Below are 71,005 nucleotides of genomic sequence, written 5' to 3'. Positions count from 1 at the left end.
TTCTGCTCAAGATTGACTTCTAATCAGAAAAATTCGTTTGGTAAGGGTTGAAAATTTCTACTTTTGAAATATTATTAACAAAATTTTTGGCGATGATGGTCGATGGCGGTGGTGGTAGTCTGCGGCCCCGGCGATGGTCGGCGGCGGCAGCGATGGTTGGTGGCGGCGGTGGTGGTCGGCGGCGGCGGTGGTCGCGGGAGGCGGCGGCGACGGCCGCGCGCGGCCGGCCATCGGCGGGTGGGCGGTGGCTAACGGCCGGTGGTCGGCGGTCGCAGCAACGGTGATCGGCGGAGGCGAGTGTGGTCTAAGAAGTGATTCCGGAGTCGAGAAGTTAAAATTTTTTACTTCTCAAAATTGGTCAAAAATCCTATCAGAAGTGAAAAATCATACCAAAAGTCAATTTTTTTACCAAAGGGATTTCTACTTCGATAAGATTTTCATCAAATACATTTCTCTGCCGGATGGACTTACGGCGGAGAAATGGAATTTTTGAAGTGATTTCATGCGGGCCCATAACGACCGAAAGATTGCACTAGTAAGGTTGCGAATCAAAAATAGAGTTTCTATATCTATGTCTCTAAATAAATGTATATAAAGTCACAAGAAGTATGGTTATATAATGACGTAAAATCTTTCGTAACTTATTTACAAATGGCTCTTATTCAAGAATTTTCTAAAAGTAAGGTTTTTTTTTATATAAATAATATGGGGCATTGTCCTTATGTAGGTGTAACTTGGGATTAGTGGCATTGTCCTAGGAAGTTTTGATCTAGGATTTCGGAGTGGAATTCATTAGGGATGGCTTACCCCTTTCTAGTGGATTTGGTGTCTGGTTATATCCTCCTGACGAGTTGCAGCCCGTCGTTGAACTGTGTCCTCTTGACACGTTGCGGATAGTCATTCCTGGTTAATGTCAATCAACACTAGCTATGATTTGCTTCTGGGTGCGTTTATGTCATGAAAAATTTGAGATTTTTTAGAAAATATCTTTTAAAAAATGATTGTTTATTTCGCTTTCAAAAATAAATAAAGGAAAAATGACATAAATAATCTCTAAACTTTGGCTTAATCGGTAAAATGGTCCTTGAACTTTTAATTTGTTCAATGTAGTCTCTGAATTTTTATGATATGTTTAATTTAGTCCCTAAATTATAAGAAAATGGTCAATGTTGTCCTTGAGCTTGAATTAACGGAAGGATTGCTTTGAACTTCTTTTTATAATTTAGAGATTAAGTTGAACATATTTAAAAAATTCAGGGATAGTATTGGTTAAATTAAAAATTCAAAGATCTCATTGCACATTTGTGCTAAAGTTTAGAAATCATATTGATCAAATGAAAAGTTCACGGATCACATTTGGATCGAATTTTAGGGATCATTTGTGTTATTATCCTATAAATAAATGAGAAATATTTTTATCACCTATGAAAATAGTTATGCATTTTCTAAGCGATAAAACTAATCATTTTTGAAAAAAAAAATTTCAAATTTTAAGTTTTTGGTAAAATAGACCCACCCTTAATTTCCAACAACTCCAAGAGCTTGACACTTCTCACCTGTGCTGTAACCTGGAATCGCCCAACTCCAAGCGGCTCGACACTTGTCCAGAACTCACCACTGCCTACTAGAATTGCTCGCTCAGTCTCTCACATCCTTTCTACTCCCTCTCACTTCTATAGTTATTTCTGCTCAGCGCTAGCTCTTCCACTAGACAAAGAGATCTCGATAGCAATTCTACTCTACCGAAAAAAATAATGTCTGGTTAATGACGGAGAATTATAAAAAAAGTCAAAATCTATTGTAATCGTACCATTTCAGTCTTGAACTTTTTTTTTATGCTAATTGGGCCCTAAAATTTTTGTATTTATGCTAATTCAATACATCCAACTAATTTTAGCCGGCCGGTAATAGCATAGATGCTGACGTTGACATGAAATTTTAATATTTTTTTTGCCGAATTATTTTTTGTTTCTTTTTCCTTTTTTTTTCCCTCCCTTCTTTTTCCTCCAGTCGATAATGTTAAAGAATTATTGAAAATTATTCATGCTAGCGTCGGCGTCCACGTCAACACCGGCCGGCCACAATTGACCAAATAAACTAAATTGGCACAAATACAAAACATTTATGATTCAATTGGCCAAAAAAATAATGTTTAAGATAGAATTGACACAATTACAATAGGTTAATGACTTTTTTGGTAATTGCTCCAATAACAGTCTTTCAACTTTGCACTGCAGTGAAGGCTTTTCAAGGGCACTTTATCAAGTCCTGCAAATGAAGAAAGGCATATTGAGTCTTTGCCATGGAAGTTTTTGAGTGGCACAAACCCCAATTCCAATTTGAGGAAGCCTTTCATGACAAGATACCAAGAAAGGTGTTCTCAACTCCTCTGCAAGCATTTTATTAAAGAGGAAGAAAGGTCATAATATTCAGCCCTTCCCTATTTGAAGGCTTGAAGAAAGGAGCTTCCGCTAAGGGTTTGGTGTGAAGTAGAAAGATATGGGTCGCCAACACACATTGTTACCTTACATCACAATTCTCTTCTTCCTTTTTCTGTTATCATAATCTTGCTGTGAGGTAGAAAGAAATGGGTCGCCTACACACACTACTGCCTTACCATCAAACTTCTCCTTTTGCTTTAATTATCATAAACTTACATAACAATCCACCCATAGAATGTTGAATTTGAGAGAAAATGCCACAGAAAGTTATTGAACTATGCTCACTTCATACTAATACCCTTTTTTTGTGTCACCATAATTCTCAAATTTGTATCGGGGTGGGAAAAAGTATCCTTCGTTTACCACCCAAAACGCTAAACTTTGCCTGCTGTGACACCATTATCAGATTTTTTGTACATGTCATCAATATCCCAAAATTGTATCAATGTGATAAAAATAATCTCTGTCTACCACCAAGAATCCCTATAATTTGCCTAGTGTGACATCGACACCCCGAACTTTTATTTATTTATTTATTTATTTTTCGTGTGACCGACATTCCAGCCTTATACCAATGAGCGAAAATGAAAAACACCTTCCATCACAGTTTCGCTCAATTAGGCCGTAAAGAATTCGACGTGGTGGCTTGCATGGATAGGAACAAAAAAACGAAGATGTTGTGGATTTGACTTTAGACAAACGGCTTGAGGGTATTTTTGTCACACTGCTATAAATATGGCGGATTTGGTAATACAAAAAAGAAGTTCAGGGAATTGGTGTCGGAAGCTACAATTTAGGGTTTTTCGTAATAAATTTTTTTTTTAGAATATTGACATTACAGTAGGAGTTGGTTAGTGGTTTTTTTAAAAAAAATGTTGTTTAGTGTGAATTATATTGTGTGAAAAGAAAAGAGCCGTAATGATAAAGCGAGGGTAGGAGAATGAGCAGGGGGCAGCAGCTCATCTAATCCCCTCTTCTTTTTTGACGAACGAGACCACCTTTTCCCCCTTGGACTTTCAAATTTGGAACATGTTGCTTTCTCTTCTTAATTTAATTCATTCCGATTTCATCTGTCTTTTTTTTTTTCCTTCCTTAAATTATTACAAGCAGTTGTTTTTCACATAATTTATCTTCTGGGGTCCCCAGATTTTTAAAGTGAATCGGCAATATGATTGAGTCAATGCGGACTCAAAAAAAAAAAAAAAACGAAAAAAGCGTTTCCATGACGAAATAATTACCCGTTAATGGAGCTCAAAGGCCCCCCCTCTCTCTATACATCTAAAATCGGCGGGACAAGGGATAATAAGCATGGACACTTTTCGGAAGCCTCCGTGTTATGTCATATCGTATCGACAAGTGTTCGACATAGGACCGACATGTGGTCAATGCTTCGGATACGCCAACGACAAGTGAGTTCAGCATCCCGACATGTCATTTGGACAAGCACGCGATCAATTTAAACATTTTCAATAAATTATGGGTCAAAATGTAAATCAATAAAAAAATATATATGCTTAAATTATATGCTGTTGAAGTTATTGTCCCACATTGCTTAAGAACGGGTGTTATATGCTCTTTATATTCATGTGGTCTACATCCACCTATCGGTTTAAGCTTTTAGATTGGACTTTCTAACATGGTATCGGAACTAGTGTTATCCCTTTTGCGAATGTGCATGCGTTCACTCTCATTAGTCAAATTTAGTCAAATTCCATGGGCCCCGCTTGTAATTCACCTTGCATGTGAGAGGGGGTGTTGGAGTTATTGTCCCACATTACTTAAGAACGGGTTTTATATGCTCTTTAGACTTTTTAACATATACCTAACAATTTCAAAATTAATATACTCAACTGACTTCAAAAAATCAAATTGAGAAGAAAAAGGAAAAATTCATCGTTGATATTTTATTAAAATATATATTTAATATATAATGTGTCTTAATTTATAAAAAATCTCTGTTGTTTGAAAAGTGACGTATCGTGTTCGCGTGTCGGTGTCGGGGCTATTTAGGATAGGGGTGTGCAACTGGACCGGGTTTACTCGATACGCGGATCGGCCCACTCGAAAATAGGGTTGAGAATGAATTCCTGTTCAAACCGGTCCGGAAAATCGGTTCCAATTTTTGGGAACCGGTTGAAACTAATCCAGTTTCCGGTTTTAGGTGAAGACCCATTCGGACCGGTTTTAGAACCGGTTTGTAGCTTCCATTTTGAAAAAAAAAAATATCTCGCTTGCCAACCTTACCTCACTTCCTCTGTTTTGTGTTTCCCAGGGCCATCTTGTTGAGCTCTCTTTCTCCATAATCGGCTCTCTCTCTCTCTCTCTCTCATTGTCTCCATAATCGGATCATTTCATTGATACTCATATTATTTCTATAGAAAAAATGAAATAAAAAAAGAAACAAAAGGAAAATAGGTTCTTGGGTAGACCTTAGACCATGACCGAAAAATAGGGTTGGTTCCAAAATAGGTTTCGGGATAAACACGATAGGTTCTCGGTTCCAAGAACTGGGAACTGGTTATAACAGGATCGGTTCTCGGATCTAGATTTGGACCCTACCCATCCGGCCATGCTCACCTCTAATTTAGGATGAGGGTGCCGTTGAGAATTGACACGTCGGTGGTTCTGGGTCACGAGCGGCAACACCAGGGATGGACGGCCCGGATCGCCCGGGAGGAATTCGACGCTGGGACCCAGGAATCTCGTGCCTGAGTGGGGCCCGCCAGAGAGGTGGATATTCAGCGCACGGCATCGGCGTCGCTGGCGTGCAACCTGGACTTTTTCTGCCGTTCGTTTGCCCAAGTTTAGTTTAAGCGGAAGCGACAGGAACGCTTTACCTAATTCCAGCATCACTACTAAGCACTTTATTATTGGACTTTTGATTTTTTTTAGAATTCATATCTGTGAGCTCAATGATTTGGTGCCAGAGAGGCCCACCCTCCACCTTTTTTTTTTTTTTTCCTCAATTCGAATCCCGACCCGAATCCTTACATAGAATATTTTCGATGTTTCGCAATATACAAATAGCCCCTTAATTTTGATCCGTACGACGTCATCTCGGAATATTAAATTTGCTAAATATGGTCAATGAATTTTTAGCCCAATGAGCAATATCGTCTATGGACTTTTAATTTGTTTGGTGTAGCCTATGGACTTTTGGTAAATGTTCAATCCAGTCTACGAATTGTATGGAAACATCCAATGCCATTGAACATTTTTCACAGTATGCAGGGATTGAATTGAACGTGTACAAAAAGTTTTAAGGACCACATCGGATAAATTAAAAGTTCGGTGACTACATTGCACGTTGAGCTAAAGTAACTTTTTTCTAATACACCCAACATTATTATTCAAAAAGGGAAAAAAAGAAAAAAAGAAAAGGAAAACAAGAATAACTACAGCACAGCATCAGTTTACAAGTATCAAAAGGTTTCTTTTTCTTGAGAATCTTATGTTTTGATAGGCAGTTATATAGCCAACTGTCTGACAGATTCTCTTCCACTGCCATTATGGTTTGTGGGTTGCTTTGATTGCCAAGAACATGCACATATATGTTCCTCCATGGAGAATGTTCTTTAGGGCATGGAGGTTGTCGTTTAATGTTTTGCATACAGAGGTCGAGCGAGCCGGTCATGAGGCCTTTGCTCCAGATACCTCGATTCAAGCCCATTGCTTTGTTTGACCGTAGGAATACAGAATCTAGAATTATCTATACTCTGTACTCATTTTGTCTAGATATTATTTCCTGTACAATTAATAAGATGCAACCCTACAATGTATCTTCCAACATGCCACTGAATTTGCTTTCCTAATCTTATGCACGAATATTCCGTTGACCGGAAAGTGTTTTTGGTCGGCCAGTTATTTTCGGCAAACCGGCGGGGTGAAAGTCTGGAAAAATAATTGCCGGAAAACACTTTTTCTCCTGCAAGCGCACCCTAAAATTGTTGTGAAAGATGTGATTAGACTGTTCGCTCGTTGTACCTCAGAGATTACCCTCGTGATCTCCATCCTGACCTCCTCAATTTCTATGCCAGCAAAGTACCATACACTGAAGAAGACATTGAAGCACCAAATGAGGTGAAGAGGACTTTCCTTTCAAAGTCTTAAACCATTCTCAATTTACTCTAACTGCATGTTCAGCACAGCTCTTTGAACAGCAGGAAATATAATGATCCATACATTGGTAAAAAAATTCAATGCCGGATACTTTGAACCCACACAAGACTCTGCTGCATTAATAATGTTCTCCTAGACAACTTCAATACAGCTCAAAAAAGGCTCTACCTTCTTTGGAAATTGAGGAACTTGATCCCATATGCAAAGACGAAGAAGGAGAGGAGGACCCAAAAGATGTGAGCAACCGCTACAGCTGGAAGGAAGTCGTGGTCGAAACCGAGTTTGTCTTTCAAGAGCACCTTCAAATTCATGTCCACGGCTCCCGGGATCATGAGTTTGGAATCCTTGTCTCCCAGTTGAGAGGTCACGAGGCCGTAGAGGGTCCAAGCCACCGGACAGGCCCAGTAATACCACCTCCACCAGACAGGGATTTGCTGTGATATTGTTGGAGAAAAAGAGTGGGTCATGACAATGAAGATCAAAGGAAGGAACAACTGGGAATCGAAAGCATTGATGCAATCTGGATCATCCCAAGACAAACTACGTTGTGCCCCAACACTAGTTCAAGCTCTAATGAATTTGACGATGCAGATAATGCTGCAAAAGTTCTCACTTAATTTTTTTCACGGGGCAAATTCTTGGTGGTCATAATCCAGACTGCAAGTATTTTCTTTTTGTTTCCCAATGCAGATGCTCAATCAAAATTGTCATGGAGTGAAGTATGAACTTTGAGATCACTCACCGGCCTAGGAATGAGAAAACCAGAGAACAAGTTCCAGAAACTCAGGAAGAAAGACAAGGCAATGGCTGCAATTTGATGCCCTGGAGTAAGCGCCACAGACATCATGCCAAACATAGTGAAGTAGACGAAGCACATTAGTATGTAGTAGTAGAACCACAAGAATTTTCCTGCCCGCCACTCAAACCCGATCATGGAGTAAAGGAGCAGAGTGTAAACAACAGCCTGAATTGCGACATATATTGTTTCGATCGCCACCTGAAATAATAGTCATGAGCTTATAAGCATCCAATAGTGCTTAAGGGCGTGCTATGTCCCAACAATAAATAGCAGCATCATCAGGAAACACAATTTGTTCACCAAGCATCTTGTCCACATTTTGTTACCTGGGCAAATGCATAAGGCAGTTCAGAGTACATTCCAGCTGCCCTTTCCCGGTAAAAAACTGTTCTCTCGATAGCAACAACTGGCTGAACATTAGTAGCGTTGGATGCTCCGAGAAAAATAATGGCAGCATACAGTGCCCCCAAAAGATTCATCACATCTTGCAGTTGAGTTCTGTTCATTCAACAAGTTGGTTTGCTTCTAATATTAGCAAGATCTAAATCAATCACTACAAGCACTGCAGAATTTACTAATGTGGGCTAGAAAGAAGGGGGAAAAAGCGGGACATGCTCATATAATACGGGCAAGAATTTTTACATTTGTTGCCCCTTGTTCCAGAATATGAGGCCAAACAAAACGCCGATTACTATGGTCATGAAGAACCGCAGGGCATTGTACTGAGGGTTTCTCCAGTAAGACCAGTGTTGCTTCCAGAAACAAGCTTTGCACTGCGTGAGAAAAGGTTGCGAGTATTTGGTGGGGAAGTAGAGATCTTTGGAGCCTGGGACCGGGGTGCTCAATTCTTTAATGAGTTCCTGATTCCTCCTGAAGTTGAAGATAAATGAAGCAAGTGATTCTGCCAGCTTTTGTTAGAAAATAAGTTATTGTGAGATGATCATGGTAAAATTAGCTTAGAAAATTACTGATAAAGCGAGGAGTTTGAGTAGATTCCTGCAAAATCCATTCCTAGTTGAGCCTCGACTTGTAGAGCAGTGATTTCGAGCATCCAAGTGGCAGGATTATAACCGTCCCTGATCTTAGGAACGCCCGGGACAGCCTGCTTTTCAGTTTCAGATGTTAGCTCTTCATGCAAACAAGATGTGCCTCAAAGTTAAACGAAATGCCGGTTTCAAATTCAGCCAGAAAGTATTTGAAGAACGTCATTAAATGCTCAACGTGATGCTTAGTGGAATTATGAAGCAGCATGCTAGGGCGCTATACTATACTGCTTAGAAAGGCGAAAGGGCTCACTTCAAAGTATTCTATGAGCTTGTGAGAATGGTGACCAAGAGGTCCGGCATAAATCACTTGCCCTCCTCTTTTCATTAAAAGTAACTGCGATCAGAAAAAGATGTCATCAGTACACGAGCTACATTAGTTGAAAAGAAGAAAGTGCATGAAAAGCATCTAGAGGACTTGAAATCGTGATCTGAACCTCATCAAAAGCTTCAAATATATCGATGCTCGGCTGGTGAATGGTGCACACCACAGTCCTCCCTGTATCCACTGTATTCCTCACGGTACGCATAACAATAGCAGCGGCTCTAGCATCGAGGCCAGAGGTAGGTTCATCCATGAAGATGATAGATGGGTTGGCAACTAGCTCTACAGCTATAGTGAGCCTCTTTCTTTGTTCTGTTGAAAGACCATGGACCCCCGGCAGCCCAACCAGTGCATTACTTAGTGGGTTCAGTTCCACCAGCTCCATTACTTCTTCAACAAACATCTATGGCATGTTTATGAAAGAGAAGATCATAGCGCATCATTGGAAGCTATTAGTCTTAGATTTTTTATTTTTTTTAATTGTCTAGCCGGTGCAGAGAAAGCAACGGGCGAAAGGTCAAGAAGAGTTGATGTTAGAAGCGCAAACACGTACCTTACGTGTCTCTGTGCTGATATCTGAGGATAGGCGAAGCCAAGCTGAGAAAAGGACAGATTCATAAACAGTAACATTTGGTGAATGAATGTCATTCTGCTCACAGTAACCACTGACTCGAGCAAATGTGGCCTGGTTTTTGGGATATCCCGAAATGCTGATACTTCCTTCAATGCAGCCACCAGTCTTTCTCCCTGCTAGGACGTCCATTAGGGTCGTTTTGCCTGCGCCACTAACGCCTACTATTGCTGTTAGTACGCCTGGCCTAAAAGCACCACTAACATCTCTCAGCAGCTGGAGACGATCTTCTTCGATTCCTTGTTTCTTCATTTCCTGTCGTACAAGGCACGTGTAACTTCTACAGCTAGATCTCACACTCAGAGAAGTTATGTAAAGAAGAGTAGTTTGATCCAGAAAAATTCATACGTAAATGAAATCGCTCGGTAGGACATTACAAGCTGTGACATTCGATATGACATCAAACCGGACAGAACTTTGTAATTGCCTACAGGCTATCAGACTAACATACAGTTGCGGAGAAATTGACCAGAACAGAGGATGCACATATTCCATTCATAAAGAAGATTAGAATGGGAGGAAAAACTTGCTTTGAGAGAGGAATGTTCGAAATGAGCGACTTACAGCTGGCATTTTGACGTAGTAATTCACATGACTGAATGCAAGGGAAAGGGGTTGGAAGGGCAGGACCATTCCTCTTTGCAGCACATTCTCCGAGTCAGCAACAAATTCTGAAGTGCTTTTAACTGCCATAGCGAGTAGGGCTTCAGCTATTCACAGAACTAGAACAATAGTATGTAGTTGATGCACTTGATATGACTAAGACACCATGGTACAATGATTCTTTTGGTGCAACTATGAATGCATCTCGTAGATAACAAAAACGCGAACAGATGGAATATGACATTCTCCCATTTCGTTGGCAAAATTGCAGCAATGGGAAATCACAAGTGATATTTTATATCCATAATCAAACCTTCTGTTTTCTGCTTATCACTCTTTGCCTTCTTAGCTTCATCTTCATCCGGCACGACAGTTTTAGAATCACCCAAAGCTGAAATTCGTAAACAAAGAAAAAGGGTTGTTAACACTGATTTTGTTTCCACAAGGAAATCACGGGTGAAAATTCAAACTTATTTGACTTACGATTCAACCAGGTGAGCGCGGCAATAAATAAGATGTTGAAAAGGAGGGAAAATCCAAATAGCGCTCCAATACAGATCCAATACCAATAATCATCCACAAAGAAGCCCCTAGACTTGAGGAGGACTTTGCCGACCGTCGGTTCATTGATCCTAGGATCCAAGTTAGGCTGCAATAAGAGAACACAGACAGTCATCATACGATGTTCGACCATGCATTAGCATAAAATTTTGCGGCTTGCCAAGTTGATAACCGGTTATCAGGTGGAAAGCGACCCCGAACAATATCAGTTAACAAGAACATAACCAATGCAATATGTTACCGCACTCCATCTTTTATCAAGGAATTCATTCATGACTATGGCATTCTGTCCATACATCATGGGGGAAACATAGTAACCCCATATCATCCATGGCTTAATGTCATCTGCAAGCATTATGGGAAGTAGAAAATTCAGTAGTTGTTCCGATATTTTAGATCAGCAACAGAAAGGCAGGGAATGCAAGGAATACCACGACTTACTTCTCGAAACAATGAAGCCTCCAAGCACTAAAACCACCAACAAGGTAAAAGTACCGACAGTATTAGCGACAACTTGCGTTCTCCCAACAGCAGCAATGAACCGAAAGAGGGACAATGCCGTCTGGTGTATAGCAAAGAACGCCAAGAATTGTCGAAAGAACCTAAACGAAGAGCAAATTTGTCAGCTAAACAAGAGGCTTCAATTGTAAGGCTCTTGGTTCTTGTTTACATTTCCAGTTAGAAAGTTATATTTCTCCGAAGCAAGTTCTCAAACATCGGTCATGAGCAAGAAAGATCTTACTGAAACATAATGCCATAATTTGGAGTTCCTTTACCTAATAGCAGCAGGGGCAAATCCGATAGTGTGGTAAGTGAGAATGATCCATATCCCCGATTCAAGAAAAGACAGGGGAATCCTGAGGACCCAAATAGGTAAAGCGAATGCCCAAGCAGGATAGAACAAGAGATCTCTCTGCTTAAAGAAAACGGGAAGCCTGAAGACAGTCATTGCGAGTTCTGCCATCCCATTGAACATCACATTGACTAAACTGAAAAACAGTGCTCCCATAAACTTGCCTCCATCTTCCACTCTACCGACGGGCATTTCTGCCCTTAGGAACACGGTTAAGGCAATTAGTGACATGATTGTGATTTGCGTGGTCTTAAAGATATAGATGAACGAATTTCGCTTCGTTAGCAGCCACTCTCTGGCGAAGCATGCCTTGAACAGTTCCCAGCTTGGGAGTCCATACTTTGATGTCACTAATGCAGCTGGGTGAGCTTTGGACTTGTTGTAAGGAGCTTTAAGCTCGGATGAGAGCTGTTCTCCTATGTGAAAAGAGTTGAAGGCATGAACAAAGCCCGGAACGGAAATAAACTGGTAAGGTTGGTCCTTCCTGTACCAGTACTGTTCCTGGTCCTTCTTGGAAGTCACTTCCTGCAAGAAGTCAGCTACTCCTTTCCTCTCAGGGCACTTGAAACCCACGTACTCGAAGAACTCAAGGACTTTCTCTCGTGGACCTTGATAGACTATTTGACCCTCGGAAAGAAGGATGAGGTCGTCAAAAAGATCGAAAGTCTCGGGAGCTGGTTGCAGAAGGGAGATGACCATGGTGACATCCATGATATGAACCATCTGCCTCATGTATCTGACAATCTGAAAAGTAGTGGAACTATCCAACCCCGTTGAGATTTCGTCCATGAAAAGGGCCTTTGCTGGTCCTACCAACATCTCCCCTGCATAGTATGAGAAGAATGAATTTTTTTATGTACTTTTTGATCACGCGATATGAGCATGGCGGAAAAAATCTTTCTGTAAACTTAGAGACAACCATTACTCTATGACAATTGCAGTTACAGATTAAGCACAAGCTTATATCGTGGCAAGAGCGAACAAAATTTAAAGTAGTTAGTCCTTGAACAGGTTCAGACAGAAGGAGGTTAATGGACAGAGGGAAGTTTGGATACACCAAGATGCTTATAGGCAAAATTTGGAGAAGGGAGTTGTTCAATGTCGTCGAAAGACCGATTTCCAAACAAGAATCTACCCTTTGTGCGTACCAGTCGTTAGACGCTTCTTCTGTCCCCCAGATATACCCCTTCGCATCTCATCACCCACCAGAGTGTCCGCACAAATATCCAATCCGAGTATCTGCAATAAGAATACTCGTGAGTTTTGGGCTTTCAGAGGTAGCTTGTGGTGAAGAGCGCAAGCAACTGCCAGTAGATAAGTAACCTTGATCACATAATCAGTGACCAGACTTGCTTCTTGGCCAGCCACGGCCGTGGCTTTCATGAACGCATCAATTTCAGGATCCGGCTTTATCCCCGCCTCCTTTTCTCTCCTCGAGAGCTCAGTCAACATCTCGTATCTCGTTCCTACACCCAGGCAACGCCCTGAGAAATCTAATGTCTCCCTCACTGTCATCTCGCCATAGTGAAGATCGTGCTGACTGATGTACGCGCACGTCCTCTGAGGAACAAACTCATCCAACTCTTGACCGCAATAGGTGACTTTGCCACTCACCTGTCAAACCGAAGCCATTAGCGAATGAAAGAAGGTTTCGCTAACTGGTGCACAAAAAAGCAACAGAGTAAAACCACACCCTTAAATCCTTCTCTGGCTTGCCGGCAAGTGCTAGCAATAGTGTCGTCTTCCCTGCACCCGGCGGCCCCAGAAGCAGCGTCATCCTGACAGCAGGATCACAGGCAAAACGTACCATTTAATGGACTACAGTTTCAGGAGGATGTATCTATTCACATTGACTTGTAAGATTAATTGGGCCAGTTATAGGTGATAAATGTTCTAATTAAAAGAAACAATTACACAAGATCTACAATTCTCCGTGATGCGATTATGGTCCAAGTAGCTAACTGATGCGATAAAGTACCTCGATGGTTCAACTATGCCGCTAACATCCCGAAGTATCTGAATCTTTCTCTTTTTGGATGGTGCCAGCCGAATCAATCCAAGAACACTCTAATTTTCCATAGTTCAAGCAAAGAAAAGCAAACTGTGAGCAAAAAGGTCAACCCCCAATCCATCCAGACAGCAGAGAAGGAGTCCCTATTTTAAATGGAAGCTATAAATGGTAAAACCAAGAAATGAAAAAAACCATGTGATTCATCAACGTGATTTTAACAACTAAACTGAAGTTTAAGAATATCAAGAGCCGACTTTCTTCTCTAATTTTTCATTTTCCTAAGCTAGATCACCGAAACTTCCAAATTGTTCAACAAGAAAACATCTGGCTTTGACCAAAATGCGCGAAAAGCAAGAGCAGAGCTCAAAGTAAGAACCAAAGCTATACCTCAATAGTAGTCATGGTGGCATTAACCAGAGTTGGAAGTGCTCTGCTCCCAACATACACATCACCCTCGACTGACAAATGCTCATATCGAACTTGGATCTTCGGAATTTGGATCCCAACTCTGCAATTCACACGCCAATTAGCAAAACAACCCGGTTCATAGAAAGGCCAGAAAACTTCCAACTGCAACAACAGTAAGAAAAAAGAAGAAGATGAAACATATGAACATATGATTCAGCGAACTGAACCGACCGGTCGGTCCTGTCTCGGAGCCTCCTGAGGAACTTCTCGTTGTCCTCCTCGACCACTTTGAGAACGTTGTCCATCAACTGCTTCTTGTCCTGCATCCCAAGCTTGGTCACGTCGACCTGGCCGTGGACCACTTTCCCATCGTCGAGGACCTGCATCAGCATCCCCATTCGCAGCCGGTCGTACGTCGGGAGCCGCTCGATGGCAGCCCACCGGAGCTCCTCCTCGTCGTCCTCCCGCGGCTCGCCCCTGCTGAAGACGTCCGGCTTGCTCTGCCAGGCCTCCCGGAAGCTCGTAGACCCCCGGCTCCGGCGGCTCGACGACGCCCAGCTCCGGCGGCTGCTCGTCGACCTCACCATGTCATCAGCGACCAATGCCGACGCCATATTCGTTAACCAATTATTCTACACAAAACAAAGCTAAGGTGGCTTCAGTTCGGTTCCGGGTCTGGCTTTTTTAGCTCAACTCGAATGGCGACGAGACAAGACGGTTGGTTTCAGAGCGCCGCGTGGTGGGCAAAGAGAAGGGCATCGAAATCACGATCTTCGCTTGAGCCGTGGAGTGGAAGAGGGTCGAGGCTTCATCAGCAGAGACGCGAACTGGGAATTCAATCCCTGCAAGTCACCATGAACGCGGAGGTTCTTGTCCAGAGACAATTGGACATGCAGACTGCGATGTCTGTGATTTTATCCCAGTATGAGTGAGGTGGACGAGAGAGCTAGAGAGAGAGAGAGAAATCCAGGTGAGATGGTTCACAAGTCGAGTTTGAGATGACGAGACCCTATATGCATGCACTCGGGTTTGAAAAGAGAAGGGCAACTTTTCAGTTTCAGGACAGTCCGAAGTGAAAGTTTTCTTCCTCCAAAAGGTAATTCCGAGGCATTCGGTTGGTCCATGGAATTTATTTATTTTTTCCCTCTTTTCTCCAAACGCAAGTAAAAATTGACATGCAATGTAAATCTAACGATTCCTGACCAATATATTGCTACAACTCTTTTATAAAATTAAATTTACAAAAAACTTATATTTTTTAAATTTTTATTTATTTTTTCTTTTCTTCTTCTTTTGATGACCGGTGATGGCGATTGGTGACCGATGACAGGGACGTGAGAGAGAAGGAGAATGCGTATGAGAGAGAGAGTGAGCGATAAAAAGAATTCTTATTTCTATTTAAAAAATAATCATTTTTAAAAAAAATTGACACTTAATTGATAAAAAAAAAAGGTATCAAAGTAAACGTCGTACATAAACTTTGGCATTTCTGGTATCGTATCGCCATTAAAAATCAATATAAATGGGAAATTATAATTGGACTTCAGTAATTCAATCATGTGCCTATTAAATTCCGTTGCCATCGGTAAAATTTACCCACTTTCATTCGCTTTTCAACTTTTATCGTAGAGAAATATTTATATCGACTCTTTTACTTTGTTGAAAAAGTAAATGAAAAATTAGTCACTAAACTTAGTTATCACTAAATTTTTAATTTATTCAATGTGATCCTTGAACTATTAGTAAATGTTTAATGGCGCCCTTCAATTTGCTGAAATGACAAATTAGACATCATTTGATGACGTGAATTATTATATGCGAATTTGGGTGTTAATATACCTATCTTTTTATCCATCTACTTTAGAAAAGGAAAAAAAATAAAATTAGGACATTAACATATATGTGATTATTTGATGACATGAATAATTATATCCTTATTTGAGAGTGGATAATCTACGTGTATTTTTTTGGTCTATTGAAAGTCATATCGGCAGACATGAATAATTATATCCTTATTTGAACATTTATTAATAATATTGCACATTAGACCAAATACTTATATCCTTATTTGACGGCAGCGATGTGCAGTGTCATGTGGCGGAAGCTGCAATGTTAATTGAATATTTTACTGTGACAGTTCTTGTTGAAAAACACTTTAAATTTGGGTAATTATATTCGAGAGTTGTCAAGAAAAAAAATTATTTTTCTCTTGCACATACTTATTTAGGTTAACATGAAAAATTTGAGAATAAGATTAGAAAATGTGAAAGTCAAATTTATATTTTCTTAAATCATTAAGACTACTATACACCTTATAATGTGTCGGTTTATTCAAATTCTCATGTAAAATATGTTTTCACTCCATATTTTGTCAATCATTTGCAAAAATAAATGAACGAAAGTTTTTAATTGTCTATGAAAATGTTAAGATATAAATTGGAGTAAAAAAATATTTTTCTTTGGCTAATTATTTCAAGCGATATAAGAGATCATTTTTAGAAAAGTAATCAAATCATTTATTTTTTGCGAAACAAATGGAGCCTTAAAACTACGGTGAAAATTGGTGATTTCTTAGGAAAAAATTTCGAAATAGAATTTGGAGTGAACTTAAAATTGGGGATTTTTCAGGGAATTGTGACCCCTCCTTTTCTTGTTAAAGTAGTTTTAGACACTTGCGTATGAATATATATTAAAAAAAAATGAGAATGCCATAGGTTGAGACACTGGTAGACATAGGAATCGCTAATTATTGTTGGTCTTAGTTTGACCTTTTCATAAGATTTTGGATGTTGATGATAGAAATTAAGTTTTGATTCAAAACAATGAAAAAAAAAAAAAAAAACATCACAAGTGTCATAATATTTTTACGACGCTCACTTGAGTGGTGTAATGTTTTTCTTTTTTACAATCACTTGAGTGACATAATTTCTTACTACATTCATTTGAGTACCACGACTTTTTAATCGATCATATGCCATAAATTTTCAATTGATCACTTGAGTACCATATCTATAAAAAAATGCTCACCAAAAATGCCATGTCAAATACATTAAAAGTTATGGGACTCAAACGTGCTCATTTTTTTTATTAGAATTCATGGCACTCAAGTGAATGAAAAAAGAAAGTCATGTAATTTCTCTAAAAGGATGCAATCAATTGGTCCTTCTCAAAAACTAAATGAACAAAGCCTTTATAATTTCGTAAATCATCTAGTGTCGACATGAATAATCAAATTTTTGATCGGGACGGAGTAGACACGGCCAACTTGAACCGGCGGCTCGGAACCGACCCGTTGACCGGCCCGGAACCCGCCCTCAAGGGCCGGTTCTGTTTCTAAATTTTTGAAACCGGCCCGGAACCGCCGGTTCGGGGCCGATTCCAACCCGTTTAAAAAAAAAAAGAAAAAAGGGAGGCCGGGGGGAAAAGAGTCGTTGGGTTCGGGAACCGGCGGTTCCGAACCGGAACTGGAACCATAACAAGCCCCTTCAAGGGCTGGTTCCGGTTCCACCTTTTTGTGGAATCGGAACTGCCGGTTCCTGAACCGGAACCGGCGATTCGGCCGAACTGGCCATCTCTAGGATGGAGTAATGGAATTAAGTGGCTGCGATGCGAAAGCAGATCGGAACTACCTTTCTAAGTGTCTTAACTCCTGAAATGACTAAACTTCACCTAAATCCTATGGCTCAATAAGCATGAGGGTTTGTAACATTAATATCTCCAACGAGGAAAAGGCAATTTGAACTAATGCAATCAATGCGATAGCCATTTTGCAGTCTTTCTGGGTGGTTGGAGCGTAGATGGGCCGTTGGAGGCTCATCCCTGTCGAAGCCGACAACTTGGAAATCAATGACGAACCGTAATCTTTTATCACATTTTACTAACTTCGAGCTCTCCGTTCATCAACAAGCTGAGATTCTTTAAATGTGAAGGGGGATGCTGGTGTTGCCAGACCCAAGTTTTTAACGAAGGACACGTTGGCCATCACTCTCGACCGCATTATCTTCATATAGGAGCTCGACCAGACAGCTAAATTGTATCGATCTCCTCTTTTTACTTTTCTACCACAAGCTGAACTGCATTTAAGAACATCCAGTGCCATGTGATGTTCATAAAGAAACTCATCTGCCATTTTAGGCACCTAAAGATGGGAATACTGAAAGAGAAAGGTTTTGGTTTTGAGCATGAGGAGAGCCCAAACTGATGTAAAAGTAGGCGGAGTCATCGCCTGTAGCAGACTGAAAAAAATTTATGAGATGTGGTTTCCGTGGCGAGGTGTTCATTATTATGGCCGATTATTCATCTCGGGAAGAGACAAAATCTGGTGGTGCCAGAACGATCGTTCTACGTGGGGGGCAGAGAACTCTTCACGAGAGGCTTTCTACATGCACGGGGACCAGCTGCCACGTTTCGTCAAACGAACCGGTGGACAGATGGCGGACTGCTACGAAATTGATCAGGGCTCACCTCGACATGGTTAATTCGACTACTTCTTTTCGGGATTATCCATCTGGAATTAGACAGGCTACTGTCAATCGCCTCGAGTATCTTTCGGCTAACCTAGTCCCTTCCGTCTTTCGAGAATAATGAAGGAGAGTACAGAAACATTCACATGTTATTTATCGATTACGCTTTTGAGCTTGATTTGATGCCCTTACTCACCCTCCGTGGACGAACCTTAGAGGGACCCTTAAGTTCTCGTGACACTGAATTCTCACAAATGTTTTGATTACTCGAACCAACATTCTAGCTTTCGCTTCATCCACCCCTGCTCTCATGACTGCTTCCCTGTAAGCCGTACTGCTCCTCTATTTATATATTTTATAGGCTTGTTCATCTTTGGCGAGCGCTCCATTAGTTGGTAAGTTGTACCAAACCACCAAAAGAAGTAAAGGAACGCTATTGCTATTAATTGTGAAATATCTTCCAAGTTCCAAGTTCGTTGCACGCAACGGGTGAAGTTGAAATTTCCAAATTTTATTTGTGAGTGTTTTAGATTTCCACAATGTCGAGCATGTAGTGCTTAAGTACATAATTGGGCGCTCCATTTATTTTACAGAAAATGAAAGATTTGAAAAATGTTTTTTTAAAAACAATTGCTTGTATCGAGATAAGAATAAAGCGGAGAATGTAGTTGTGGAATTTCTGTGTGTATTTCAATGTCTATACAGGAGCTAGGGCTTTACAGAATAGTTATCTTAGCAACACAATATTCAATTATCAATTAGAATTGATCATTTAGATCTTGAAAGTGCCCAGGTGGATGTGACTTAGTAAATACATCAGCAATTTGATTAGCCAATGAAGTGGAGACAAGATGAACGGTGCTATGAAGCGCATGAGAGCGTATGTAATGGCAATCCATTTCAATATACATGGTGCGCTCATGGAAAACTATCATTATGTGTTATTTGGATAGCACTGTAGTTGTCGCTATAAATTACCACTCCACCGTTATGATCGACACCCATGTTCTCTAGTAACCATTGTAACCACAATGATTTTGCTGTTGTATCCGTAAGATCACGATATTCTCCTTCCGTACTAGATTGAGCCACAACATTCTGTTTCTTACTATGCCATGAGATAAGTGAGTTACATAGAAAGAAGCAGTAGCCAATAGTGGAGCAACGACCATGAGGGTCCCCTGCCTAGTCAGCATCAGAATAAGCCTTTAACTCTAAGGTAGATTGAGCAGAGAAGTAAAGGCCATGAAATAAGGTGCCCTTGAGGAAACTGATGGAGATATTTTGTGTCGAAAATAGCCAATGTAAGGCATCGGAAAAGTAATTACAAACGATAGGTTCCGGTGGTGCGAAGACTATGGTCGGGCGGCCTTTGTGGCTGGCATCGTGGCGTCACCTTGGAGAATTGTTAGGAACATATGCTTGGCTCTGATACCAAGATAAGAATAAACCAAAAAATGTTATTGTGGATCTCTATGTGTATTACTATGTCTATGCAGATGCCTATTTATAGGCTTTACAAAACAGCTACCTATAATAGCATAATATTGCAATATCAATAACAATCGATCATGATTATGATTATGATAGACACAAAATAGAGATATATATATATATATATATATATAACATAATTCTAACATGCTAATATGTCGCTTGAAATAATTAGTCAATAAAGTATATTTTCATGATCGACAACAATTTGTGCAAACGATGAAAATATTTTTTATTCATTCTTCTTAAAAGGCAATACAAACGATCATTTTTAGGAAAATATTTTTAAAATCCTTCATTTTTTTCACGAAAGAAATACAGCCAAAAACTCAAAAACCAACTTCAATTTCAACACTTATGCCACTTGACATACTCACTTTTCAAATTTTTAATTTGCACCTTTAGATAAAACTCCTTTTTGCTACTTTTCAGCAAGAAAACAAACCACCCCTAAAAGCTTCATTTTATTGCGCTTTCATTTGTGCATCTCCCGAAATTCTTTTGCAAAAATAGTGAATCGCTACATTATGGTACTCTCTAGTTTTCATTTTTATGCCGAAACGCTATACTAAGGTTGGCTCTACCAAAGTTACGTAGTCAAGTCATCACATGTGGAAAGTAACAAGAACAACAAGTGAAATTATAAAAACTACAGTTTGTATGATATAAAAAATTGGGGATGGGGTGACGGAGGCCCCCGCTTCCCTCTCCCTTCGAGTTGGAGTTTCCTAATTCGGCTAATAATGTGCGTGTTTGCGTGGAGAGAGATTTGTTTTACATATATACATCATGTTTAAGTTCGAAAGATGCATTCCATATATACATCATATAGTTAATCAACATTTAGTCGTAGGAAAAAAGTATCAAAGAGTCCTAAACCTATTGCATTGGTACCAATTCAGTCCTAAACTTTTCAATTGGACTAATTTAATCATAAACCTTTTGAAATTATACCAATTTAGTCCATCCGATCAATTTAGGCTAGCAATCTCGGATGTGGACCTTGGACGTCCTATGTATCACAACCGGTACTGATGTGAACGAATTATATTGTTTTTAATTTTTTCCTAATTTTTTGGCTTCTTTTTGTTTTATTTTAGTTTTTTTTTTTTATGTGGCAGGCAAGGGTCGTGGCCTTGCCCAAGCCACGAGGCTTGTTGGCCCTTGCCTACGGCCGATGATGGCTTGGCGAGGGCCGGCCACAATGAAAAAAAAGAAGCGAAAAACAAAAGAAAAATAATAAAAACTACATAAATCCATAAAAATTAAAAAAAGTATAAATATTTTCATGTTTGATGCTCGGTATCAAAGTCAGCGATTTCCGATCAAAATTGGTCGGATGGACCGAATTGATACAAATGCAAAAAGTTTAAGGCTAAATTAGTCCAAGATTAAATTGGTTTAAATGTAATAGGTTTATGACGTTTTTGCTACTTTTCCTTTCGGTTGCATGTTTGATATAGAATGTACATTTATACATATGGATGTCGCTAGTTGACATTCTGGCAGTAGCGTCGATTATTTCTGACACACGATCTCTCAATCAATGAGTACTTTATACAAAACACGTGGTGATATTATCACGTCCCGATCCTCGGGTACGCAATATCCCTACCAATCCGCCTCAGGTAATTAAGGATCACGTCCTAGGCACGTCATCGACCCAGTCATTTTTATCTTCTTATTAAGCATATGTGGAAACGATTAACTCCCAAACCAACAACACTAAACAGGGATAGGAAAGCAGGATACTCAAGAATCACCAACAATAAAAGTCTATTTCATTTATGGCTATTTGTCAACCCTATTAAGTACATTTATACACCCAGGCCCTACTTCAGGGCTACTTCTTACCACCCTCAAAATACTAGGGCGGGGTTCACGTTACTACCGTGATCGCTTTCGGACCTCGATCTGGCGGGCTAATGGATTATTGATCGAGCCTTCGACCTCAGCATGAGAAGGCTTCGGGCTTTTGTCGGCGCGGACCCTCCCAAGCCTATATCAAATCGCGGCGGGAGTAAAGTTCTTTTTGAATTTTTCGATGATAAGAGTCGATCGAGTTCGACCTTAGTGTGGTCGTGGTGGCATGTGCAATGTGTGCATACATTTAGAGTCGCCACCGGTCCTTCTTGGAAAGTGGATCGGAAAACCTCACTAAACGATTGGAAGAGATCGTTCAATTCTACGGAACTAGAGATTTGGGTTTGGGGACTTGATTACGTCGATGTCATTACCAACACCCTTTTGGTACCTAATGGGAGTGATTTTCCTAATTAAGATTTCATATAGGCGCGATTTTCGATTGAGGTGAGTTGGATCGGGGATTTTCCTGCAGATCGGAAGACTAATCCTATCAATCACAGTCAATGCATAATCAAGTGCATGAATAAGGCACATCAATTCCAAACAAGGGCATCTGAGTATAGCCCTAAAGGATTAGAAAATATATAATTATGGGCCAAGGGCAATTTTGAAAAAATTTGGAGATGATTAGCTAGAAGGGTGAAATTGTCATTTTTTGAAAGATCAAGGGTCAAAATACCCAAAATAAGTCATGGCCAGTTGATTGTAACTATTTTCTATTTTTTGAGATGTTTTGGAATTTTTTTCGGGACAATTTGCCAAAAGGGCAAAATCGTCATTTTTTGGAAGGTTCGAGGGTCAAAATACCCAAAATAAGTCATGGCCAGTTGATTGTGGCCATTTCCTATTTTTTTTTTGGGATTTTTTTGGGATTTTTCTGAATTCCTCCAAATTTCTTTGAATTTTTTTTTTATGATTTTTCCCATTTTTATTGAATTTTTTTATTTTCTGATTTTTTTTTATTATTCAATAATCCAAATTAAAATAATTTTCTGGACCGGGTCAACCTGGCCTGCGTCTCTTGAGTGCCTGGCTTGACCTTAAGGGTCGGACCGATCTAAAACGACGTAGTTTTAGGGTTTTGCAAATTTTTTATATTTTTTAATCCATTTTCGAATTATCCAAAAATTACCATCGGACGCTCTAGGATGTACCACGTGGCTTTTCCTGGTGCGTCCAATCCTGATTTAATTAATTCTGAAAATAAAACCCTCATTGGACGGCTCCAAATGTGACACTTGGCACAGTCGTGATCGTCTAATTGACATTTTTATTATTTTCGAAAATCCATTTTATAATTAAGGAAAACATTTTAATAATTTGCAAAATGCCGGATTACGACAAGTGGCGTATCCACGGCCGTCTGATCCGGCGCTGGCGATTTTCGTTGGCGCCTCGCCGGAACTTAGGTTCCGACATCGCAAAGTCACCGAAAGACTGCAATTTCGACACCATTTCGATTCCTCATCAACCGCTCATTCATATACGACCATCTCATGGCTAAAAGGCACCTCAAACGCGTAGAAACCAACCGGCACAGAGGTGATTCCGGTGAGTTTCTTTTTTTGAAATTTTTTTTTTGCGAAACTTGGTCCCAAACGTCCAGACAACATCCAATGAGGGCGAAAGAGACTTACCTGAGCTCATTTTGAGCTTGGGGAGCGTTGGTAGCAGCAGCCCGAGCTCTCGGCTCAAACCAAAGTTGATGAAGGTCGGGTCGTCATTTTCAGCGCGAATGGATGCAAGACAAAGATTAAGGGACGCTTAGAGTCGGTTCTAAATCACGGTAGACGCGAGCAACACATACAAAGGGGTCGGGAATGGCGCAAACCAAAACTAACACCCACGCGGCTCGGGAGGCATTTTGTCGAACAGGTTATATGCGTTCAGAAAAAACGACATCCGAGCCAAAAACATGGCATCCTCGACAAAACTGAGACAAACCAACATCGAGATATACCCATAGTGATCAAAGACAAGGTCGACACACATGTGGTTTGACTCGGTTTGGTCTTTGACCAAACCGAACCACACCCACAGTGCACGCTAAAATAGGGGATATGATGCTTGGGAGTGTACTGACCTGTATGGTGTCACCTGCGGCGCTGAAGGCTTCGGCAACGGCGTGTCAGTCGTCTGGCAGCACGATGAGGCTTGTTCAGGTATCGACCTCGCTCAACTCTCTCCCCTACAGTCTACACTTACTCTCGGGTGCAGATGCCCTGTTTTTTTTTGCAACCGGAGCTCTGGCCGAGCTCCCCCACCTCTCTCTCTCTCTCTCTCGTTCTCTCGATGCTTTTTTCTTTTCAATATTCGTGTCTGTCAAAAAAATGCCCGCTCCTCCCCTGCCAGCTCCCTCTCTTTCTCATCCGTACCCTTCCCCGACATTCCCCTAACGGCCGTCCTTTTCTCACGATCACTAGGCGCCAGCTCACTCCCTCCGTACGGGACGTCATGTGCACTAAAGGAAAAAGCCACGATTTGAAATCGACGTCGCGTGGGTGTAGCAGATGGGAGGAAAACATGCGGAAGAAATGCAATGCTGAGAGCGGCAATTGCAGACCCGGATCAGTCGGGTCGGGTTGGGTCTGACCCGGAAGATCCGGATTGGTCAAATTGGGAAATTGGGGATCCAATTTGATGATTTTTCACAAAATTGAGGGAAAATTGGATTTCCCAATGCATTTTCTATGAACAATGGGCATTTTTGTGAATTATAAGCTTGATTTTCAGTAAAAACCCCAAATTGAAAGCTTGACCCAAAAATGATTTTGGCGTGGTTCAAAGCCTAAATGACCAAATTAGTCCAAATCAAGGCCACCATTGGATTTGGAGGGACGAGAAATTTAGGGTGGGAGGTCTGGATTTTCATGGGTATTGCTTGAAAAAATTTAATTTCATTTAGAACGAAGCCGATGACTAAATTGTATCATTTTTGTGCAATTAAGCCCTTTATGTCAAAATTGGAGAATTTAGAGGGCAAATTGACCTAATTGTACTTCAAGGCTCTAGATATCAAAGTCATGGCTTATGAAAAGTGAAAAGTGAAAATTAAAAGACTCGAAGAGGAATTTTTATGCTCGATTCAGGTTTATGTTTGTGAAGGAACATAGTGACTCAAGTCTAATTTTTGAAGTTTAAGGTGGCCAATGGGAAGAGAAAATTAAAAAAAAAAAATATTGACTATTTTTTCATATTTTTATGACCACGAATGGTATTTTTTCTGATTTTTTTGGTTATTTTATAATTAAATAAATTCGAGAAAATATTAAAAATTACGAAAAATGTTTTTTTGCTCAAAATTGGTTCCTAAGTCTAGGCCAAGGCTTCTAAAGTTGATTTTTCAATTTTTATGATTTTTTTAGCTATTTGTTTTAAAATAATTTTTGAAAACAAAATGAAATAAAGGTGGTAAAAAAAAATCTAGTGTCAACGATTACTCCCCAAACTACTTCAATAAGATTCATGTCCACTTCTACTTCTCCATAGCTAAGGGTTTGAAAAAGGATTAACAACAACGGTGTGAGATATAAATCTCGGTGAGTCAATGCCTAAGCTAGACTAAGGCGTTGATTCGCTTAGGACATCCTAAACATACAGTAATAGTCGATAATAGATCAATAACGGGCGGCCTGCGTCACGCTCTAGCTATCACGGGAATATGCATAACCTAGCAATATATTCACAATCACAAGCAAGCTTACCACGCCTTGGTTTATGCGTAATGCAATGCTCGACACGACTCAACAATCATTCCAACCAAGACATACAACCAAGATACTTAAACAACTTGCATGCATAGAGACCCACACATGTTTTGGTTATTAATGGCCATTCACCCTAGCACACTAGGCAATTGGTGCATAGCACACTAGGCGATTGGTGCTCTTCTAGCGGGATCAGACATCGTTCCATTCCTTCGGTAACAACAACTGCTAGGCCATGTGATTCCAATTGGCAAAGTACGATGTAGCAGACATTCTTGTAAGGAGCGTCGTTCCATCACAAGTCGCGACCGGCTTTCTATCAACCCAGTATCATGGATTGACGTGCATCCGACAAGTCATGTGATTCCGATCGGCATGACACAAACTTGTCGGGAAACCATCATATGACCACATGAGTACACCGGACAACCAGTTAATTTTTATCTTTTGCATTTAGTCAAATGCTTATACAATCGTGCTCAAAGACTTGGTCTAATGCCATTTTCATGCTCACATATGCGGTTTGATTCCATACGTGGTCACATGAATGCACAATTTATCCACCGGACTTTGTGTTCGATACAAGATGATCACACCTCATATATATACATGTATATATATCTTTAACACTTGGCAATCACTCAACAACACCCAATAACCACTCGGTAGTAATAACTAATTAATTAATAATTAACTATCCCGATTGCAATTATTTAGTCTAACTGTAATTATTTAATCTGATTACACATGATCAAGCCTATATTACCCAATCGGTCCGATAATCCATCGTCCACTCGGCTCTAGCCAATCACTCACTCGCGATCAAATCCAGTCTAATCACCAATTAGCCACAGTCTACCTAGCTATCCCGACTACCTAATTAATTGTGGCCATTTAACCTAATCCGAGTCCCTAACTAAATCTGACCATAATTATCTACCTAAATCGTAATTAACTCTAATTAATTAATTAATTAATTAATCATAAACGCAATTAACGGCCTAACCAAGGGTTAAGGTAAACTCACTAACTAATCGACATTCGGTGATGATTCGGGCGCGGTGACGACGGCGACAACGACAACAACGACGGGTTCTCCGCTATGGCACGGGTCTACTTGGGTCAACGGTGGTCGACGGTTTTGAGTGGAGTCCATGAGCTCGGATCGCAGGGTATGACCTTAGGTTGGGCTCACCGATGGAGGGTCTCGGTTGCGGGTTCCTCGATGGCCGGTGGGTCCATGAGGGCTCAAGGGTCGGCAAGGGTGGCGGCAATATGGCGAGCTTGGCGACTCACGGCTAGCGGGCGGGCGGGCGAGGGTTGGAGGAGCGACGTGAGGCCCGCGGTTTGAGGCTGGTGGTGGTGCGACAGGGGAGTGGGAACCGAGAGGAATGGGGGGTTGGGGCTTGAAGTTCTTGATTTTTGGGGGTGGTGGTGGCCGGCTTGAGGTGACCAGCGGGGCTGGATAATGACGGATAGAGACGGTTGAGGGCGGCGGGACGTCGAACGTGGCAAGGGTAATCGGGGGTGATGAGGGGAGATCGAGAGGGAGGGACGGAGGTCGAGGGGTCGGGGCTTCGCGAGCGATAATGGACAGAGGGGTTGGTGGTAAGGGTGGTGCAGCATTTAGGGGTGACCGGCAGAGGGATGGCGCGACGACGACGGGTGGAGGCGGTGAGGTGAGGCGATGTAGTCGGCCAAAGCAAACAACCAAGGGAGGAGGAGGAGTCGGGTGGAAACGGGGGGTGTCGAGAGAGAGAGAGAGAGAGAGAGAGAGAGAGAGAGAGAGAGAGGTGATGGTGACGGGTGGGTGGCTGATGGGATTGGGGGGTTCACAACTAGTGAACTCAACTTTGAAATTTTTCCTTTAGTGCAAATATCAAAGGGCAGTTTGGTAATTTAGCTCATGGGGTAAATTAATCTATCGGTACTAAAAACCGAGGGCAAATTTAGTAATCTCGCAACTAGGGTTCGGTTAGGGCTAGGCTCAAGCGCGAAGGGTCTCGGTACTACGACTCAACGACTCGACTTTTCTAGCTTGACTTTCTCTGATCGACGCCTCGGGACAATCCAATTATTGTCTCTTGAATCCTAAAAAATCTAGATTTATCTATCAAGCTGGAATTGATGACTTAAATTCATCGAATCTCGTTATTTTATAGCCGTCAAAATTTCATGACGTCACGGATATTGTGTGGATATATGGTTGAGATTGTACTGTCCATGACAATACTATCAAGAAAGTATTTACCTTTACATATATATAATTATGAGAGAGTGCGCTCTAGTGCTTCTTGGACGTGGTCAAGGCAATTATCCTAAACCACTTATTCAAGTGGTTGTCCTACCTATATTGGAAAAGGTCAGGATACAGGTATACATGATTGTGTTGACCTTTTCAGATAAATATAAGCTAAGCGAAGAAATGCCTTACGAAAACGTCTAAATATGAACTTCTAAATTGACGTAGAGCTTAATTGATCCAATTGTATTATCCAAATACATTACAATGTCGTGCATGAAAACCTGCATTAGAAGAAGAATAAGTAGTTTACACCAGATTTACAAGTATACCTTTGACATGGTACATCAAGTCAATCAGTATTTAACAAAGTGGTTGTGCCTTACAATTAGCGGGGATATTGTCCAATCGGTTCTAAAATAATTGTATGAATGCCAATTCATGCATAAATTTTTTAATTTTGTCAATTCAATTTTGAACCTTTTGCGCAAAATTCCAATAAGATCTTTTGGCCCGATTCTTGTGGAAATACTAACATGGCAATGTGCCGGACAACCGGTGATGAATAGATCGCCACCTCGGCGATGTTCAACTAAAATTGACCGAAATGATTGTATTGAAATTTCGTGCAAAAGATTTAGCTGAATTGACAAAATGAAAAAGATTAGTATTGAATTCCGTTTAATAAATTTAGGACCGATTGGGTAATTTTCCCTATATCGGACAAAGCAACTTTACTCTCTTTTTGTAATATCAAAATATATGGACCCAAATTTGTGACATGCATAACATGGAACACGATAAGTTTTCTTTCCTTTTTAAAGTAATTAATAATTCTACTTATGACCTTCCAATGCTAAAAGTGGACAATTTACACACCAATACTAGAATAACTAGTAAATTTGGACAATTTACACACCATAAATGTCATATCCATTCTAGTATAATACATAGCATACATCAACTTCCAATTGCACTAGTATATTCTAATAGTGCTAAAAGTTTTTCATCAATTTAATTGACACATCATATAATACATTTGACTCCTTAATTCCCAAAATCCGATATCTTTTAATGATTTTCTCCACATAGTGGCCTTGCCTTAAAGCATAACCCCACTATGTTTACTCACTTTGATACATGAAATTATAACAACTTCTTCCAAATCTTTCATTTTAAACTAAGATGATAGATATTTTTTAGTTTCATTTATGCCAAGTACATTTGTATCAACAATGATTAGTTTGTTTTAGGAGAAATGAAATATTTGAAAAATATTTTCCTAACAATAACCGAATGTATTGTGGAAATAATTAGTCAATGAAAATTATTATCATTATCGACAACAACTTATGCCTAAATATTTTTGAGGATGATGAAAGTATTTCTGTTCGTTCATATTTTTAAGTGACACAAGTGAGTTTTTAGGAAAATATTTTTCAAATCATTTATTTTCTGTAAAAAAAAAAAATTCACCCAAATTCCATTTGATTATGAGATTTGGAAAATTTCAAAAACCACCTTCAATTTTGAGTCTCATACCACTTTACATCCTGGCTTTTCAAATTTTCAATTTGCACCTTTATTCACTACTTCTCAGCACAAAAAAAAAAAAAAAAAAGGAAACCAAAAAACTTCATGTCACCGCACTTCTATTTTTATGCCAAAACGCTATAATAAGGTTGGCTATACCAAATTTACACAGTCAAGTCATCTCATGTGAAAAGTGACCAGAACAACAAGTGGTATAGAAATTATAGAATGTATGAAAAAAAAAAAAATGTGCGTGCTTGTGCGGAGACTAGATGTAGCAAAATGGCTCAATTGATGACGCTTCTCATTGCCAAAATACAGTACAATGTCGTGCAAGAAAACTTGTGTCAGAAGAAGAATAAGTATTTTACGCGAGAGTTACAAGTATACCGTTGAGGTGACACATCAAGGCAAGCATTGTTATAAAATGTGGCTGCGTGTTACAACTAGCGGGGAAATTATACAATCAGTCGTAAAATTATTGCGCAAATGTTAATTTATACGTAAACTTTTCGATTTTACCAATTAAATCCTTAGTTTTTACGCGAAATTTCAATGTAATCATTCCGGTTAATTTTCGCCGAAAATTGCTAACTTGTCAATGTACCGTAGAAGGCGGCTAATGATGATTGGACTGTCAAGTCAACAATTTCTGGTAAAAATTGGTTGAATGGACTATGTTAGATTTCCGCCCAAATGTTTAGGATTAGATGATCACCTGAACATCAAGCTTGGAGAATTACCGGCACTAACTTGACAGGCACGAGGGAGAGAGATCAAGCCTCCAGAGCCTAACACGACACGACGCAACGCGAAACCGGATATGGTATTACCATTAAATGGCAGGTTTAACGACGCACGAGAACAAAAGGTGCTTGTTGGTTCCATCCAGCGTAAAGGTTTGATAACTATCCGTTCTTAAGGTAACAATTTGGCAAATATTTTCTTGAAAATAATAGCTTATATCATTTAAAATTATTAGTCAATGGAAAATATTTTCATTCTTGACTGCGATTTATGTGTAAACAATTACGTGAAAGATAAAAATAGTTTTCGTTCGTTTATTCTTATAAGCAAGCGGCATAAACGAACATCTATGAGAAAATATCTTTCAAATGATTTATTTTGTGCGAAACAAATGGTGTCAAGATCTTGGAGAACAGGTGGTACGTTAGTGGAGGCGATCGGATTCTGTCTCTTGTGGGCTTCATAGAGAATGTCGGGCCCAATGACTGGTGAAACGAGGCCTAACACAGTAAAGTGTTGGGCCTGGTCACGATGTGATGAAGAGATTGCTGTACAAGTTGAATTTGCATGGGAAGTAGGGAAAGCTAGGGGCCCGCATGAAAACACTTCAAATTTTTCATTTCTCTGCCAGAAGCCCATCCGGCAGAAAAATGTGTTTGATAAAAATCTGATTGAAGTAGAAAGTCGTTTGATAAAAAATTTGACTTCTGATTGTGTTTTTCAATTTTGAAGTGAAAAATCTTGCCTGATTAGATTTTGAGTCTCATCCAAGAAGTAAAAAATTTTCACTTCTCTCGGACCAGAATAGCTTCTGTCACGAATTTCTCTTATCTGTCGATTAGATTTTGAACCAGCCGGATTCTCTTACGTTAACGCCCGCTTCTCTCCCTCTTCAACGAATGTTCTCGGTCACGCCCAGTTCTCTCCCTCTTCAACGAATGTTCTCTCTCCCTCTTCAACAAAAATTTTCGCTTCTCCGCCTCCGCCATCGCCTCCTAATTAGCACGTCCGATGACCTCTTGTTAGCTGCGATTCGTCCTTTGTGTCGAAGGAAGTCGGATCTGCGAGGTTAGGGTTTTCTCTCTTTATTCCCTCTTCAACACCGAACATTTCTCTCCAGATTGACGCTCCACAATGTTCTCGGTCACTCACAACCACGCATCCATCTCCGCCTCCGCCGTCGCCTCCTGATTCGCACGTCCGATGACCTCTTCTCGGCTACGATTCGTCTTTTGTGTTGAAAGAAGTCGGATCTGCGAGGTAAGGGTTTTCTCTCTCTATTCGGCTTTGCTTTCCTCTCACCTCGGCGATTGCGCGTTTGTCCTTTGTCACTGCATTTTTCGATTCTAAGCGTCGCCTCATTTCGGTTACGGAGTATCAATCATAGGTCGGAGCCGCCGTAACTTCGAGATCTTTCGGACATTTTTCCCTCCGGGTGCTGTAGCGTCTTTGTTCAATTGATTATGCAACATATAGGTGAAATGAATATATCTACTTTTCCCCATTCGGTAGATCTATCTCTATGACTTTAGTAATCTCTTGTTATTGCGATTGCGGGTCAAGCTTTGGGACATTGGTACTCATTTATCTAACCCTTAGAGTCAGATACAATGGTAGTAGCCTCGAGCATAGCTTGTGACAGTTTGATGCTATTATGTTCTGTTTGGATTGGTTATTGTAGATCATTCTTTCCTGTTTATTTCTAGTGTGAGTGTCACTACGCTTATGTGTACATAGACGAATCTACTCAACTGCTTTAAACTTGAATCGCTTGATAATGCTTATTGTGGTTTAGTGCATGTATGTAGGGATTTAATGAGCATCAGGCGGCATGTATGTTGACATCTCTTTTTGCAATGAAACTTGTTGCTTCATGCTTTCTGTGCACATAACATTTCTTTTTTACGTTCTATTCGATTTCTTGAACAGGAATAGGATCATATAAGCGATACTCTCCGGAAGGATTGCATTTGGTTAACAAAGGTAGTGATATGCACAACTTTTGCGCTTCAAAATTGCTGTTTCAACAAATTGATTATTATGAAATGTGCATAAGCAAGTTCTTTATGGATTGAACGAATGTTTTAATTCATTTTAATGATTTGGCTCATGTTATACTCGATCGGTTTACATTAAATGGCATCCCAAAAAGAAACGGTCATTGCTAAGTGGACTGAGCCATTGACGCAATTATTGGTAAGCTTGATGGTAGATGAGGTTAAGAAAGGGAATCGAACTACCTCTACCTTCAACAAAGCGGGGTGGACTAACATTCAACGCAAGTTCAATAAGCAAACAGGGTGCCAATATTCTATGTACAAGTTCAAGAACAGGGCATTCAAACCGAAAAAGCTGTATGGCGCTTTCAAGAAGCTCCTTAACCAAACCGGATTTGGATGGGATAATATAAACAACGGGGTTATTGTGGATGATGAAACTCTGTGGGAGATTCATGTGAAGGTATAGCCCGACTTTTGGGATTTTTGTTCTAGCTTCATATGTAAGTTTATTGAAACTTGTTGATGCATGTCCTGTTGAAAATGGTGCGGGAACATACCGAATGGGCTACATTCAGAAAGGAAGGGTTTCCTTTGTATTCCCAGCTTTGTGTGGTGATTGGAGATACATATGCTACTTGAGCGTTTGCATTAAGAAATGTGCGGGATCGGATGTCATCAGAGGACGGTGATAGAGATGAATTTGTTGGTAGTGTCCCATTAGGTACACCGGAGGAAGTAAGGGTGCAAGAATCTTTATCAGAAGACGGGTTACATAATGAACACTAAACCGGGCAAGGGTCGGATGATGAACCAAGGGCTACCCCGGTTCACGAGAATCACAAGTTGAATAGGACTCCAAATTTGAAGAGGAGGAGAAAGAGCACTTCATACGAATTTGACCGCGCATACAAAGCCATTTCGGAATCTCTCCAATTTAGAATGGTTCAATCATCACATACATCTGTCACCTCACAAACCCCACAGCCTGTAGGCCCCTACTCCATGGGAGCCTTCATTGCCATCCCGAAAAGCATGCTTGACATGGAACCGACACTTTATGCCAAAGCTCTGAATCATGGTTCCATGAATGCTGCTTGGAGAGAGGGTTTCATCTTGACGAAACCTGAATGGCGACGTTATGTGCTTGATTCTATTTAAGTAGATGTTGGCATATGTTATGGATTTCTACGTGGATTTATAAGATTAAAAGACCTATGTATTTGAGACATTCTAGCTTAGCTTTTTTTTACGCAACTATGGTTATTTTGTCGCTGGTTTCCTCGTTGATATTGAATTGCATAGTCATGTGTTAAGTATTATTTAGATTTCTTTACTTGTCAATAGATAAAGTTTTTCATTTCTTTCTTTCTTTTCACCTTGCAATATCGTGTGGTGTCGTCTGTTGATGCCTTTCGTTTTATAGGAAATATGGAGGGAGTTATCGCGATAGCTTCGGTTGGAGAAAATGAACCAAGTTGGGAAGACTTTGGTGATGACTATTATCATATACTTATGGCATGGTTGTGTCTTGGTAAGCTACACAAAGATATGCGCACGAGAGAACCTATTAGGGATAGTGCTTTCTCGGGAGCGCAATGGATAAGGGAAATTATTCATGGACATTCTGATAGAGTATGCGAAGCATTTAGAATGGAGAGACATGTTTTTCTTAACCTATGTGGATTGTTCACTGCAAGAGGTTGGTTGGGTGACAGTCGATATCTTAAAGTAGATGAACAGGTTGGGATTTTCTTATATCTACTATGTCATGGCGGTTCCAATAGAGACTTGACCGAGAGATTCCAATGTTCTAGACAGACTATTAGTTGGTACTTTAATTTAGTTCTAAAAGCGGTTCGAAAACTTGCAAAGGAGATTATTGCACCACCTCTCTTTGATGTTGTTCCACTGGAGATTCTTATGGATCCTAAGCATAAGCCTTACTTTAAGGTATGCTTCTTTATTCTTGCTTTGCACCATTAGCGTGAAATTTGTTTATAATGTTGGTTAACATTGGACTGTGATAATTGTGACAGGGGTGTGTGGGTGCCATTGATGGCACTCATATTGGTGCGAGAGTACCTGCTGCGCTGCAAAACCGTTTTAGAGGTAGGAAGGGAACTACCACCCAAAACATATTATGCGTGTGTTCGTTTGATATGAAGTTTGCATTTGTCTATGCTGGTTGGGAAGGATTTGCCAACGATTGACGGATACTCGCGTCGGCACTCGAGGATCCCACACTACAATTTCCCGACCCCCCTCGGGTAATTGTTTGCTTTAAAATGATTAATTGTCCTTGTGAATTTGCTGTGATCGTGTATCATGATTAAGACCTTGAATGCTTTATTATAGGCAAATACTATGTGGTGGATTCTGGGTATGCATCAACTCCAAGATTTTTAACACATTTTAAAGGTGATCGGTATCATATAAATGACTTTAGAAGAAATGCAAGACCAATAACGGCAAGAGAACTTTTCAACTATAGACATTCTTCGCTTAGGATTGTCATTGAGAGATCCTTCGGGGCTTTAAAGAATCGTTTTTGGGTTTTAAGATGCATGCCACCATTTTCACTTAGGAAGCAAGCACATATTGTTATAGCATATTGTGCTATTCATAATTACATTGTGACCAAGACAGGAGGGATATAAACTTTTTCGAATATGGAGATCCTAAGTATGTGTATGAACTTGTGCATGATGAGGTTCCAAAAGATATTATATCAACCGAGAAGGGAGCCGAGATGAGCATTCTTAGGAAAAGTATTGCCAATAAAATGGAAATAGACCATGGTATGGATGAGATTCCATGATTTTGGGTTGCTAACGTTCGTATTATAACTTTTGCTAATGTGATGTTATATAAGCCGATTGTATATGGCTTTTTTGAGCTTGGCTGGTGAAAATCCTACGGTGAATATGTAACACTTGCCCCTCAAAGCTGGTTTTCCTCCGAATTCCTTCAATGCATAGCTGTTTGGGGATTCCGAGACTTATTTTTGTGGCTCAAGATGTCAATCGAAGTAGTCGAAAATGGGCTGGAATCCACATTGCGGTATTCTTGGCCTGCAACTTTCATCTATTGGTTTGAAGCTGCATTTTTTCTTGACAAGTCAAGAAAGAAATCTTGGGCAAGCTAGGTATGTCTGCTTCACCAAGTAGTATAAATCAGTCTGCAGTTGTTGTTACCATATAATGTAATAAGTTGTTTCTTTATTGTATCTTAATCTATTTTTTTATGCTCAAATGTGTAGAGATGCTTGCTGCCTGTATGGGTTGAACGTATGCAGCTTATTGCTGAAATAGGATTAGGATGACATGATTGCTGCAAAGTATTAGTTAATTTATCTATCATCTAAATTCAAATCTTCTCATTATTTTCCTATTTGCTTTGCATTTTGTTCCTTAAAATACAATATAACATCAACTTTGTATGTTAATCGATAAGCTTTAGGAGCATATCTTGTATTAAGGACTGCAGAGGGATAAGTGCAGCCATTTACAATTCAGATTCTTTGTATAAATCTTTCCCCTATCTTTCTCATGCTGCAATATTCACTTTTTGGTTCGATGCTGACAGTGGGAGGACTAATAGCAGCTTTAGTAAATGGAACTCTAACAGATTTGATCGGTCAAAAGCGTGTAAGTATTCCATGAGCTATTGACTTTGTAAAATATCACAATTCATTGGACCAAATTGCAATTACTGTATCTTGTGATGCAAACAATGTGGCTTTCTCAAATACTTTCCACAGCTGGATGGCTTTCTATAGTATTTGCTAAGGTTCCTCCCCTTTCTCTTGCATCTCCAAATCCGCCTTATAGGTGGCCAACACATGTGTAACCTAACTCGACTTATAGCAAATGGAACGGGAAATGCTTTAAAGAGAATTTACTAGTAACTTCCTAAGTTCGGTGTGGTCAAGGAAGATATTGATTTTTGTATTTGTTGTTCGGTTACATGATTGTGTTCTCAAATGCTATACAAGTATGTTTAAGTTGGCTAGTGACAAGAAAAAAGTTTTTAGATGTGTTTGAACAAAGATATGCTGTTGGTTGACTGCTGCTGCTGACCCCCCCTCGGAAGTTGCCTCTTCGCCTTGTACTTTGTGGTCTTCTTGTCATGTCTAGCTTTGTTTCTTTTTGGGTTATGCTGGGATGTGCTACTGGTGCTTTTGGTAGCTGTCCTATGTTTTTGTCTCTAGTCTTTCCTGACTGGTTGTTCTATAAACCCCTGAAACTTTTAGGTTTTCACATAGATGGACACTCAAAGCTGACCCGCTAAAGCTGGCTTCTTCTATTCCCATACTGTCATAGGCATTCCCCTTTATGGTCTCTTAGCGCCTGCTTTAACACTGTTAGTCTGCTGTTGGCTGCTGTTGTTACGTCCATGTTACGTGGTCTGTGGCTGTTTCTTCACTTTGTACCTGCTGTTTTGGAGTCCCCTTTCGCTTCCGCTACTTCTAGGAGTTTTGGGGCTCCCTTGAAGCTCGGTTCTGGTTTTTTGATGCAAGCACTATTCTGTTGAACCTACCACTATCTGTCTTGGTCTTTTTTCCTTTGTTTACTTCTGGTTTTTCTTTCGTTTCCCCAGTTGTGTCTGCTGGTGGCTTTACTCTTCTGTACATTTTGTTTTAGCCTTCTATTGGGCCTGTTGTTTTTCCTTTCTTGTGGTCTTTGGTTGTATCCAGGTTCGGGTTTTTTGCTGCACTTTTGGTTCTCTCACGCCGCAGTTTTATGTTGAGGCTTCTACCGACCTTTCTGTCGCTGCTCCTGTTGTGCCTAAGCTGTTTAATACTGGGATTGTCATTTTGCATGCAGGTTAGCTCTACTATCACTAAATCAACCACTAGTACCCTTGGGGTTCTTGATGACTACAACTTGCTTTTTGTTCTGTCATTTTGTTACCCCTTGTCTACAGGATCTGCACCATGGCAAGGATGTCACTCCAATTTTGGTTTACCTAGCCGTATTGATAATAATTGCTCCAGAGCTTAGTGAATCCTAGTGTATAACCATGTGGTGACTTTTGCTGAAGTTGCTAAATGCAATCAGGCATATTCTGTATCTCTCTCATTCGGCATGGCCTAGCATGTATTCACCTTTACACATGTAAATTTTTTTGCTGTACTCTTACAAGGGAAGTTGGTTTTTGAATGAGAGATGGTACTACCCTGTGTGCATATGTTGAAGTTGAAAAGCACCTCAAAAGAGGTCAATTGCCTCCAAATGCATTCTGTTGGCATTCCATGTTTTCATGTGCCATCTTTCTCAGACTGTCGATGAAGATATATAAAGTTAGGATCCGAAGCTAAAACCATCAATGTGCTACATTTGTAGCTGGCGTTCACCGGATCAACACAAATCGGTAGGACTGTACTCAATCTGGCTGCAAAAAGCAATCTAAAACCAGTGACATTAGAACTTGGAGGAAAATCCCCTTTCATCATTTGCAAGGACGCTGATATTGATAAGGCTGTGGAGGTGGCACATTTTGCCCTCTTCTTCAACCAGGTTCGTGATGTGATTGCTTGTGTTCTTGAAATGTATTCACATAAGTTGGCTGTCTTTCTATGGTATAATGTTCCATGCAACTTCTGCCTGTAGGGTCAATGCTGTAATGCTGGTTCTCGCACTTTTGTGCATGAGAGCGTGTACGATGAATTTGTGGAGAAAGCAAAGGCACGGGCTATGAAACGCGTTGTTGGAGATCCTTTCAAGCCAGGTGTGGAGCAGGGTCCTCATGTGGTTTTTCTTCTTACAGCTCCCTTTAGTTTTTGTTCTCCGTTTTGCGATGGATTGACAGCACATCCACCGTGCTTTCGATATTACGCAGTTACTCAGAACTTGTTTCAGTAAGTATGAAATGATTAGAACACTCTCAGATTGATACCAAGCAATTCGAGAAGATTCGCACATACATCAAGTCTGGTATTGAAAGTGGAGCCACTCTTGAATGTGGAGGTGAAAGACATGGCTCCAGAGGATTTTTCATTCAACCCACAGTTTTTTCAAATGTGCAGGTAATATTGCTGTTGCTACTTGAATAGAATAGTCAAGCATGAATGTCACTCTCTTTGCGGGAAAAATTGTGTCTTACTGTCAGTCAAACAATCTAAGATTCTGTCTCATCTTTCTGAAATCAAGATGACATGCTGATAGCAAAGGATGAGATCTTTGGCCTAGTTCAGACTATCTTGAAATCCAAGTATGTTCTACCACAAACTTACTTCATCGCACATTTATAATTTTTGAGGCTCGGAGGCTACTTTTCCTTGCTAAAAAGGGATCTTGATGAGGTGATCAGAAGGGCGAATAAATCTCATTATGGACTCGCCGTTGGAGTTTTCACTTAGAATATCGACACCGCCAATACTTTAGCCCGTGCGTTGCAGGCTGGTTTAGTGTGGATTAACTGCTACCATATTTTTGATGCTGCAATTCCTTTCGGAGGTTACAAGATGAGTGGAATTGGGAGAGAAAAGGGAGTATACGGTCTCAGTAACTACTTGCAAGTTAAGGCTATCGTAAGTCCCTTGAAGAGCCCGGCATGGTTATGAATGAAAGTGTTCTAACAAAACTCAGGTGTAAGCCTCAGAGAGAGAGAGAGAGAGAGAGAGAGAACTTCTTGTGCGCTTTCCTTAACCATTGACAGAGCACGGAAGTAGACAAAAATCTTGATGTGGCTTTTTGTGCTTGTTTTATGGAGGAAATCTCTTTAATGGGGGTATTGCCGAATCAACTAATTGCTCATGTTGGTACACCACATCGTGATTTTTCCATTGCCGTCTCATTCGATCGATTCACCTAGACAATTTTGTCTGTTACTTGGGACAATGTAGCTGGACTAAGCCAAATTTCTTGCCATTTCCCTAATTGAATCATCAGCTTGCGGTTCAGCCCCCCTGTATGGGGATAACATGTTACATGACTGGTAGTATATGGCTGATGAGTACAGAAAATCCCCAAAATATGCGACAATTCCCTCGGGCATTCATGAGAAATTAACCTTTTTGACTAGATACGGTCGTGACAGAGTGAAGCACTGGAGGAGCAGAAATCTAATGAGCAAGAAAATAAGCATTGTATAAAAGATGGAAAGTTTGTCAAACACTACTTTTTATAGATCAAAGAAAAATGAAGGTAGGTATGATTCTTGCAGACACTAGTTTCAGGGACTGCGGCTCTTGATAAAAAGGTTTGGTAACATGTACTCTGATCATAAAAATCTATACAAGGATGTATATGTGTCAGTCAAATGGATGAAGGGTGTTCCTTACTGGAATTAGTTAACAAAAACACTATCTGTTAATCCTTCAAGAAACCGTCGAAACATGCAAGGACTTCTCCTTCACTCTGTTGAACTAGAAGGCCATTCGGGGGTCAGCTCAGGAGAAGAAGCTTTTGCTTTGATTGATATTTCTAGGGCTTCCTCCAACTTTACGACAACTTGCTCCATGGATGGCCTTTGTTGCTTCAGGCCAGTGCATGAGAGTGCCAGCTGAAGTGTAATATTAAATGCCTCTGCAGAGTATTCGCCCTCGAACCTGGGGTCCGCGAAGTCTGCGATGCTACCGCCTCTTACAAGGGCTTTTGCCTGGAGAGCAAAAGCATCAAACAATTACTTATCAGGGAACTTGCCAAGCTAAACTCATCAAACGAAGGCAAAAAGGCAGTGACTCGCCATTTTATCCAATGGCATCAGTTTTTTCTGGTTCAAGTTGATAACTTTCTCCCCCGAGAGGATTTGCAGCAGCACTACCCCGAAGCTGTAAACATCAGCGGATGAGTTCACCTGGCGGTTGTTCTGGTACTCGGGATCGAGGTAGCCAAAGGTCCCCCTCACCTCTGAGCTGACATAAGCTTTGCCTAAATCGATGATCTTAGATAGTCCGAAATCTGAAAGTTTGGCTTTCAAATTCGGTCCCAGGAGAATGTTCGTCGGCTGCAAGAGAGATTATTGAGGTCTGGTGATTGAAGTTGCCCTGAATTTTATTGTTGGATCACTTATGAATTTAAACAAACCTGTACTGCTAGACTCCTAGCTCTAGGATTTCAGTTTCTAAGATTTCCATTTAGGCCTATAGGCCTAGACGACTAGCAGGATGTGACTTAGAAGCTCATAAGAAGAGAAATGGGATGTCCATAAGAAGAAAAAACAGTTAGGTGTATCTCTGATTGTGCCAGATGATTCGATACTACATCCCCTTTTATTTTATTTTATAATTTTTTTTCTTTCCGTCGATGAGCCTAGCCGAAAGAACCCAAACGCGACACCCTCAGCATGTACCTGACATGCATGAATTCAACTGTACAACGCAGCTACTTCCCATGCCCGGGCCGAGACTTCCGAACCAATTTGCCACCCAACTCACTGATGTCGACACGCACTGCAAGGCTAGTAAATGTTTTAGAGAAATAACTTGCCTCGATTCTTCGCGCTCAAAAGAGGCCACAAGATCGCCACGAATCGTTGCTGTACCACCACAACCACGAGCTCGTCCATCCTTCCACACGGTCGAATGAGAGATGAGCGATTGAGAGCACGAGCGACACCGATGAGATAGAACTTGCGGTTCCTGGGTGTCGCAAAGAGAGTGGCGATGGGTGGTAAAACAATCTTCACAAGAGGAATTGAGGTCAAAATGGAGCTGTCCTTGGGAATTCGGGCGAGATGTGATGGAAGTGAGGGTGGGATGGAGATTTGGGGAGAGTTGTTCGCACGCCTTGGGCTGCAGCTGAAAACGAAAATGAGGAATGAGGGGAAAAAATGAGAAGGAGAAGGGGCAGTGTAGGAGGTGGAGATGGTAGTGGCGTGGGTAAATTTGCCACATGGTGATGAGGTGTCGGCCAGATACGAAGGGGTGGGCTGACCAAGGGGTTTCGCACTTTAACCGCAAACCATATTTGCGTCGGGACCGAGTTCATACATAAATATTGCGCCCAACTAATTTCTTATTTTCAAAATCCCACCGCGTGAAAATAATAATAATCCAAATCTAATATCAACTAATTTGCTTGTGAAAAGTTAGGCCGTCACACAAGGGCTTTGGTGGTGAGCATCCAACGGCTGACAAGAGTGGCCATGAAGGGAGCAGCGAGGGTCGTCGAGCATTCAATGGCCGTCGACGGTGGTCTTCCGTCCTAAAGGAGGGACGATCTTTGGTGGCTTTAGCACGCGAGACATTAAAGAAAACCCGTTTGGTCGTTCCCACAGCATCGATTTGTTTTTCCGGACATGGCGACTCACTAATGGCGGTGGAATCGGAAAGCTTTCGAGGGAAAGACATCGTCCCCGAAATGGACTCATTCTCTCGTACGGGGCCAAAAGAGGACGATGAAGAGAAACCAAACTAGTTTTCTCAATTTGCCTGGTCTGTTTTTGGGAGGAGCAGGGGCATCGTGTTTTTCATTTTGCCCAGAAATGAAAGATGAGAACAAAAAAAAAATTGTTCTAATAACATCTTTGAAGTAGAAATTTCCACCCATTATCAAACGAATTTCTATTTCAGAAGCTGAAATTTCGAGACATTATCAAACGAATTTCTATTTCAAAAGCTGAAATTTCGAGACATTCAGAAGCTGAAATTTCGAGTCGGTTATCAAACGCATTTCTCAACTAGAAATCAACTTCAGAAGTAGAAATTGAAAAATCAACTTCTGCTCAAAAGTAAAAGCAGAAAAATCAACTTCTTCCTAGAAGCCATTCTCCGTTGGAGAAGTGTTTTCATGCGCACCCTAGGATTCCGGTAACTTTGTGCCAAATTGTGTGGTGGGGAAAAACTGGGCCTGATTAATATGAATTTAAGCCTTATGTTGAAGCCTTTTTTGTTTTTTTTACTCCCACAAAACAGGCCTCCTGCTAGCCACGCTAATAATTGTTGGCGTAGATTACGAGCCTTCAAGATGCGACTTGTAGCCACCTAATTTTTCCCTTTAGGTTTGACTTAAGTTGACCGAAAACATTGTTTTCGGTCAAAGTTCAATAAGATAATAGGATTGGGCCGTGCTCAATAGCATCGAATGACCTCTTTGTGAACTGGAAAGCAGCTCTTGCCTTCCTCTCTCCTCCCTCCTTGGAGCTTGTCCATTCGTCGGGTGATCCCTTGCTCTCACGTTCGAGTGTTTGCTCGTCGTTTAGGCCGGTGAGGGAGATTTCTGCTCATTGCAGTCACCTCCGAGGTTCTTCGCACTTGGATAGTATTGGGACCCTTGTGCTTGGGCCTTTGATCAGATAAGCTGCGCGCTTTCCCAATTTGACCAAATTAGATGATATGTTCTAAAAATGTTATATCTTTTAACTGCGACGATCACATCATGGAGTGTCGAGAATTTTGTGATATGACTGAATTTTATTAACTGCATCTTCAAAAACAAAGTCGTAATCTTTTCGACACGTGCGGGTATCGCGTGATCGTGGTACTCGAGAGCATGAAGAGCCTCGGGACCTCGTATTACACAACCGACATGGGGATGAGGAGCTTCCTCACCCACTTCCTCCTCAGGCGGTCTCGACCATCACAAAGATTAATGGCCAGCCGGCTTGGATCACGAACAACTTAAACGAGTCTCGCTTGGAATTTGGTGGCTGTCCTTTGCTTTGGCAATCTGGTGATTATCGGAAGGAGCTGGCCATGGCGAAGACTGTCAACGCGACTTCTTGAGACAAGAATAGAGGTGTCAATATGGGTCATTAACCCACTTTTTTAACTCACTTTTATACACTTGGTTCATATATGGATTCACTAAATTTAAAAAATAGATCAAATAGGGGTCTAAGATTATAAAACTCATTCAAATATGGGTTTTTATGGGTTTTTGCTCAACTCATTAGCTACAGGTTTCGAAGCCCCGCCGCCGCCGCTTGCCCGCCGCCACCCACCACCTCCGCCCACCCGCTCACTATCACTGCAGCCAGCCCACGACCGCCACCGTCAGCCCGCGCTGCTTGCGCACTACTGCCTCAGCCCATTGTCCTCCCTCGTCGCCAGCCCGCTAGGTCGCCACTTGCCACCGCCCATCATCATCATCGGATCCAAAGCAAAATCAACCATTTCTTTAAGCGCACAGAAAAGCAAGCTCTCTCCATTCATAGCGCCACTCCCTCATCTCGTCCGCGGTGGGTTCGTTTCTCTCGTTTGGTTTTCCTTGTTTTGTGGGCGAGAGGGAGGAAGAATGGGGGTCACGACCACGACATTGGACTACGATGAGCCTGTTCACTGCACTTTTGGGGTTTTTTTCCAATTTAATTTTTTTTAAATATTTACGAAATTATTTTTTTAAAAAAATTATTTACCAATTTGGGCCTCGCTCGGCAGCCCAATCGCCGAGCAGGCCCTGTTGGGCCCGGTTTGGGCTGCTCGGCGGGTGGATCGCCGAGCGACCCACATGCTTCGGCATTGGCCGCTGAGCGGGCTTTTTTTTTTTTTTTTAATTTCGTATTTTTTTAACATGTTTCTATTTATTTTATTTATAATTTTTTTTCTTGTGAAGCTTATCTTTATAACATAATTAGCAATAATTAATGTAAAAATTTATTAAGATCTATAATTAATAAATAATGTTGTAATTATGTAATTAATTTAAAATATTCATAAAATAAAATTAGTAAAATAAAAAAAAAATGAGATTTTCATGATATATTCATCTATTGGATAGACAAAAATCCAATCGGAAGGCGAAACGGTGATGTGTCAAGAACCGGCGGATCGGGTCGACGACATTGGATAGGGCTCAAATTCGGTCGGTTGAAACAAAATGGCATCCTAATCAATAGTCACCGCCGTTGGCGGTGATGAACGATGGATTTTTGCCATTCGAGATCGTCTAGATGGGTTTTCCTATTTTTTTAGTATTTTCGGGAAACCGCAGCAAAAGAGTTAAAAACCGCATGGAAAGATTAAAAACCGCAGCGAAAGAGTGGAAACGAGTAAAGAAATGACAAAACTTTGGAAGAGCATATCTCATCGCTCGGGCGTCCGTTTGAGACGAATTTTTTTTTTATTTCACGTAATTTTTCGAGAGCAATCCACTACAAACAGCCGTAGGCGGTTTGGCCCGAATTTTTCCCCAAAAAATGCCATTTTTCTTGTCAATTTTGCATTTTCTCCCTCCGGTGTCACTTCTCTATATCGAATGAACCCTCATTTCCCTCTTTCCTCTTTCAATCTTTCCATGCCGGACTCATTAAATCACGTATTTTGTAGTGGGAAAGGGGTCTAGGCAGTTTTTCATGTCCAAATTAAAGAGGAGGGAGGGAAAGGAGGGTTCGTTCGATATAGAGAAGTGACACCGGAGGGAGAAAATGCAAAATTGACAAGGAAAATGGCTTTTTTTGGGGAAAAAGTCGGGCTAAACCGCCTACGGCTGTTTGCAGTGGATTCGTCTCGAAAAATTACGTGAAATAAAAAAAAATTTGTCTCAAACGAATGCCCGAGCGATGAGATATGCTCTTCCAAAGTTTTGCCATTTCTTTACTCGTTTCCACTCTTTCGCTAGCGTTTTTAATCTTTCCATGCGGTTTTTAACTCTTTTTCTGCGGTTTCCCGTCTACCTATTACCGTGGTTTCCAACATATTCTCATGGCTATATTACATTATATCACAACATTATTTATTAATTATATATCTTAATAAATATTTACATTAATTATTGCTAATAATGTTAAAAATATAAGCTTCACAAAAAAAAAAATAAAATAAATATTCTAAGTATCAATAATTAAAAAAAATACGAAATTAAAAAAAAAAGAATCGGGCTGGATTTACGCCTTGCTCGGCGGGCCCACTGGCGAGTGGGCCTCGCTCGGCAATTCAACCGCCGAGCGAGGCCCAAATCAGTAAATATTTATTTTTAAAAAATAATTTTGTAAATATTTATTTTAAAAAAATTATTTTGGAAAAAAACCCGTACTTTTGCTAGCAGATATGCCCGTGACCCTCTTCCCAGGGAGGCGCAATCTCTTCATTTCGTGTGCTGGCCATTAATAAACAATTTTTTCTATCGAGAGTAGTAATCCTGAGCACTTTTGATTCTTTCCACGTTGAATACATTCAAATGTCTACGCCATCATTAATCATTGCGCGCATCTCCTGCCGGGCTTGTTTTGCATGCTCCAGTACTAGGAACAAATTAGAACATTTCTGCTTTGCATATTTTGTTCTCATTGCTGGGCAATGAAAAGTAGCTTCTGTTTGTCTATTCATCCAATGCATATGGACTGGATCTAGGCCAATGCTTAGGACAAAGCTCAGGCCAATGTATGTACACTAGTGCTTGCATTTGTTCTCTATTTGTATATATTTCTTCACCTGTAAATATGTTTCACCTGACAATCTGTCTAGAGATACTAGTAATATACTTATATTAGGTTCTTGTGACACAATCATTATATTGGTAAAATACTTCTATTAGGTACCGGTAAGGTGTAGATTAAGAAATTAGATAGGTTCATAAGCATTACAGTCAACAAGCTTTGCAGACTTGGAAATAGTACCAATTCCTTTTATTGTCGAAGGCACCTTTCAATCAAGTAACTTGTGTATATTCTTCTTTTTTTTTTTTGTAGGTTTTTCTTGTGTACTTAATATGACGACTAGAAAAATGAAGGTGCTGACATTTGAATCAAGTGACGTAACTCTTAATGAGGTCGAGTCAAAGATACCCCATCAAGCAAGGGACATGATAGTCGACCTTCTTGAAAGAAATCAAACACTGTACGAATCAAGCCAATCAAGGTGTGACAAGGTCGATGTGAGCTCATCACTAGCTGAAATCAAGACTCAAAGAGAACATTTGAAGGAGTGAAGAAAGAAAAAATATTATATCAATTGGCATTCTTTCCATGCTATGTGTTGTATCGCTGTATTGGTCGTATATAATGTGAATGTTGGTCGGAAGTTTCTTAGTCTTCAATCGTCAAATTATGTTGGCTGCTCAAGTTCTAAATTGATGATTTTCAAAAGGAAACTAACAAACAACCTAGGAAAAACAAACGAGCACAATGCCCAGCATAACCACAATACAGCTACATGATCAATAGTGAGAGGTTTCTATCCTGAATATATTCAACCAACCTCTAAAACTCTCTCATAAATTGAATAAAGTGTTAGAGATAGGGCGGGAAAAGTACACTAGAAGTGCCATAACTTGTGTATGGCGTTCACTTGAGTGCCATAACTTTCAAAGCGTTCACTTAAATGCCATAACTTTAAAAAATCATTCACTTGAGTGCTACATTGGAGTAAAATCGTTTACTTGAGTGTTACAGTAACTTTTCCCGCATGTCACGTCAGCTTTTCCGGCGTCCACGTCAACATGGCACTCAAGTAAACGATTTTTGAAAGTTGTGACACTTAAATGAACGTTTTGAAAGTTATGGCACTTAAGTGAACTCCATACAAAAGTTATGACACTTCTAGTATACTTTTCCTAGATAGGGCCGTTAATCACTAAATCCCTATATTGTAGGAAAGCTCAAACTGAGATAACAATGCATGTGCTACCCCCGAGGACGAGAGAACCATACGGTCGCGTTGAATAGTTCAAACAACCACACATTCAAAGCCATAAACTTGGTCGCGTTGAAGAATTCAAAAGGCCTTCAAAAAACTACAATTGAACAACAAAGCTACATGAGCAAAAAAAAAAAAAAAAACACAGTTACAGAGAGCAGTACTTGCGCGAGGGCCAGAGAGGCTTGAAGATAGTCATCGCCGATGCCGTCGCCGTCATCGACGATGCTTGATCCACCGGCAAGACTCCCACGGGAGGAGTCTTCACTCGTAATCGCGAGCAACGAAGAAGAAAACTCGAACTCTGTGAACTACAGACCACGATGGGAGCTGAATCGAAAAAGAACTCCAAATCACCGAACTTGATTCGGGGCTTAGGGTTAAAAGGGAGAGAGACGACCATGAGTTTGGGGCTTAGGGCTCCGTGGACTTAGATTTAGGAGGAAGGAGAGGATGTGCCAGCAACCGTGTTGAGAGAAGGAGACAACGTTTAGTTTCGAAGAGAGAGACTTACGATGTCGTTTTGCAAATGTGGACAAGTTGGCCGGACTATATTTGTCACATAGGAGAGAGAAATCATAAAAAAAAAAAGCCACGTCAGCATTTTCTGTTAGTCTAAATGGACGGAGTTAACAGAAGGACTCGATTGCACTAATTCGATTGCAATTTTTGTAAGTTTTAAGACTCGATTGAACTTTCGTGACAAGTTTTAGAACTTCTAATAAACGTATCCTTACATTAATTTGAAAAAATTAATACCTTTTCAGTACCAAATTTCATGAAAATCCCTTTTGATTGATTGATGTAAATTAAATGATTCTTTGATTTTCTTTGCAAAGATGCAAATGAAAACTATATTAAATGACATGGCAATATGCATGAATGACAACATGGCAATGATATGCTCTAAACTATATGATATGCAAATGACAAGTGATTTTTTTGTATTTTCGGATTAAATGACAATTGCTATGAAACATGCCATAAAATGAGATAACATCCAATTTAACTTAAGAAAATGATTTCTCAAAGTCTTAACTTATATTATATGTTATTTATGACATAAAAATGAACTTTTGACATGTTTGACCATAGAAAAATGAGAGTTGTTTACATAAATTAAATTAAAGCAAAGAATGAACAAAGATAAATAAAAATGCCCATAATATACCTTAAATCCTATTTTTACAATTAATTCACTCATCCCTAAAGATTAGGGTTAGAGAGATTTATCCCCTACATGCTCTTGGATTCGAGCCACTATGGGGATAAAAATATAGAATAGCATCATCCCTTAATACAAAGGGCAAATTACAAAATTCTATACTAAATTATAATCTCATTCCATAAGACATGGTTAGGGAAATATAATTTAATTTCCGAAGGGTCTAGGCACAAGGGAGCTTATATTATGAGCATGTTTGTTTATAAATGTGCAAACTATATAATATAAAAAAACAATCAAACAAGCATGACCAGAGTGAAATCAATCAAACTTATCTTGAACTTTCAAAATTATGGAGGATGTGAGAGGGGTGGCCTAAATTCCTGAAGTGGGGTTCACCTTTCCTCATCCAAAGTTTGATTTTAATTTGAGAAGATTATCTTTAAGGATTTTGCAAAGTGTTTCAGATAATTCTCAAAAAATATCGGATACTATTTAGTTCAAACAAATTCATTATCCACAACAATTAGATAACATCCAATACTTGCTCGATAAACCAGACAAAGCCAATCAGCTGACTCAATAGTCATGAGATAATAATTCAAAGCAAAGTTCATCTACAAATAAGATATTATCTAATTTAGTTAATTAGATATTATCCATAACAATGAGATGTCATCAAATAACCAAAGGATAGATGCAATTCAACCAATTCAAAGCAAGGGATAATCATCACAACAAGCAAGGACCATCCATAATATGCAATTCGGCCAAGAGAGATATGTATGCCAAAAATCCTCAATCAATCCTAAAAAAGTTCGATCTTTTCCAAAGTTTAGATCATAAAAAAAATGTCGAACAATCTTTACTTTGAGAAAAAGATGTTTTCCAATTAAAATCAATCAATTCTCAAATTATCCATAGAGTTCAACCAATTTCATGATCCGATCAAATTGATAAAAGAAAATCAGATTTTTAGCAAAAGGATTCAATTTTCGGTTCTTAAACATAACTTGGTAAAAAGGATTGAACTTCCTCTTTAATTGCAAATCGAATATCTTCATCAAAGAATTAGAATATATACGCAAGTTTTCCAAATAAAAAAAGCACAAATTGCAATCAAGAATTGAGAATTTTACCTTTTTAAAAGCTAAATTCCAGCATGCATACTAGCTCGGATAATTGCCCAAAACTCGCACCTTCTGAGCTCGATTGGCCACCAAAACACTTTGATCGATATAACACAAGTAGATACAAGATTAGACCTTCAAATATAAGTAAAATAGGGGCTGATCGACCTCAATAAGGGGCTGAACAGAGGCGGAAACAAGCTGAGCAGCGGCGGTTTTGGTCAGCTCCTTGGCGGTTCGGCGATCGGCGGCGGAGCTCCGGACGGCAAGTGACACGGCTGAGCTGAAGATGGGGCTGTATGGTGGCAAAATTTAGGATTCCAAGGTGTGCCGAGTAAGGATGATGGATGGTGGAGCTTCGACGATGGGCGCCCGGTTGAGGCTCGACAGGATGGGGGGTTTTCTTGACTGATGGGGGAGGCTATCAAACTGTTAGACCTCTTGAAGTAGCTCCAATTTTCTACGCTTTGCTTGTGCCGAAATTAGAGGAGTGCCGAATGAATGTGCATTGAGTGATAGGTTGCTTATATAGACTTTAGATCGCCAATCCTAATAGGAGTAAGAGTCAATTTTGGACCGTTGGATCGACAATCCCAGCTGGAATAGGATTAGTTATTGGCCATCGGATCATTAGAGTCTGCATCCTATAGAACTCTAGCTAGAGTAGGAGCTCCGAGTCAATTAAAATCTTAACTAATTTGAACTTTGAAGAGTCTTTCCCCATTAAAGCACTATGAAATTTTGGCCACATGGGTTGAATGTGACCATGGCCGAATTTTGTGATGCACTTGCGGGCTTGTGGTAACATCCTGGCCCTAATCTAGTCTCCATTAACTAAATGTTATTAATTAGAAGCTTTGCTTAATTAAATAACCAAAATGGGCTGAATTGAATTTGAATTTAGGTCCAAACCCATATATAATTCAATACACTCATCAAGTAGGTTTGGCCAAATTTTTCAAGACAAATCCTGGGCTTATTTCACATTTTCGGGCTCAATTAAGGCTTTTTTCCAATAATGGATGGTTAAATAAAAGCCTTAATAAATTAAATGGACTTGGATGAACTGATTTGATCTTGGAAATGGGCCCAATTGACCTTGATAATTTTGACCCTACCCTTTGTGACTTTAATCGAAAAATCTCTGGCTAAGTTCGGTCCAACCGCTTGTCATATTTAATCTCAATTGCTTCGCTAGCCTGAATGCAATGATAGGCATGATTGATAGAAAATAAATATGCGATGCATGAGAAATTAATATTTGGTGAGAACTAAGGCTAATTCTCATTTTATGGAAAAAAGAATGATTTAAGAAAAATAAAAATTTAGGTGTCAACAAGATGTGACAATTCAAACACAAGCATTTCCAAGTGAAGCGAGTGTTGCTTCTACTAAAGCAATCCCATTTTTCACACTTGACTCTGTATTACAACGCTCACAAGATTCTGAGTAAGCGCTCTAATAGGCAATTTAGAACAAGTGAAGCTGTCTTGAAATAAGGATTTTGATCTCTTGATCTCTCTCATCTTCTCTTCGAACCAAGTGCTTCTTACATACTCCTCGTCTTCCAAGCTTCCCATTGGACAAAACCACTCCGAGGATCATTCTCCAAAACTAGCCGTTAGTTGATTGTCAAATAAAGATCACGTAGCCATTGAGGTAAGAGCAATCAAAGATTTAGGAGGATTTGTTCGCCCATACAAATCAAATCCTAGAATCCTTAAAACAAGCTTCTAAAAAAAAAATTATCTACGAGTAATTGCGGCAATCAATGAAGAGTCCTCAAATAGAAAAAGTTATGAGGATATCTTTGAGAATATTGGACAATCAATTTAACTTAGGAACGGAATCCTAACAAGATAATTGATCACTAGTGAGGGAAATTTAATCTGCTAAATAATGAAGAATAAGATTGAATAATCAATGAGGATTAAAATTTGCGATGACCTGAACTTTTATCCGCTTAAAATAGGAGTAGGTTAGTATTTGACAGTTTAGAATCATTTGGCATGAAATTTGAAATTCGGCCATTGTAAGCATGACAAAGCAGAAACACGATAAATCGTCAAGCACAACAAGTCACAAATTGTTTGACAGGTAACGCGTTTTGTGCGATTGCAACCAGCTGAAGCTGTTGACTCGTTGTAAGTCGACTCCATTGCAAGCTACTGATAAGTTGACCGGTCTAAGTCGACCGGACTTTAGTTGCTTCCCCTATAAATTCCAGAACAGTCAATTTATTCATGAGACCAATCATTAGAACATCGTCACTTTGATCGCCAACCACTTTCCACCGAGCCATCGCCGTTCATGACCGCCGTTGTTGTCGTTGTTGCCTTGGCCGTGCAATCCACAGACCTTACCCTAGTCGTTCGATGTGTCGCCCGTCCGCCGTCTCTAGATATCGGAGTTTTTATTAAAAGGTGAGTGGATTTCTAACTTTTATAGTTTGTTTGGATTGGCGTTTGAATTGCTCGTCAATAGTCTAAAGTTTGGATCGTATTCTTGAATTTTCGCCTAATATGATTGATTTTGCATTGATTGATTTTCTGAAAAGAATATGATCATGAATACGAATGATTCATTCATCTCATAGAACTTCTCAATGCTAACGATGGTAAGGTTGCATTTTGCATGCATGGCATGGTATATCATGATGAAACAAGTGAAACACTCGTTGTGAGTCTATCCGATGTTATACCGCTATGAGGTTTATCTGGCGATGCCCCGTGGGAGCCGAATGGAATTCGGGATGTCCTTCGATGCTTTCTGATGGTCGAGGATGCCTCCGCCCTTATGAGCTTGATATGCCTCCGAAGTGAGATGCCCGGTAAGTCTATCCCCGAGGACAACACACCCACATGAGGTTTATCTACAAAGGAGCTGGAGATTGCATTGCATACAAACTCATGAGCTTTCAAAAGAAATCTTATACTTGAATCGCCTGAAACGCGTACATTTGGACTTATGAATTGTTGATGGGATATTTTGATTTCAATGCTTGCATTCTATTGGGTTAGACGTTTATTCACGGAGCTGTTGAATTCACCCCTCGTGGGATGACTATTTTTCAGATTAGCATAGCTAACCGGTGATGTTAGCGGCAAGGAGTAACTTATGGATGTTGGTGGTGAAGATGAAGTTGCTGAGGGTAACGTTAAGCCGGAATAGTTATCATAACTTGTGATGCTCCCAAATTTTTTGATCTTTTGTAAAGAACTGATTGAAAGATATATAAATGAATTCAGTATTTGGTGATCTCGTTGTTTGAAATATGGATTATCCGGTTAGTGAAACCATGAAAGGCCATATCCCTTTGTTAGGCGTGCCTGCCATTTGATGTTTTGTATTCCATGTACTCGTGCTCATGTGGCCGCCCTGCTTGATTTTTCTATTTTAGAGCTTCCACATGCGCTAGTTACTCCGAGTAATTAAATATTAAAGGAAAGAACGTAAGTCTTAGTCGCGGGCGCTTCGATACGAGATGTTCCCTAGGCTCATGTGGATTGAGGATGAGACAGTGGCGAACTACTTGGGTCGTTACACAATTAATGGTATCAGAGTGGTTCATGGAGTGATAAGGTGCGATAGTGGATGGAGTGTTTGGTAGGCGGGTATGCAACTAAAATTACAAGTACATGAAAATGTGTTTTGTCCGGGATTGGCAGTAGCGTATGCTACTTATTAGATAAGGGATTATATTGATCACTCATAAGCTTGATGATTATTATGACTATTTGAGGATGTAGCAGAGTGATCAACCGGAGAATTGGATGATAAGTTAAGATAGTGAATTCAAGCCTTGAAGTAAATGGAGTTTTTGAAATCTATTTTTAGGCTTGAAACGTTGTGGTTTGATGGTTAACCACGTATAATTGATTGTGGATATGGAATAATGAAGATTAATATTTCTAGATCCTAGCTTGAATTTGTGTTGATATGTTAATGGTTTTAGATATCAATTTTGTCGAAAGGCTCTGATGTTCTCAAGGAAGTGAACAATAAAGGTATAAGTGAATGACATATTGGAGATGTCGGATGGATTAAAGATTATTGAGGTCGATGATGACCCTCTATACAAGATAAGATTGTGAGATGTGGCAAATAAGTCAGAATACACTAATAGGCCACAGAGTTAGTACAGATCCTCAGAGTCTCCCCTTGTACAAGGAGGGAGTAAGATTGAAATTTCGAAGATAAAATTTTCTAAGGTAGGGAGACTTGTGATGACCTAGACTTTTACCCGCTTAAAATAAGAGTAGGTTAGTGCATGACAGTTTAGAATCATTTGGCATGAAATTTGAAATTTGGCTAATGTAAGCACGATAAAGCAATCAAGCATGACAAAGTAGAAGTATAACAAATTGTCAAGCACGACACGTTACAAGCTGTTGACACGTATCGCATTCTGGTGTGACCGCAAGCAGCTGAAGCTACTGACTCGTCGTAAGCTTACTCCACTACAAGTTGCTGACAAGCTGCTGGGTCTAAGCTAACTAGACTTCAGCTGCTTTCCCTATAAATATCATGCGATCGATCGTTAGAATGTCGTCACTCTACTTGTCCGACTGCCGACCGCCCTAAGGCGACAGCCGTCCGCCGAGCCATCGCCGTTCACGACGGTCATTGTCATCGTCGTTGCCTTGGTCTTGCACTGCCCTAGCGTAGCCATGCGGTTCACCGACCTAGCCCTGGTCATTCCACGCGTCAACCGTCCATCTTCTCCGGATATTAGAGTTTTTGTTAAAAGGCGAGTGGACTTCTAAATTTTATAGTTTGTTTGGATTGGCGTTTAAATTATTCGTCAATAGTCTAAAGTCAGGATTGTATTCTTGAATTTTCTCCTAATATACCCGATTCTGCATTGATTGATTTTCTTAAAAGAATATGATCATGAATACGAATGATTCATTCATCTCATAGAACTTCTGAACACCAACAATGGTAAGATTACATTGTGCATGCATGGTATGGCATATTATGATGAAACAAGTGACATATTCATTGTGAGTCTATCCGACGTTATACCGCTATAAGGTTTATCCGGCAATGCCTCGTAGGAGCCAAATGGAATTCGGGATGTCCTCTGATGCTTTCCGATGGTCGGGGATGCTTCTACCCTTGTGAGCTTGATATGCCTTTAGAGTGAGATGCCGAGTGAGTCTATCCTCGAGGACGGCACACCCACATGAGGTTTATCCGTGAAGGAGCTGGAGATTGCATTGCATATAAACTCATGAGTTTTCGAAAGAAATCTTATACTTGAATCGCCTGAAACGCGTACATTTGGACTTATGAATTGTTGATGTGGCATTCTAATTTCAATGCTTGCATTCTATTGGGTTAGACGTTTATTTGCGGAGCTGTTGAGCTCACCCCTCATAGGATAACTATTTTTCAGATTAGCATAGCTAACTTGTGATGTTAGCAACAATGAGTATCTTGTGGATGTTGGTGGTGAAGATGAAGTTGCTGAGGGTGACGTTAGTCCGAAGTAGTAATCGTAACTTGTGATGCTCCCGCAGTCCTTGAACTTTTGTAAAGAACTGATTGAAAGATATATACATGAATTCAATATTTGGTGATCACGTTGTTTGAAATGTGGGTTATCTGGTTAGTGAAATCATGAAAGGCCATATCCCTTTGTTAGTTGTGCTTGCCTTTTTTGTTGTATATTCCATGTACTTATGCCCGTATGGCCGCCTTGCTTGATTTTTCTATTTTAGAGCTTTTGCATGCGCCAGTTACTTTGAGTAATTTAATATTAAAGCAGAGAACGTAAGCCTCGGTCGAGGGCGGTTCAGCATGGGATGTTCCGCTAGTCTCGTGTGGATTGTGGACGCAATAGTGGCAAATTACCTAGGTCGCTACAAAATTAGATCGAAATACATCTCGCCATAGAATCTCGTATGAGTCCGCCTCTGTCCATGAATTCTTGCTTTTATCGGAGTAAAAACATTAAACATATTAAGTACAAAATGCATAGAGATATATTTGTAAAATTTTCTCGAAGTATGAATCAAAGTCTTTTCAATAAAGTATGTGAGATTTACCCAAAATAAATAATAAAGTATGTGAGCTTTGTTTCCTTCAAAATTAAATATAATTTTCTCAACAATTGTAACCACTAGATTTGATGCGGTTGGTTGGAGTGTTAAGGGATATCTAACTCAGCAGCTAGAGGTGATGAACTCAAATTTCACCATTCGTGTGCAAATTGCTCTAAACTAAGGTCCCTATGTGCAAACTACTCTAGAGTGTTCAATCGATTTCAAATTTGGGAATCGAATGTTACATGTTCAAATCCCACTAATTGTGTGCAAATTGTTTTGGATTAGGGCCGCATTCGTGGATGAACTTGTACTAAACCCATTTATGAGACTTTTAGGATGTTGTTTCATTTATGGGACTTGTAGGATGTTGTTTGGATCTCCAGATAAACGTGCCTCTGCGCTCATCCTTTTGAAATTTAAAAGGAAAATAGGATTAAAATTAATACTCCATGTATGGAGTGCATCACCTTACAAGTAACTTTATTTTAATACACCTAACATTATTATTTTAAAAAAAAAAGAATAACTACAGAACAGCATCACTTTACAGGTATCAAAAGGGCTCTTTTTCTTGAGAATCTTATGTTTTGATAGGCAGTTGTAGCCAACTGTCTGACAGTCTCTTACATGACCATTATGGTTTATGGGTTGCTTTGATTACCAAGAACATGTGTACCTCCATGGAGAAGTTCTTTAGAGCATGGAGGTTGTTGCTTAATGTTTTAGATACAGAGGTTGAGCCTTGCTCCGGATACTTCAATTCAAGCCCATTGCTTTGTGTGACCGTACGTATACAGAGTCTGTAGAATTATTTATACTCTGTAGTTATTTTGTTTCTAAACAATTAATAGATGCAACCCTACAGCACAGGATATCTTCCAACATGTCACTGATTTCACTTTCCTAATTTTTTGCATGAATATTCAGTCGATCAGAAAGTGTTTTCGGTTGACAAGTTATTTTTCGGTCAACCAAACGGGTGAAAGTCCGGGAAATAATTGCAAGAAAATACTTTATTTCAAACAAACGCACCTCAAAATTGTAATGAAAAATGTAATTATGCTGTTCGCTCGTTGTACCTTAGAGAGCTTTCCTTTCAAACAAACACACCCTAAAATCTCTATCCTGACCTCCTTAATTTCTATGCCAGCAAGTACCACACACTGAAGAAGACATTGAAGCACCAAATGAGGTGAAGAGAACTTTCCTTTCAAAGTCTTAACCATTCTCAATTTACTTTAACTGCATGTTCAGCACAGCTCTTTGAACAGCAGGAAATATAATGATCCATACATTGGTAAAAAATCAATGCCCTATACTTTGTATCCACACAAGACTCTGCTGCATTAATAATGTTCTCCTGGACAACTTCAATATAGCTCAAAAAAGCTTCTACCTTCTTTGGAAATTGAGGAACTTGATCCCATATGCAAAGACGAAGAAGAAGAGGAGGACCCAAACAATGTGAGCGACCGCTACAGCCGGAAGGAAGTCGTGGTCGAAACCGAGTTCGTCTTTCAAGAACACCTTTAAATTCATGTCCACGGCTCCTGGGATCACGAGGTTGGAATCCTTGTCTCCCAGTTGAGAGGTCACGAGGCCGTAGAGGGTCCAAGCCACCGGACAGGCCCAGTAATACCATCTCCACCAGACAGGGATTTGCTGTGATATTGTTGGAGAAAAAGAGTGGGTCATGACAATGAAGATCAAAGGAAGGAAAAACTGGGAATCGAAAGCATAGATGCAATCTGGATCATCCCAAGACAAACTACGTGGTGCCCCGAACACTAGTTCAAGCTCTAATGAATTTGACAATGCAGATAACACTGCAAAAGTTCTCACTTAATTTTTTTCGCGAGGTAAATTCTCAGTCAAAATTGTCATGGCAGTATAGTATCCACTTCGAGACACTCACCGGTCTAGGAATGAGAAAACCGGAGAACAAGTTCCAGAGACTCATGAAGAAAGACATCACAATGGCTGCGATTTGACTCCCCGGAGTAAGCGCCACAGCCATCATGCCAAACATAGTGAAGTAGACGAAGCACATTAGTAAGTAGTAGTAGAACCACAGGAATTTGCCTGCCTTCCACTCAAACCCGATCATGGAGTAAAGGAGCAGACTGTAAACAATAGTCTGAATTGCAACATATATTGTTTCAATCGCCACCTGCAAAATAGTCATGAGCTTATAAACACTCAATAGTGCATTCTGGGTTGTCTTAAAGGCGCGCGATGTCCCAACAATAAATAGCATCATCATCAGGGAACACAATTTGTTCACCAGGTATCTTGTCCTCATTTTGTTACCTGGGCAAATGCATAAGGCAGTTCAGAGTACATTCCGGCTCCCCTTTCCCGGTAAAAAACTGTTCTCTCGATGGCAACAACGGATTGAACAGCACTAGCGTTGGATGCTCCAAGAAAAATAACGGCAGCATACATTGCCCCCAAAAGATTCGCAAGATCTTGCTGTTGAGTTCTGTTCATTCAAGAAGTTGGTGTGCTTCTAATATTAGCAAGATGTAAATCAATCACTACAAGCAGTGCACCATTCTGTAATATGGGCTAGAAAGAAGGGGAAAAAGGTCAGACATGCTCATATAATATGGGCAAGAAGTTTTACGTTTGTTGCCCCTTGTTCCAGAATATGAGGCCAAACAAAACACCGATTGCTATGGTCATGAAGAACCGCAAGGCATTGTATTGAGGGTTTCTCCAGTAAGACCAGTGTTGCTTCCAGAAACAAGCTTTACACTGCGTGAGAAAAGGTTGTGAGTATTTGGTGGGGAAGTAGAGATCTTTGGAGCCCGGGACTGGGGTGCTCAGTTCTTTAATGAGTTCCTGATTCCTCCTGAAGTTGAAGATAAATGAAGCCAGTGATTCTGCCAGCTTTTGTTGGAAAATTAATTTTGTGAGAACACCATGACAAATTAGCTTAGAAAATTACTGATAAAGCGAGGAGTTTGAGTAGATTCCTGCAAAATCCAATCCTAGTTGAGCCTCGATTTGTGGAGCAGTGATTTCGAGCATCCAAGTGGCAGGATTATAACCGTCCCTGATCTTAGGAACGCCCGGGACAGCCTGCTTTTCAGTTTCAGATGTTAGTTCCTCATGCAAACAAAATGTGCCTCAATGTTAAACGAAATGCCGGTTTCAAATTCAGCCAGAAAGTATTGAAGAATGCCATTAAATGCTCAACATGATGCTTGGCAGAATTATGAACCAGCATGCTAGGGTGCTACACTACACTGGTTAGAAAGGTGAAAGGGCTCACTTCAAAATATTCTATGAGCTTGTGAGAATGGCGACCAAGAGGTCCGGCATAAATCACTTGCCCTCCTCTTTTCATTAAAAGTAACTGCGATGAGAAAATGATGTCCTCAGTACACGAGCTACATAGGTTGAAAAGAAGAAAATGCGTGAAAGCATCCAGAGGACTTGAAATCCTTATCTGAACCTCATCAAAAGCTTCAAATATATCGATACTCGGCTGGTGAATGGTGCACACCACAGTCCTCCCTGTATCCACTGTATTCCTCACTGTACGTATAACAATAGCAGCGGCTCCAGCATTGAGGCCCGAGGTAGGCTCATCCATGAAGATGATAGATGGGTTGGCAACTAGCTCTACAGCTATAGTGAGCCTCTTCCTTTGTTCTGTTGAAAGACCACAGACACCCGGTAGCCCAACCAGTGCATTCCTCAGTGGGATCAGTTCCACCAGCTCCATTACTTCTTCAACGTACATCTATGGCATGTTTATGAAAGAAAAGATCATGGCGAGTCATTGGAAGCTATTAGTCTTAGATTTTTTTTTCTAGCTGTTGCAGAGACAGCAACGGGCGAAAGGTCAAGAAGAGGTGATGTTAGAAGCGTAAACGAGTACCTTATGAGTCTGTGTGCTGATATCTGAGGATAGGCGAAGCCAAGCCGAGTAAAGGACAGATTCATAAACAGTAACATTCGGTGAATGAATGTCATTCTGCTCACAGTAACCACTGACTCGAGCAAATGTGGCCTGCTTTTTGGGATATCCCGCAATGCTGATACTTCCTTCAATCCAGCCACCAGTCTTTCTCCCTGCCAGAACGTCCATTAGGGTCGTTTTGCCTGCACCACTAACGCCTACTAGTGCTGTTAGCACCCCTGGCCTAAACGCACCACTAACGTCTCTCAGTAGCTGGAGACGGTCATCCTTGATTCCTTGTTTCTTCATTTCCTGTCATACAAGGCATGTGTGACTTCCAGAGAAGTTTATGTAAAGAAGAGTAGTTTGATCCCGAAAAATTCCTATGTACTAGAAATCGCTCGGTAGGACACAACAAGCTGTGACATTCGATATGACATCAAACCGGACAGAACTAGAGGGGGCCATTTGGGCCCGTGGGCCCGGAACCGGCCCGTTGACCGGGCCCACGGTTCCGGAAACGTGGGAACCGGCGGTTCCGGGCCGGTTCCGAACCGCCAAAAAAAAAAAAAAAAAAAAAAAAGTGGGCCCCCCTCCCCACCCCCCCCGGCCCGCGGCTTTGGGCCGTTGCCAACGTGCAACGGCCAAATTGGCCGTTGCTTTCCATTTAAAAAAAAAAAAAAAAAAAAAAATGATTCTTGCCTATAAATGCATATGCTTCCCCTTTCATTTTTGTCACAAATTCTCTGAACAATCTCTCGAATTCTCTCCGAAATCCTCTCAAATCGCTCAAATTCTCCCAATTCTCTCAATCCCGACTCAATTCTCTCAATCGGATTTCCGATCAATTCTCTCAAAAATGGCAAGTGGAAGCAGAAATGCTGACAAGGGCAAGATGGCTATGGGAGATTCCGAGTATCCCATTCATGAATACGATCCTCGTGAGTATGCAAGTTGGGAAGACGACGACGATAATATCAACTATGTCCCGATTCCGAACGTCGAGCACATCCCAACACAAGAAAGTCTTCATCCTCCCACCGGTGTCGAAGAAACGTCAACGGCAAATGAGCCGGAACGGAAGGGCCGAGATAATACATCGGACTTGTGGCTACACTTCGACAAGATACGTGATGAAGTCGAAGGTAAGTATAATGTAAAATGTAAATATTGTTCGTAAACTTATAAATTCACGAAAGGAGACGGCTACGGAACATTCCGTCGGCATTTGACGAAAAAACATCCAACGCAAGCGGGGATCGACAATACGCAACAACAAATTTCCGGGTACGCCACTTCTAAGCCTCATCCTTTGTTTCGTTTCACTGAAGCACTTTATAAACAAACATTAGGTGAATATGTTGCCCTTGATCGTGCTCCGTTTAATACTGGTGAAAATTTTAATATGAAATATTTGATAAATACTGCGTTGGTTCCACAAGCGCCAACTATTCCAAAAAATACTCTTAAACGCGAAGTTTTTCATCTTTATAAAAAAGGAAAAAAATCTTTAGCAAAATTTTTTGCGGAATTCAATGGACGTGTGCATATAGGTAGCGATATTTGGAGTGATCCTTGGCAAATTCATTCTTATATGGGTGTCACGTGTCATTGGATAGATGACAATTGGATGATTCAAAAAAGACTTATTGCATTCCGAGTTTTTGATGAAAGCCATTCGGCTCATAATATTTATAGAATAATTAGGCAAGTTTTAGAAGAATATAATTTAATAAATAAAGTATTTTCAATTGGTTTTGATAATGCCGCCGCAAATACCGCTTCTATTCCCGAATTAGAAAATATTTGCAAACCCACTTTTGGCGGACAATTTTTTCACATTAGATGTGCTTGTCATGTTTTAAATTTATGTGTACAAAATGGTTTACGAACTCTTGACACTTCTCTCGCCCCAATAAAAAGTGCAATTAAATTTTTATGGAGTCGTCCCCAATGTATGAAATCATGGGGAAAATTTTGTAAACAAAATGGGAGAAGGCCAAGAAGATTTCCAAAAGATATTCTGACTCGTTGGAATTCTACGTACGAGTTGCTTCGGCAAACTTTTGAATATAAAGATTTATTATGTATGTTTATTTCACAAAATATTCCCGAAATTACTTTAGTTCCTCAACATTGGGACGTTTGCAAGAAAATTTTAGATATTTTGAAAATTTTTAATGATGCTACTAAGACTTTATCTGGTATTTATTATCCTACAACGCATTTATTTTTAATAGAGTGTGTTAATATTAGTAGTGTTTTTAGTGAATATGAAAAAGATACCGAATTAGGTTAAACTATTTTAGTAATGCGAGAAAAATGGTTGCATTATTATTTGCAAATTCCTCTTGTCTATTTAGTTGGTATTGTTTTTGATCCACGTATTAAATTAGACGGTTTACAAGATTATTTGAATGTGTATTATCATGATTGTTTACATTTGGATGATTCAATAGATATTTTAAATATATTAGGACATGTTAAAGAATCTATAGTAGCATTATATGGAGAATTTTGTAGTAGATATGGTTTAAGTGATTACGGATCTTTACAATCTACCGCCTCACGTAGCGAAGGTGGTAGTTCACTTAGTAGAGGGTATAATATGCTTAAGAGTAGGCAAAAAAAAAAAAAGGGGCAACATGTAATATTTCTGAATTAGAAAAATATTTAACCACTCAATTTGAGTTTCGTGATGCAGAACATAGTACAGATTTCGAAATCCTGAAGTGGTGGAAGAGTCACCAAATCGAGTATCCAGTTCTCGCCCTCATCGCTCGTCAAATATTAGCAACCCCTTCTTCAACGGTTGCAGTTGAACAAGCATTTAGTTCCGGAGGATTAATTTTGGACTCTTGCCGTTCAAGATTAAGCCCGGACTCTGTGGAAGCTCAAGCTTGTGTCGGCGATTGGACGAGGGCGAAATATCGACACCAAGAGTTAGATCGTGAACACGAATTTTTTAGCGATGATGTTGGAGATACCACCGCCACGGGTACCACAACGGGTAGCGACGATTGACGATGAGGTAAGTTGGGGTTCTCAAAGGTAAAAAGAACTACATGGGCTTTGATTCTTCTATCCCCAAGAAGATATGTAGGTCGCTTAATGATAATTCATTAAGTTCAAGCCCATTCCTTCTTTTTTTTTTTTCCCATATTTTATTACAATGTACAATTTAATTGTATTTTATAATTTATAATTTATTATATTTATTTTATTATTTATTATTTTAAAAATTATTATTAAAAATGAATCGGAATGAACCGAACCGGAACCGGCCCCGAACCGCCGGTTCCGGTTGGAACCGAACCGCCATTTTCACGGCCGGTTCCGGTTCCACCTTTTCGTGGAACCGGAACCGCCGGTTCCTGAACCGAAACCGGCGGTTCCACCGAACCGGCCGTGACTAGACAGAACTTTCTAATTGCCTGCACTCTATCATACTAGTATACAATTGCAGAGAAATTGAACAGGTATTGATATCTTCCATCCTGAAAGAAGATTGGCATGGGAGAAAAAACTTGCTTTGACAGAGGAATGTTCAAAATGAGCGACTTACCGCTGGCATGTCGACATAGTAATTCACATTATTGAATGCAAGGGAAAGGGGTTGAAAGGGCAAGACCATTCCTCTTTGCAGTGCTTTCTCCTGGTCAGCAACAAATTCTGAAGTGCTTTTAACTGCCATATCAATGCCTGAAGGGATAGAAAAGGTAAGGCCTCGGCTATTCACAGAACCAGAATAATAGTACGTAGTCCATGAACATGAAATGACTAATATAACATGGTACAAAGATTCATTTGGCGCAACTATAAATGTGTCTCGTAGATAAAAAAGCACGACCAAATGGAATATAACATTCTCCCATTTCATCGGCAAAAAAAGCAGCAATGGGAAATCACAAGTGATATTACATATCCATAATCAAACCTTCTGTCTTCTGCTCATCACTCTTTGCCTTCTTAGCTTCATCCTCATCTGGCACGGCAGTTTTGGAATCACCCAAAGCTGAAACTCGTCGCCGAAAAAGAAAAAAAAGGGTTGGTAACACTGATTTTGTTTCCACAAGGAAATCACGGGTGAAAATTCAAACTTATTTGACTTACGATTCAACCAGGTGAGCGCAGCAATAAATAAGATGTTGAAAAGGAGGGAAAATCCAAATAGCGCTCCAATACAGATCCAATACCAATAATCATCCACAAAGAAGCCCCTAGACTTGAGGAGGACTTTGCCGACTGTCGGTTGATTGATCCTAGGATCCAAGTTAGGCTGCAATAAGAGAACACAGACAGTCATCATACGATGTTGGACTATGCATAAGCATAAAATTTTGCGCCTTGCCAAGTTAATACACGGTTATCAGGTGGACAGTACCCCAAACAATATCAGTTAACAAGAAAATAACTAATACAATATCTTACCGCACTCCATCTTTCATCAAGGAATTCATTAATGACTATGGCATTCTGTCCATACATCATTGGGGAAACATAGTAACCCCATATCATCCATGGCTCAATGTCATCTGCAAGCATTGTGGGAAATAGAAAATTTATCAGAACAGACCTAAAACCCATTGTTCCAATATTTTAGATCAGCAATAAAAAGGCAGGGAATGCAAGGAATACCACAACTTACTTCTCGAAACAATGAAGCCTCCAAGCACAAAAACCATCAACAAGATAAAAGTAGCGAGAGTAGTAGCGACAACTTGCATTCTCCCAACAGCGGCAATGAACCGAAAGAGGGACAACGCCATCTGGTGCACACCAAAGAACGCCAAGAATTGTCGGAAGAACCTAAACAAAGAGCAAATTTGTCAGCTAAATAAGAGGCTTCAATTGTAAGGCTCTTGGTTCTTGTTTACATTTCCTGTCGGAAAGTTATATTTATCTGAAGCTAGTTCTCAAACATCGGTCATGAGCAAGAAAAATCTTACTGAAACAGAATGTCATAATTTGCAGTTCCTTTACCTACTAGCAGCAGGGGCAAATCCGACAGTGTAGTATGTGAGACTGATCCGTATCCCTGATTCCACAAAAGACAGGGGAATCCTGAGGACCCAAATAGGTAAGCCGATTGCCCAAGCAGGATAGAACAAGAAATCTCTCTGCTTGTAGAAGACGGGAAGCCTGAAGACAGTCATTGCGAGTTCTGCCATCCCATTGAACATCACATTGATTAAACTGAAAAACAGTGCTCCCATAAACTTCCCTCCATCTTCCACTCTACCGACAGGCATTTCTGTCCTTAGGAACACCGTCAAGATAATTAGTGACATGATTGTGATTTGCGTCGTCTTGAAGATATAGAAGAACGAATTTCGCTTCATTAGCAGCCACTCTCTAGCGAAGCATGCCTTGAACAGTTCCCAGCTTGGGAGTCCATACTTTGATGTCACTAATGCAGCTGGGTGAGCTTTGTACTTGTTGTAAGGAACTTTAAGTTTGGATGAGAGCTGTTCTCCTATGCGAAAAGAGTTGAAGGCGTGAACGAAGTCCGGAACAGAAATAAACTGGTAAGGTTGGTCCTTCCTGTACCAGTACTGTTCCTGGTCCTTCTTGGAAGTCACTTCTTGCAAGAAGTCGGCTACTCCTTTCCTCTCAGGGCACTCGAAACCCATGTACTTGAAGAACTCAAGGACATTCTCTCGTGAACCTTGATAGACTATTTGACCCTCGGAAAGAAGAATGAGGTCATCAAAAAGATCAAATGTCTCGGGAGCTGGTTGCAGAAGGGAGATGGCCATGGTGACGTCCATGATATGAACCATCTGCCTCATGTATCTGACGATCTGAAAAGTAGTGGAACTATCTAACCCCGTTGAGATTTCATCCATGAAAAGGGCCTTTGCTGGTCCTACCAACATCTCCCCTGCATATTATGAGAAGAATGAAGTCTTTTATATACTTTTTGATCACGCAACAAGAGCATGGAAGAAAAATACTTTTTGAAAACTTAGAGACAGCCATTACTATATGATAATTGCAGTGACAGATTAAGCACAAACTTACATGGTGGCAAGCACGAACAAAATTTAAAGTAATAAGTGTTGACTAAAACCTAATTGATTTTGAAGTTGACAAAACAATCCATATTCTCTAATATCTAACTTAATGCAATGAAATACTTATTTTACAGAGTGTCCTTGATATGTTCAGAAGTTGAGGAATGGCTACACAAGAATTAATCTTGTAAGTGAAACTCAGACACTGTTTTTGGAGCTTAGACGATGTCGTGTAGCTCAGGTTTTGAGGAAGTATTTCAAATGCAACGATCAGAGTATTATGAGATATATATTCAAGATATTATATATGAGATATCACAACATCTAGCAAATCAGGTTGGATTCGTTTTTGGAGATTATCAAATCACAAAGATTATTGACTATCTATCAAGCATGTGGATTGAGGAAGAAGGGGATCCTTTACCAAACGAAGAATCTTTGGAAACCCAAATTACGATTGTATGGGCAATTTGATATAATGGGAGATTATAATTTCTAATTTCAACAGCTATGAAATCCTTTGGGTACAATCTCGTCCAAAAGGAAAGATTGGAGAGTGATCCTTTGGAAACCTGCTAGTTTGAATGCGAAGGAGTATAAAAGGAGAATTCAAGGTTGAAGAGCAAGAGAGAGTCTTGAATCCAAAATTTCAAAGTTCAAGAAAGCTTCAGTACATGATTGATCCAAACGCTGTAATACTTAGAGGTTTTTATCCAAAATGAGTGAGTGTTAGACGTGAAGTTTATTAACTCAAGAATCATCACAAAGTTGTAATATATAAGTTATTTACTAGTAAAATCTAGGCAATTAGCTGCCAACGTGAAGAAATGGACGTAGGCTGGAACAAAGCCGAACCACTATAAACTCTCTATGTAAATTCTATATCACTTAAACTCTTGCTATTATCTGAATTGTCCATAGATAGACTCTGACATTATCTCAAATCTTATCTAGACCAGATTTTGAATTAAACTATGAGCTTATTTATTTGAATTTCGCGTTATTTTACAAATAAGTTTTAAAATCATCTATTTACCTCACTCAAGGTGATAAAGCTAGTACTAACAATAAGTCTTATGAACAAGTTCGGACATAAGGGGTCATTGGACAGAGGAAAGTTTTTAGATACACTAAGATGCATCGCACAGTGCTTGTTAACTAGGGATACGTTGCCAGTAAACTGGTTAACAAGCACTGCGAAACACAAGCCTACAACGTAAGAGCCGAAGCTCCGATGATTCACCCCCACGCGCGGGGCGCTTCTATACTACCCTATTCAACGGTAGCCATTCGAAAATGACGTGAAGTCTACCTTTCTCACTATCACCCCCTAAGTTGAGAGAAAATATTTTTCTTTCCTTCATCCCAAGAGAATACACCCGAACTTTTACATCCCAGAGTTTAGATCAAATAGTTTAAGGACTTACTTAGGGCTAGATACGCTTAGATGCTTATAGGCAAAATTTGGAGAAGTTAGTTGTTCAATGGCGTTGAAAGACCGGGAAGAATCTACCCTATGTGCGTACCAGTCGTTAGACGCTTTTTCTGTCCCCCAGATATACCCCTTCGCATCTCATTACCCACCAGAGTGTCCGCACAAATATCCAATCCGAGTATCTGCAATAAGAATACTCGTGAGTTTTGGGCTTTCAGAAAAGCAGCTTCTGGTGAAGAGCACTAGCAACAGCGAGTAGATAAGTACCTTGATCACATAATCAGTAACCAGACTTGCTTCTTGGCCAGCCACGGCCGTGGCTTTCATGAACGCATCGATTTCGGGATCCGGCTTTATCCCTGCCTCTTTTTCTCTCCTCGAGAGCTCAGCCAACATCTCGTATCTCGTTCCTACGCCCAAGCAACGCCCTGAGAAATCTAATGTCTCCCTCACTGTCATCTCGCCGTGGTGAAGATCGTGCTGACTGATGTACGCGCACGTCCTCTGAGGAACAAACTCATCCAACTCATGACCGCAGTAGGTGACTTTGCCACTCACCTGTCAAACCGAAACCATCAGTGAATGAAAGAAGGTTTCGCTAACTGGTGCACAAAAGCAACAGAGTAAAACCACACCCTTAAATCCTTGTCTAGCTTGCCGGCAAGTGCTAGCAGTAGTGTTGTCTTCCCTGCGCCTGGCGGCCCCAGAAGCAGCGTCATCCTGACAGCAGGATCACAGGTGAGCTAATTGATGGAAATGACAATTACACAAGATCTAGCTAATTGATGCCAAAAAGTACCTCGATGGTTCGACTATCCCGCTAGCATTTCGAAGTATCTGAATCTTTCTCTTTTTGGATGGTGCCAGCCGAACCAATCCAAGAACACTCTTCATTTTCCATAGTTCAAGCAAAGAAAAGCAAATAGTGAGCAAAATGGTAAAACCAAGAAAGAAAAGCCATGTGATTCATCGACGTCATTTTAACATCTGGCTTTCACCAATTGTGCGCAAAAAGCAAAGCAGAGAGCTTAAAGTAAGAACCAAAACTATACCTCAATAGTGTTCATGGTGGCATTGACCAGAGTAGGAAGTGCTCTGCTTCCAACATACACATCTCCCTCAATCGACAAATGCTCATATCGAACTTCAATCTTCGGAATTTCGATCCCAACTCTGAAATTCACAGGCCAATTAGCAAAACAACCCGATTCACGGGAAAGCCAGAAAACTACCAACCGCAACACCATTAAGGAAAAGAGGAAGAAGATGAAACATATGAACTTATGATTCAGCGAACTGAACCGACCGATCAGTCCTATCTCGGAGCCTCCTGAGAAACTTCTCGTTGTCCTCCTCGACCACTTTGAGAACGGTGTCCATCAACTGCTTCTTGTCCTGCATCTCGAGCTTGGTCACATCGACCTCGCCTTGGACCACTTTCCCATCGTCAAGGACCTGCTTCAGCATCCCCTTTCGCAGCCGGTCGTATGTCGGGAGCCGCTCGAGGGCAGCCCACAGGAGCTCCTCCTCATCGTCCTCCCACTGCTCGCTGTGGCTGAAGACGTCCTGCTTCTCCTGCCAGGCCTCCCTGAAGCTCGCCGCCCCCAAGCTCCTGCGGCTGCTGGTTGACCTCACCAGATCGTCACCGGCCAGTGCCGACGCCATATTCGTTAATCAATTATTTTAGACAAAACAAAGATGAGGTGAGTTCAGTTCGGTTCTGGGTCTGGCTTTTTTAGCTCAACTCGAATGGCGACGAGACAAGACCGTTGGTTTCAGCGCGCCGTGTGGTGGGCAAAGAGAAGGGCATCGAGTTCATGATCATCGCTCGAGCCTTGGAGTGGAAGAGGGTCGAAGCTTCATCACCAGAGATGCGAACTGGGAATTCACTCCCGGCAACTCGCCATGAACGCGAAGGTTCTTGTCCAAGACAATTGCATGCAGACTGTGATGTCTGTTCTTTTAAACCAGTGCAGTGAGGTGGACGAAGAGAGAAATCCAAGTGAGACGGTTCAGGAGTCGAGTCTCAGATGACGAGATCGAGATGGTGGACTCGGTTTCTAAAAGAAAATGGCAACTTTCAGGGTCGGCACAGTCCGGAAGTGAAGTTTGTTCCTCCAAAAGGTAATTCGGAGGCATTCGGTTGGTCCATGGAATTTATTTATTTGTTCCTTTTTTTCTAAAAGCTACTAATCCGACAGTTTGACAGTTCTGTCGCTTATTCATGATCACACAATCTCTCAATCAATAAGTGCTTTGTGCAAATCACGTGATAATGATGAGTAAATCTACTGTTGATATTGTACCATCACTTACAATACTATCAGAAAAGCATGTCCCTTTCTGTCTCCATAAAGCACCAATGATAACTTGTTATATTCACAAAACTATTTCGATCTGCCAGTCAAAAATATATTTTTCTATTTCTATTCCCTATACAAGTTTTTGATCAGAGAAACGCATTTGATAACGACATAGAATTTATGTTCCCAAACAAAAATTCTTTTGATAATAATATAAAATTGTTATTGTCGTTGGTCACCATCTGTCAGCTGCGGGCCGGAAACCAGGAAGGAGAGAGAGAGAGAGAGCAATGAGAACAATTCTTAATTTTGTTTCTATTCCAAAAACAAAACAAAAAATTACAAACTTTCTACTTAAATGCAAACCTATTTCTTGACTAAAAATTTCTTCCGAAAATAGAAAAATAAAATTGTTATATCAAACGGATTTATGTTCTAACCATGTTCCCAGAAATAGAAAAATAGAGAAATAGAGAAATAAAATAGTTATGATGCGTGCGTTTATTGTCCCAATTTAAGAAACTTGTCATCACATAAACTAAATTTTACTACTCTTACAATCTTTGTTTTTTCTTTTCTGCGGCTGTCCCAATTTAACATGCCTCAAACTTTTTTTTTTCTTTTTTCCCTTTCACAAACTATGCATGACCAAGATATTTTCTTTTCGTAAGGAAATTCAATTGATAAGTCGATAAATTACCTAATGCGAGAGCATCAAATTTCATTGAAAACCCTTTACTGATGTTTAAACAAGTAAAAGGAGATTTCCACCGCGACATGAATGAATGGGTCAAATGAAGAGAAAACATCCAGGGTAGAGTTCTTAGAAGTCCAAGAAAAGGTTCATTTAATTGAGTAAAAGGTGTTAGTTCATTTAATTGGGTGAAAGGTGTGAGCTAACAATCAACCTAGAAGGGGGTTGAATAGGTTGAGTGGTGATGTTTTAAAACTTTCGCAAAATAAAAAGCAATCACTAGTGAAGATGATTACGTGCAACAAACCTCTATGTGTTTGTGATGATGATAGGCAAATCAGAGTAAAAGGAGCAAATCACCCATAGATGTATAAAAATTCGGCTTATGAGTAAGCCTATGCCCATTGTGACATCCGAGCTTTTGACCACTTGACCATGAATGGATCGTGGATCAAGCATGGGTCGATAAGGATCGATCATGAATAAGCCAAATTGATTGACCAAGGATTGATCATGAATCAACCACGAATCGAACGGATCAACTACAAATCATGGATCAGTCGTGAATTAGATAGGGATCGATTGAAAGGATCAGCTATGGATCGGACGTGGACCGAGCAGGGACCGGCCCTCTCGATCCACAACTAGTCCGGGGTGGTGTATGCGCGGCCAGCACCCAGCCATGGTAGTCCACACCTGCTGATTGCCTTGGCCCGCATATCCGACCGGGGGCAGTACCGCCCGGCCAGCGCTTGTGACTCGGTCGGGATCCAATCATGCCGTATGCACACAGTTGGCTACTAATTTGATCTCGGACAATCATAATTAATACGGATTGATGACATGAGCAGTTCAATCATCTTCTTACATCATCAAGCCTTAATTATGAAGCCATTGAATTGTTACCACACTAGGCAACCCATTAGAAAACCATTCTTTTAAGCTATCATTATGTAATTTTGTCAACCTTGCATCTCTATTGAGTAATGCCCGAGTGGCAGCATCAAGGTCTGACCCAAATTAAGCAAAGGACAGATTGACCTAGTGAATAAATCAAGAATACATAAATAAAAACAAAACTAGTCCTCGCATTCTTCGGATGGATCTCTTAATTGTTGAGAGGGTTGTCAGTTATGTCTCTCCTCGAAGTTGGTTAGCTACCTCTCATTTTGTTATAGGATTCTTCCTATTCGTAGGTCATTTATGGCACGTGAGAAGGTCTCTTGTTGCCGTAAAGTGTTGGGTTAAGTCTCGCAATGAGCGCAAACCTCGTGTTTGCTAGTTATCGTGCCTACGATAAATGTTGGATAGCCAAATGCGAAGCAGATAACTGCTAAAAGCATATAAGTAGTAAGCCCACCCCAAGATGAGTACTTGCTTGTTCCGACTTCCTTGGAGCCTCGGGTCGCATAGCCGAGAGAGCGAGGGGTTTTCTGCCCCTGCGAGGATGGAGCGGCAAAAGTTTTGAGAATTCAAGCCTTCTTCTTCTTCTTCCACCTTAGCACCTTTCATCAATACCAAAGACATCCAAGAACATTATTTTACTGGTCCTTCCAAACTACCATGATATACCCTCGTGGCACTTATTCACTCATCTATCATAGCGTAGTTTCTTATCTTTGTTGATGGTATAGGATCATTGATAACAATGACTAAATTCACTATTTGCACTCATCATGATAAATATTAGAACTAGAGATGGTTTTGTAATTATTAAAATATCATAGAGATGTTTTCCAACAAAGGCTAGAGTGTGGTTTTTTAATTTAAGTTGGTTTCGAATTTGACTAGGTTTTCTAATTTAATGTTTCCTTATTTCGTGTCTTCTTATTTAGTATTGTAGCCCTTCTATAAACAAGAGGCACTGCATAGAGAATTTTGAATTGATAATATATGAGAACTTCTCTCGTATGAGTGATTCCTCTTATTCTTTA

At 40.3% G+C, this 71,005-nt stretch overlaps 5 protein-coding genes across 6 annotated transcripts; 2 read left to right on the top strand and 3 right to left on the bottom strand.

The window, feature by feature from the left end:
• Positions 1–6,641: 6,641 nt before the first annotated feature.
• LOC115743565 (pleiotropic drug resistance protein 2-like) lies at positions 6,642–14,810 on the bottom strand. Of its 2 annotated transcripts, XM_030678406.2 has the most exons (20): positions 14,026–14,810; positions 13,774–13,894; positions 13,354–13,442; positions 13,069–13,153; positions 12,699–12,989; positions 12,524–12,614; positions 11,299–12,199; positions 10,964–11,124; positions 10,764–10,867; positions 10,445–10,610; positions 10,274–10,352; positions 9,923–10,058; positions 9,281–9,613; positions 8,840–9,130; positions 8,656–8,739; positions 8,328–8,461; positions 8,002–8,229; positions 7,686–7,857; positions 7,303–7,557; positions 6,642–6,994 (listed from the first exon to the last, which is right to left on the bottom strand). In XM_030678406.2, the coding sequence occupies exons 1-20, from the start codon at positions 14,406–14,408 to the stop codon at positions 6,725–6,727; spliced, it is 4,374 nt and encodes a 1,457-aa protein (XP_030534266.1). In that variant the 5' UTR covers positions 14,409–14,810; the 3' UTR covers positions 6,642–6,724. The 2 variants fall into 2 exon arrangements, with proteins under 2 accessions (XP_030534266.1, XP_048137919.1); XM_048281962.1 differs by lacking the exons at positions 13,774–13,894; positions 14,026–14,810 and having other exon boundaries at positions 13,069–13,253; positions 13,294–13,404.
• Positions 14,811–31,982: 17,172 nt separating this feature from the next.
• LOC115743588 lies at positions 31,983–34,056 on the top strand. Its single transcript, XM_048282614.1, has 3 exons — positions 31,983–32,306; positions 33,191–33,796; positions 33,883–34,056. The coding sequence occupies exons 1-3, from the start codon at positions 31,983–31,985 to the stop codon at positions 34,054–34,056; spliced, it is 1,104 nt and encodes a 367-aa protein (XP_048138571.1).
• Positions 34,057–37,014: 2,958 nt separating this feature from the next.
• LOC115743590 (aldehyde dehydrogenase family 2 member B4, mitochondrial-like) lies at positions 37,015–37,901 on the top strand. The gene is made up of 4 exons (XM_030678431.2): positions 37,015–37,065; positions 37,192–37,365; positions 37,459–37,596; positions 37,737–37,901. The coding sequence occupies exons 1-4, from the start codon at positions 37,015–37,017 to the stop codon at positions 37,899–37,901; spliced, it is 528 nt and encodes a 175-aa protein (XP_030534291.2).
• A 1,301-nt stretch (positions 37,902–39,202) lies between these two features.
• Positions 39,203–40,357, bottom strand: LOC115743591 (nodulation receptor kinase-like). The gene is made up of 3 exons (XM_048282613.1): positions 40,279–40,357; positions 39,536–39,720; positions 39,203–39,448 (listed from the first exon to the last, which is right to left on the bottom strand). Exons 1-3 carry the CDS (start codon positions 40,355–40,357, stop codon positions 39,203–39,205), a joined length of 510 nt encoding a protein of 169 aa, XP_048138570.1.
• Positions 40,358–56,023: 15,666 nt separating this feature from the next.
• LOC115726969 (pleiotropic drug resistance protein 2-like) lies at positions 56,024–67,877 on the bottom strand. Its single transcript, XM_030657071.2, has 20 exons — positions 67,381–67,877; positions 67,127–67,247; positions 66,874–66,962; positions 66,710–66,794; positions 66,342–66,632; positions 66,166–66,256; positions 63,606–64,506; positions 63,271–63,431; positions 63,054–63,157; positions 62,736–62,901; positions 62,560–62,637; positions 62,188–62,324; positions 58,602–58,934; positions 58,173–58,463; positions 57,990–58,073; positions 57,663–57,796; positions 57,339–57,566; positions 57,023–57,194; positions 56,628–56,882; positions 56,024–56,374 (listed from the first exon to the last, which is right to left on the bottom strand). Exons 1-20 carry the CDS (start codon positions 67,737–67,739, stop codon positions 56,105–56,107), a joined length of 4,350 nt encoding a protein of 1,449 aa, XP_030512931.1. The 5' UTR covers positions 67,740–67,877; the 3' UTR covers positions 56,024–56,104.
• Positions 67,878–71,005: the final 3,128 nt, after the last annotated feature.

Source organism: Rhodamnia argentea, chromosome 7, assembly GCF_020921035.1.
Source record: "Rhodamnia argentea isolate NSW1041297 chromosome 7, ASM2092103v1, whole genome shotgun sequence".
In the NCBI taxonomy this organism is placed as follows: Eukaryota; Viridiplantae; Streptophyta; class Magnoliopsida; order Myrtales; family Myrtaceae; genus Rhodamnia; species Rhodamnia argentea.
The sequence above is the reverse complement of the archived record's forward strand: the minus strand, read 5'-3'. Positions and strand labels throughout refer to the sequence as shown.

Coding starts and splice junctions, on each gene's coding strand:
- LOC115743565 (XM_030678406.2), bottom strand. CDS start 14,408: ATGGCGTCGGCATTGGTCGCTGATGACATGGTGAGGTCGACGAGCAGC. Junction 10,868..10,963: donor AGGCTTCATTGTTTCGAGAA/GTAAGTCGTGGT, acceptor TAATGCTTGCAG/ATGACATTAAGCCATGGATG. Junction 8,740..8,839: donor TATTTGAAGCTTTTGATGAG/GTTCAGATCACG, acceptor TTCTGATCGCAG/TTACTTTTAATGAAAAGAGG.
- LOC115743588 (XM_048282614.1), top strand. CDS start 31,983: ATGGCATCCCAAAAAGAAACGGTCATTGCTAAGTGGACTGAGCCATTG. Junction 32,307..33,190: donor TGTGGGAGATTCATGTGAAG/GTATAGCCCGAC, acceptor ACTTGTCAATAG/ATAAAGTTTTTCATTTCTTT. Junction 33,797..33,882: donor AGCATAAGCCTTACTTTAAG/GTATGCTTCTTT, acceptor TAATTGTGACAG/GGGTGTGTGGGTGCCATTGA.
- LOC115743590 (XM_030678431.2), top strand. CDS start 37,015: ATGGTACTACCCTGTGTGCATATGTTGAAGTTGAAAAGCACCTCAAAA. Junction 37,366..37,458: donor TTGCCCTCTTCTTCAACCAG/GTTCGTGATGTG, acceptor TTCTGCCTGTAG/GGTCAATGCTGTAATGCTGG. Junction 37,597..37,736: donor GTGTGGAGCAGGGTCCTCAT/GTGGTTTTTCTT, acceptor GAACACTCTCAG/ATTGATACCAAGCAATTCGA.
- LOC115743591 (XM_048282613.1), bottom strand. CDS start 40,357: ATGGACGAGCTCGTGGTTGTGGTGGTACAGCAACGATTCGTGGCGATC. Junction 39,721..40,278: donor TTTGAGCGCGAAGAATCGAG/GCAAGTTATTTC, acceptor TCATCGATTTAG/GCAAAGCTTATGTCAGCTCA. Junction 39,449..39,535: donor TGATGCCATTGGATAAAATG/GCGAGTCACTGC, acceptor TTTGCTCTCCAG/GCAAAAGCCCTTGTAAGAGG.
- LOC115726969 (XM_030657071.2), bottom strand. CDS start 67,739: ATGGCGTCGGCACTGGCCGGTGACGATCTGGTGAGGTCAACCAGCAGC. Junction 62,638..62,735: donor TGCGCTCACCTGGTTGAATC/GTAAGTCAAATA, acceptor GACGAGTTTCAG/CTTTGGGTGATTCCAAAACT. Junction 58,935..62,187: donor ACTATGTCGACATGCCAGCG/GTAAGTCGCTCA, acceptor CTTGTATGACAG/GAAATGAAGAAACAAGGAAT.